Source organism: Triticum urartu, chromosome 1A (genome assembly GCF_056163025.1).
Source record: "Triticum urartu cultivar PI428250 chromosome 1A, HENAU_Tu73, whole genome shotgun sequence".
NCBI classification, from domain to species: Eukaryota; Viridiplantae; Streptophyta; class Magnoliopsida; order Poales; family Poaceae; genus Triticum; species Triticum urartu.
The window spans coordinates 562627474-562699562 of NC_141873.1; positions in this window are offsets into that span (position 1 = coordinate 562627474).

Here is a 72089-nt window from a genome sequence, read left to right on the forward strand (position 1 = left end):
TCCCTTTGCACGCCTAGCCGAACAAAGCGGAACGTAGGAAGCAAATGCAGGAGCCGGGCAACCCAACTATTGACCGAAGACACAATTCGAAACCGATGCATATATAGCAATATCCGAGAATGTTTTTTGCCGAATCTCTAAAGGTGTCCGGTGTTGCACTGCGAGACTTGTGCTGAAAACACACAAATAGTTTAAAAGTGCCATAAGCTTGGAAAACCAAAAAACATCAGTAAAAACTTGATGTCCGAACAAGATCAAGTGTTCGGTGCCAATCCGAAAATTGGTCCTACTTTTGTGCTTCTGTCGTGCATTAATATGACACATCCAATCTCAAGACTTCAAGCGGGTCAGCCTAAGAGAAAATGGGTTATCTGGCTATTGACCACACACTCGCGTCAAAAAAGGAGCGGTAGAAAAAGACTTTGCAACGACCAAGAAGAAAACACATTTACTATAAAATAGCTCATATAAATTTAAGAGCCCCCAAGTGACTTGGTTAAAGAATTTTACGTATAATGATTGTATGTACCAAAGTACTAATATCATATCTTTGTTCACCCGAACTTTAAACGCGTCTTAACCGACCATCGGCTTCTCCCTGTTCGGTCAAGGACCGAAAAGTGTTATGTATTCCACCTGTCGAGAATATCGACAGTGTTTCCGATAACAAGGCAACCGGGCCATAAGGCTGTAACAGACAAAGCGCGCTCAGGGAACTTATGCTATATTACAGACGAAGTGTAAGAAGCATCTTCGAAGAAAATAGTACCCCGACCGATATCTTTCTTCGGTGGTCATTATTACTATGAGACTTGTGCAATAGATTTTTTGTACTCATGAGTTCCGTTGTGTGCCGACCATGATTGAAAACAATAAGAGCGCTAGCTTTCGGCTTCACCTAGTCTGAGGTCAGAGCTCGGAGGACCTGGTCGTGACAATCGCAGAGGTGCTCCCTTTACTCCCTAGCCGAACAATCGGGAACGTAGGGGTAAGCACAGGAGCCAGGCAACCCAGCTTGCAAATCGCTTAAGTCAATATGGTGCATAGTGTGGCGTAATACACGAACAAGGAACGAAGCCGTACAAGTATAATCATATGCAAGAGGAAAGGCTTCATGAAGGAAGCCCCCAAGTGAACTGGGTATTTGAATTTGTGCGTCACAAACAGAGTTTGGACAAGGAAATTTTTTACAAGCAACTTTTTTCCAAAAAATTATAATGCTTGGTCGAACCGAACACAAGTTAAAAAATTTAAAACTTTGAGCATGAAGGCAACTTAGCTGGTTAATGTGTTCGGTATTGATGACGCGGCCCGAGCTTGATGCGGGACAAGGTTCCATCCCCCAAGCCGGTACCGAGGTGGCGGAGCAAAGAGCTCGGCACTCCGAAGTGGTGACATAGCATGGTCAATGCAGGCCGGAAGAGTGATGCCAAAGTCCCCGGCAAGGGGTAATGAAGTGTTGACGAAGCCCCCCGTCCAGCCAAGGTGACGCCAAAGGATATAGTCCGGCTGGATCATTTTCCTGTGCACAAAAAATAGTGCAAACCGGAGATAATAGTAATAATAAAAAAATTCTTGCATAATAAATAATTTATGCAAAGTGAGTAATAGAATAAATATGGCCTAGCTCTGAAGTCAATGTCGATGCAGGGCGTCGGCGTGATGCGGTAAAGGCGTGGCAAAGCCTGAATTCATAGGTTGGTGCGAGTTCCGGATGCGGCATTCGCCGGACTATGTACAGAGACTGACCGAACCACCATGCGACCGTCGTTAATGCGGCCACCATTTGATAGACCTGTGTACATATGATGGACAAGCCAGAGTAATAATTCTTTGGGAAAAATGAACCCAAACAAGTAAAAAATACTGGGATTAATAGCACCTGGTTTATTTGTTGTAGCAATCCGAAGGAAGGTGATTCCCAAAATTGGGACTCGATCCGCACACCCATTGCCCGATGGGCGATAAAACGACGACACGGCAATGCTGGCAAAGGTTGGATCGCCGAGGCAAAGTCCTCGGTCCAGCTAACGTGACGGAGCTGGTCGGCTAGTGATGCCGAAGTGTCCGGAGTAGGTTGATGAAGAGATGGCGAAGCCCCCGGTCCAGCCGAGATGTCGAAGCCTCGATGTCAGCCAATGAGTCAAAGTAGGTCGGCGTGATGGACACCAGCTCGAAGAAGCAATAGTGCGGCCCTGCCGATGCAAGTCGTTACGTGGTCGATGCCGGCTTGATGAAGCGACCGTGCGGCGATGCCGGTATGCCCGCTCTGTGTAATCCATGGGGCGGTGATGTTGCTGATGATTTATCCTTCACGATGCCGGACTCTTGTTTGGCTTGCCGAGATGATGATCTGAAGAAGTTGAGCTTGGCTCAACAAAGTGACGACGTGTCTAGCGTAGGTCGGCAGCCATGGAGCAATTTTGCCGGACTGGTTTAACACCAGCATGATGTTGAAAATCATGTTCAAAAGATCTTGAAGTTAGTGGGATGTGTTCGGGAACAAAACACAATACCCCATACAAAACTTCCTTTGAAAGGATGTCAGAAATCCCGTTCATAAAAAGATGAACTCGGGTCGGATTCGTTTTCGCGCAGAAAACAGATCCGAAAAGTGATGCACTAATCGGAAGGTTCCCGGAGTTTGGACGGTCGGATTGAGCTGAAATTTTGAGAGGTGGTTGATATAGGAATTACGCAGCCGATCAACGGTTGGATCTTCCAAAGGGTGTCCGAGCTAGAAGCTGGACACCACGCCCTAAACTCTTCCAAATTCCCGTCCAGATTTGACAGGGCTCCGGTATATCGTGGATTGACAGAGATTCCTCCATCGGAACTTGACGAAATTTTCCAGGGTTGCTATAGACTCAATTCCGCACAATTTCACTGAAGCAATTGTTAAAAAGACACCTGAGAAGGCGGTGGTGGCGGACACAAGTTTGCTGTCCAGAAAAACAGTACGGTCGCCCGAGGGCAATGTTGACGTTGAGCCCACGGGCTCCCTGGATGATTCCTCCATGATCTTGATAGAGATCGGAGTTGATGTTTATAAAGGCCCTCATCCGAACATGACGATCGGAGGTAGGGCGCAGTCCTTGGTCGAACCAAGGTGACCTGTCAAGCTGGTGACGAAGATGTCGAAGTCACAGTTGATCTGCAGGTGAGCCATCAACCTTTTGCCGAACACACAACAAGAACTCTCAATGAAAGCAACAATGTCAGTGTCAAAACCGGCGGATCTCGGGTAGGGGGTCCCGAACTGTGCGTCTAAGGCGGATGGTAACAGAAGGCAGGGGACACGATGTTTTACCCAGGTTCGGGCCCTCTTGATGGTGGTAAAACCCTACGTCCTGCTTGATTTATTCTTGATGATATGTGTATTACAAGAGTTGATCTACCACGAGATCGGAGAGGCTAAACCCTAAAAGCTAGCCTATGGTATGATTGTATGTATATGTTATCTATCGACTAGCCTAGCCTCGGTTTATATAATGCACCAGAGGCCTAGGATAACAAGAGTCCTAGCCGAATACGCCGGTGGGGTGGAGCCCTTGTCTTGTTCACCAAGTCTTGTGGAATCTTCCATGTATGCGGCAGCTGTCCAAACTGGCCCATGAGTATACGTCCATGGGGGTCCTCGGCCCAATCTAACAGATCGGGAGACGACGTGGTGAGTACCCCCTAGTCCAGGAACACCGTCATACTCTTCACATCCATTTGATAGAGGAGGATGTTGTGATGGTTGGCATAGGCTAGCAGAATGCGAATTGCTTCAAGCCTAGCCACCGGAGTGATTGTTTCATCGAAGTCAATCCCTTCAACTTGAGTGTATCCTTGAGCAATGAGACGAGCCTTGTTTTTGACAACTTGACCATGCTCATCTTGTTTGTTGCGATAGATCCATTTTGTGCCTATGCTATTGTGCTTGCGAGGATCAGGACGCTTGACCAATTCCCATACGTTGTTCAGCTCGAACTGTTGAAGCTCTTCTTTCATAGCTTGAATCCATTCAGGTTCCATGAAGGCTTCAGCAACTTTCTTGGGTTCAGATATGGAGACAGATGCAAAGTGCCCACAGAAATTTGCTAGTTGTGTTTCTCTTGAACGAGTAAGGGGACCTGGTGCATTGATGCTGTCAATTATCTTCTTAATCCGTAATTCATTTGCAACACAAGGATGAACTAGACGAAGATTTTGCCCTTGCTGATCATCGTCTTGCTCTTCAGCATTGGCTTCAGGCTGAGTAGAGTCTTCAAGATGATTTGGTGCAGAAACGATAAGTTCCTCTTTAGCCTGTCCCTCTAAAGGTATGATTTCTCCAGTACCCATAAGCTTGATGGATTCACTCAGTGAGACTTCATCTAGCACATTTGGCAGGTGCTCTCTTTACGAGCCGTTAGTTTCATCGAACCGCACATCCACAGTTTCAACCACTTTATAGTGAAAGAGGTTGAATACTATGTAGGAGTGTGAATCCTTTCCGTAACCAAGCATAAAACCTTCATGTGCTTTTGGTGCAAATTTTGAAGTGTGATGCGGATCTTTGATCTAGCACCTAGCACCAAATACTCTGAAGTAGCTTACGTTTGGCTTCTTACCATTCCGTAGCTCATATGATGTCTTCTTTAGAAGCTTGTGAAGATAAACACGGTTGATGACATGGCATGCAGTATCAATAGCTTCAGGCCATAACTTCCTTGGAGTCCTGTACTCATCAAGCATCGTCCGAGCCATCTCAATGAGTGTTCTGTTCTTGTGTTCCATGATGCCATTCTGCTGAGGTGTGTATGGAGCTAAGAATTCATGAGTGATGCCCAATGTATCAAGATAAGTGTCGAGGCCGGTGTTCTTGAACTCTGTGCCACTGTCACTTCTGATGTGCTTACTCTTGATGCCATAGTTCATCATGGCACGATTGCTGAATCGTCTGAAGACATCCTGCACTTCAGTCTTGTAGAGAATTGTATGCACCCAGGTATATCTAGAGTAATCATCAACAATAACGATGCCATAGAGACAAGCAGTGGTAGTAACAGTGGAGTAATGAGTAGGGTCGAATAGGTCCATGTGAAGCAGCTCGAAAGGACGTGATGTCGTCATGATTGTCTTTGAAGGATGCTTGTCCCTAGTCATCTTCTAGGCTTTGCAGGCACCACACAGATGATCCTTTTTGAACTTGACGCCCTCGATGCCTATGACATGCTTCTTCTTCGCGAGAGTGTACATGTTCCTCATGCCAGCATGCCCTAGCCTCCGATGCGAGAGCCAGCACTCTGAAGCTTTTGCTAGAAGACATATGGCCAACTGTGGTCCTGCTGAGAAAACTACCATGTACAGATCACCTTTTCGGTACCCTTCAAAGACTAGAGACTTGTCAGATTCCATTAGAACAAGGCAATGATATTTTCCAAATATCACAATCATGTTCAAGTCACAAAGCATTGAGACAGACATTAAGTTGAAACCAAGGGACTCAACAAGCATCACTTTATCCATGTGCTGATCCTTTGAGATTGCAATTCTACCTAGACCCAATACCTTGCTTTTACCAGCGTCAGCAGATGTGATGCGACTCTTGTCAGATGGACATAAGGTTGAGTCCATGAGAAGACTTCGATCGCCAGTCATGTGGTTAGTGCATCCACTGTCAATAATCCATTCTGAAGCAGCTGGTGCCATACCCTACAATGTAGTTAGGTGGATAGGCTTCACGAAGGGTATTGTGAAGCATAAACATTTGACGAGCAAGTGGATTATGAAAGCTCAGATCCAGGTTAGGACTGATAGGATGATTGGCAAGCGACTCAGGAACAAAATACATAGTAAGACCATTTGGGCATTTTATCTTGCACCCCACAAGATGTTTTAGGTCCCCAGCAATAGCATCTAACGCCTTTGATTTCCGGCTGGAGACCCTTCCCTGCAAAAGAGAGTTAAGTTTTCTTAACCACCCACATCTTTAGGGGTGGCTTCGAAGCAATGAGTCTAAGTGTAGCATCTGAGAACTTTGGCTTTGGAGCCCTAGCAAATAGTCTTGCATGAGGTGAATAATACTCATAAGAGTAGGCGGAGTAGTTCTTGGTCTTATGAACATGGCGGTTTGATGAAACACGCTCATATTCATAGGCCTGGGTATGGTTTCCCTGCAAAACATTAGTGTTAGGGTGACTCTGGTGAGTCCTCTGTCTGTAAGAAGCCTTTGGACCATGTGAGGCCTTTGGTCTAGGGTTTGTCTTCTTCCCAGGTGGTGTCATGATGACATTCACTTGAAGATTTTCAAGACAACTCTTGGGCACCCAGATCTTCTTCAAAGGTGGTCCATTCCTGCAGTTAGTACCAATATACCTGGCAAACACTTCACCATTCTGATTCTAAAACAGTTTATAGTTTGCATCAAAGGATTCATCAATGATAATTGGGTTAGCACAAGTGAAGCCTGATAAGGTAGATGGATCCACTGAGGGTCCCTTTGCAGGAACCCATGTGGTTTTGGGGTACTGTTCAGGCTTCCAGTAAGAACCATCAACGTTCATTTTCCTTTCAAACCCAACACCCTCTTTCCTAGGGTTTCGGTCCAGAATCTGTTTCTTGAGGACACCACATAGTGTCTGATGCCCTTTGAGACTTTTGTACATTCCTGTCTCAAGCAATGTCTTCAACCTGGCATTCTCATCAGCAATAGTAGTGGTATCCTCAGGAGAGGTGTTAGTTACCACATCAGCAGTTGAACATATTGAAACAGTAGTAGCAGTAGAACATCCAGCAACAGAAGTAGCGTTATCACGCTCAAGGCATTTTAGACATGGTGGTTCAAATCCTTCCTGAGCGGAACTGATCTGTTGAGCGCGAAGTGACTCGTTCTCCTTTTGAAGATCTTCATGAGCTGATCTCAAGTTCTCAAGCTCTTGCTTCCTTTGAAGATAATCATAGGAGAGCTTTTCATGAGTAGTTGAGAGCGTTTCATGACAACTTTCAAGTTCTTCGTACTTAACATGAAGATTTTTAATGTCTTCAATTAAGGACTGGGTTCGAGTCATTTCCACGTCCAATAGGTCATCGCTTTTGTCTAACAGTTTTTTAATATGTTCCATAGCAGTCTGTTGCTGTGTTTAGATTCACATTTAGAGTCATCTTCACTTGATGTTTGATAGTGAGCATCGCATGACTTTACCTTTGCACCACGTACCATGAAGCAGTAGGTGGGTGCAGAGTCATCCTTGATACGTCCATTTTGCATCATGCTTTTATATCGATATTTATTGCATTATGGGCTGTTATTACACATTATGCCACAATACTTATGCCTATTCTCTCTTATTTTAGAAGGTCTACATAAAGAGGGAGAATGCCGGCAGCTGGGATTCTGGGCTGGAAAAGGAGCAAATATTAGAGACCTATTCTGCATAGCTCCAAAAGTCATGAAACTTCACGGAAGACGTTTTTAGAATATATAAAAAATATTGAGCGCAAGAAGTTCACCAGGGGGCCACACCCTGCCCACGAGGGTGGGGGCCATGCCCTACCCCCTGGGCGCGCCCCCTACCTCGTGGCCCCCCTGGTGGCCCTCCGATGGCCATCTTCTGCTATATGAAGTCTTTAGATGAGGAAAAAAAATCATAAGTCATCTTTCCGGACGAGACTCTGCCGCCACGAGGCGGAAACTTGGCGGAACCAATCTAGGGCTCTAGCAGAGCTGTTCTGCCGGGGAAACTTCCCTCCGGGAGGGGGAAATCATCGCCATCGTCATCACCAATGCTCCTCTCATCGGGAGAGGGCAATCTCCATCAACATCTTCAACAGCACCATCTCCTCTCAAAACCCTAGTTCATCTCTTGTATCCAATTCTTGTCTCCAAGTCTGGGATTGGTACCTATGGGTTGCTAGTAGTGTTAATTACTCCTTGTAGTTGATGCTAGTTGGTTTATTTGGTGGAAGATCATATGTTCAGATCCTATATGCATATTAATACCCCTTTGATTATGAACATGAATATGCTTTGTGAGTAGTTACGTTTGTTCCTGAGGACATGGGAGAAGTCTTGCTATTAGTAGTCATGTGAATTTGGTATTCGTTCGATATTTTGATGAGATGTATGTTGTCTCTCCTGTAGTGGTGTTATGTGAACGTCGACTACATGACACTTCACCATTATTTTGGCCTAGAGGAAGGCATTGGGAAGTAATAAGTAGATGATGGGTTGCTAGAGTGACAGAAGCTTAAACCCTAGTTTATGCGTTGCTTCGTAGGGGGCTCATTTGGATCCACATATTTCATGCTATGATTAGGTTTACCTTAATACTTTTGTTGTAGTTGCGGATGCTTGCAATAGAGGTTAATCATAAGTGGTATGCTTGTCCAAGTAAGGGCAGCACCCAAGCACCGGTCCACCCACATACCAAATTATCAAAGTACCGAACGCAAATCATATGAACGTGATGAAGCCTAGCTTGACGATATTCCCATGTTTCCTTGGGAGCGCTTTACATCATATAAGAGTTTTTCCAGGCTTGTCCTTTGCTACAAAAATGATTGGGCCACCTTGCTGCATTTTATTTACTTTTGTTACTTGTTACTCGTTACAAATTATCATATCACAAAACTATCTGTTACCTATTATTTCACTGCTTGCAGAGAATACCTTGCTGAAAACCGCTTATCATTTCCTTCTGCTCCTCGTTGGGTTCGACACTCTTACTTATCGAAAGGACTACGATAGATCCCCTATACTTGTGGGTCATCAAGACTCTTTTCTGGTGCCATTGCCGGGCAGTGAAGCGCCTTTGGTAGGTGGAATTTGGTAAGGAAAAATTTATATAGTGTGCTGAAATTTACTGTCACTTGTTACTATGGAAAGTAATCCTCTGAGGGGCTTGTTCGGGGTATCTTCACCCTGACTAGTAGAGCAAAGAGTTGTTCCTCAACCTACTAAACCTACTGAAAATGAAAATGTCTGCTTCAAAATTCCTTCGGGTATGTTAGAAAAACTGCTAGCTAATCCTTTTGCAGGAGATGGAACAAAGCATCCTGATGAGCACCTAATATATGTGGATGAAGTTTGTGTATTATTTAAGCTTGCATGTGTGCCCGGAGATGTTATTAAAAAGAAGATATTCCCTTTATCTTTGAAGGGAGATGCATTGACATGGTATAGGCTATGTGATGATACGGGGTCATGGAACTACAAATGATTGAAATTGGAATTTCATTAGAAGTTTTATCCTATGCATCTTGTTCATCATTATCACAATTATATATACAATTTCGGGCCTCGCAAAGGAGAAATCATCGCTCAAGCTTGGGGGAGGCTTAAATCAATGTTATATTCATGCCCCAATCATGAGCTCTCAATAGAAATGATTATTCAAAATTTATATGCTCAGCTTTCTGATAACAATCGCACCATGCTAGATACTTCTTGTGCTGGCTCTTTTATGAAGAAGACTATTGAATTCAAATGGGATTTATTGGAAAGAATTAAACGCAACTCTGAAGATTGGGACCTCGACAAAGGTAAGGAGTCAAGTATGACACCTAAGTTTGATTGTGTTAAATCTTTTATGGATACCGATGTTTTCCGTAAATTTAGCACTAAATATGGACTTGACTCTGAGATAGTAGCTTCTTTCTGTGAATCTTTTGCTACACATGTTGATCTCCCCAGGGAGAAGTGGTTTAAATATCATCCTCCCATAGAAGTAAAAGTAGCTGCACCTATTAAAGTTGAAGAAAAGACTATCACTTATAATGATCCTATTGTTCCTACTGCTTATGTTGAGAAACCACCTTTTCCTGTTAGGATAAAAGATCATGCTAAAGCTTCAACTGTGGTTCATAAAAGCAATATTAAAACTTATACACCTCTCGAGAAAATTAAAGTTGAACCTGATATTGCTATTGTTAAAGATCTTTTGTCTGATAATATTGATGGGCATGTTATTCATTTTCTTGATGAGACTGCTAGAATTGCTAAACCTTGTGCTAAAGATAAAAACAGACCTGTAGTAGGCATGCCTGTTATTTCTGTTAAAATAGGAGATCATTGTTATCATGGCTTACGTGATATGGGTGCTAGTGCTAGTGCAATACCTTACGACTTATACAAAGAAATTATGCATGATATTGCACCTGCTGAGATAGAAGATATTGATGTCACAATTAAACTTGCCAATAGAGATACTATTTCACTAATGGGAATTGTTAGAGATGTTGAAGTCTTATGTGGGAAAACTCCTGTTGTTTTTCTTGTTCTTGGTTCCCCACAAGATAGCTTTTGTCCCATTATATTTGGTAGACCCTTCTTGAACACAGTTAATGCTAAGATAGATTGCAAAAAGGATGTTGTTACTATTGGTTTAGGTGATAAGTCTCATGAATTTAATTTCTCTAAATTTTGTAGACAACACCGTGAAGAGGAATTGCCTAGTAAAGATGAAATTATTGGTCTTGCTTCTATTGTCGTGCCTCCCAGTGATCCTTTAGAACAGTATTTGCTAGACCATGAAAATGATATGTTTATGAATGAAAGAAGGGAAATAGATGAAGTATTCTTTAAATAGGAACCCATCCTGAAACACAATTTGCCTGTTGAAATCCTCGGGGATCCTCCTCCACCCAAGGGTGATCCCGTGTTTGAGCTTAAACATTTACCAGATACTCTTAAATATGCTTATCTTGATGAGAAAAAGATATATCCTGTTATTATTAGTGCTAACCTTTCAGAGCATGAAGAAGAAAGATTATTGAAAACTCTGAAGAAGCACCGTGCTGCTATTGAATATACTCTCGATGATCTTAAGGGCATTAGTCCCACTCTGTGTCAACACAAAATAAATTTGGAGGAAGACGCCAAACCAGTTCGCGATCATCAACGACGGCTGAATCCTAAGATGAAGGAAGTGGTAAGATAGGAAATACTAAAAATTCTTGAGACAGGTATAATTTATCCCGTTGCTGATAGTCAGTGGGTAAGTCTTGTCCATTGTGTCTCGAAGAAGGGAGGTATTACTGTCGTTCCTAATGATAAAGATGAGTTGATCCCGCAAAGAATTATTATAGGTTATAGGATGGTAATTGATTTCCGCAAATTAAATAAAGCTACTAAAAAGATCATTACCCCTTACCTTTTATCGATCAAATGCTAGAAAGATTATCCAAACATACACATTTTTGCTTTCTAGATGGTTATTCTGGTTTCTCTCAATTACCTGTGTCAGCCAATGATCAATCAAAGACTACTTTTACTTGCCCTTTCGGTACTTTTGCTTATAGACGTATGCCTTTTGGTTTATGTAATGCACGTGCTACCTTTCAAAGATGCATGATGGCTATATTCTCTGACTTTTGTGAAAAGATTTGTGAGGTTTTCATGGATGATTTTTCTGTCTATGGATCCTCTTTTGATGATTGCTTAAGCGACCTAGATCGAGTTTTTCACAGATGTGAAGAAACTAATCTTGTCTGGAATTGGGAAAAGTTCCACTTTATGGTTAATGAAGGTATTGTCTTGGGGCATAAAGCTTCTAAAAGAGGTATTGAAGTTGATAAAGCTAAGATTGATGCTATTGAAAAGATGCCATGTCCTAAGGACATCAAAGGTATAAGAAGTTTCCTTGGTCATGCCGGTTTTTATAGGAGGTTCATTAAGGACTTCTCAAAAATTTCTCGGCCTCTAACTAATTTATTACAAAAAGATATACCATTTGTTTTTGATGATGTTTGTGTAGAAGCATTTGAAATACTTAAGAAAGCATTGATCTCTGCACCTATTGTTCAGCCACCTGATTGGAATTTGCCTTCTGAAATTATGCGTGATGCTAGTGATTATGCTGTAGGTGCTATTCTAGGTCAAAGAGTTGAGAAGAAATTAAATATTATTCAATATGCTAGTAAAACTCTAGACAATGCTCAAAGAAATTATGCTACTACTTAAAAAGAATTCTTAGCAGTTGTATTTGCTTGTGATAAGTTCAGACCTTATATTGTTGATTCTAAAGTAACTATTCACACGGATCATGCTGCTATTAAATATCTCATGGAAAATAAAGATGCTAAACCTAGACTTATTAGATGGGTTCTCTTGCTACAAGAATTTGATTTGCATATTATTGATAGGAAGGAAGCTGAGAACCCCGTTGCAGACAACTTGTCTAGGTAGAAAATGTGATTGATGACCCACTACCTATTGATGATAGCTTTCCTGATGAACAATTAAATGTCATAAATGCTTCTCATACTGATCCATGGTATGCTGATTATGCTAATTACATTGTTGCTAAATTTATACCACCTAGTTTCACATACCAGCAAAAGAAAAAGGTCTTCTATGATTTGAGACATTACTTTTGGGATGACCCACATCTTTATAAAGAAGGAGTAGATGGTGTTATTAGACGTTGTGTACCTGAGCATGAACAGGAACAGATCCTACGCAAGTGTCACTCCGAGGCTTATGGACGACACCATGCTGGAGATAGAACTGCACACAAGGTATTGCAATCCGGATTTTATTGCCCTACTCTCTTCAAGGATGCCCATAAGTTTGTCTTTTCTTGTGATGAATGTCAAAGAATTGGTAATATTAGTAGACGTCAAGAAATGCCTATGAATTATTCACTTGTTACTGAACCATTTGATGTTTGGGGCTTTGATTATATGGGACCTTTTCCTTCCTCTAATGGATATACACATATTTTACTTGTTGTTGATTACGTTACTAAGTGGGTAGAAGCTATTCCAACTAGTAGTGATGATCATAACACCTCTATTAAGATGCTTAAAGAAGTTATTTTTCCAAGGTTTGGAGTCCCTGGATATTTAATGACTGATGGTGGTTCAGATTTTATTCATGGTGCTTTCCGTAAAATACTTGCTAAATATGATGTTAATCATAGAATTGCATCTCCTTATCACCCATAGTCTAGTGGTCAAGTAGAATTGAGTAATAGAGAACTCAAATTAATTTTGCAAAAGACTGTTAATAGATCTAGAAAAAATTGGTCCAAGAAACTCGATGATGCATTATGGGCCTATAGAACTGCATATAAAAATCCTATGGGTATGTCTCCGTATAAAATGGTTTATGGAAAAGGATGTCACTTACCTCTCGAACTAGAACATAAGGCTTATTGGGCTATCAAAGAGCTCAACTATGATTTCAAACTCGCCGGTGAGAAGAGGTTATTTGATATTAGCTCACTTGATGAATTGAGAACCCAAGCCCACGAAAATGCCAAGTTGTTTAAAGAAAAAGTTAAAAGATGGCATGACAAAAGAATACAAAATCTTGAGTTTAATGTAGGTGATTATGTATTTCTATACAACTCTCGTTTAAGATTTTTTGCAGGAAAACTTCTCTCTAAATGGGAAGGCCCTTACGTTATCGAGGAGGTCTATCGTTCCGGTGCCATAAAAATCAACAATTTTGAAGGCACAATTCGAAGGTGGTGAACGGTCAAAGAATTAAACATTATATCTCAGGTAATCCTATAAATGTTGAAGCCAATGTTATTGAAACCGTAACCCTGGAGGAATACATAAGGGACACTTTCCGGAACGTTTCAGACTCCGAAAAGGAATAGGTATGTGGTACGGTAAGTAAACCGACTCCAAAATAGTTCTAATGGCAATTTTCTTCCGTCTTGGAATATTTAGAAAAATAGAAAAATAAGAAGCAGTCCGGGAAGGACACAAGGGCTCCACGAGGTTGGAGGGCACGCCCTACCCCCTAGGCGCGCCCCCTACCTCGTGGGCACCTCGTGTGCTCTCCAGACTCTGTTTTCTTACACGATACCTATTTTGGTAGGTAAAAATTCATTATATAATCTCCCAAAGGTTTTGACCACTGTATCACGCAAAAATCTTCTGTCTTTGTTTCGAGCTGTCTCGCTGCAGATTAGAGCAACATGTTGTCCCAGGATTCAGAAGGAGAAAGCTATGCGGCTAATTACCTTGCAGATCCTAAGGTCTATGGCGATGTAGAGCATTGTGGCTGGACTACGGAAGAATAAGAGGACTATGAACCCAAGGGAAGGGAGGAGACGAGATCAGAAGAAGATGAAGTCCCATTACCTCAACCTGGGGACATGAATGTGGAGTTCAAAAAGTCAAGCCCACCGGATAGAGGAAAGAAACCTAAGATCGAGTTTATCCCTTTTCGTCTCTTACAGGAAAACAAACAAAAACTATGCAAAAAGATACTGAGCCTAGAGCAGGAGATCGATGACCTAAGGGACCAAAATTTTGTCCTCAAGCGCAAATTAAGGAAGAAGCCTGCGCCATCAATAAAACCATCACCTTCTTCACCAACAAAGAAGAATTGAGTATCTGGTATGGGCACTCCCCCAAGCTCCCCTTGGCAACTGCCAAGCTTGGGGGAGTGCCCCGGTATCGTATCACCATCACCTTTATCTTTATCGTTTTCTTAGTTCGATCCTTTTGGTAATATCTTGATATAGTAGAATAAAAGCTTTTAGTATGATCTAGTTGTGTGTTTTGCTTTATGAACCTTCTATGTAATCGAGTCCATGAGCTATATAAAAAAAAGATTAGTGTTGAGTCAAGGGCTTGATTATTTTGCCATGAGCTTGAGGGAATAAAATAAAAGAGAAAGAATAAAAAGAAACAAAGAGATCATATGGATATTATGGGGAGTAATGACTTCACATAGAAAGAGTATGATGAATAAAAGTTATTGAGAGTTGACAAACATAGTTTTGGTCATCGTTGCAATTAATAGGAAGTAATAAAGAAAGAGAGTCTTCACATATAAATATACTATCTTGGACATCTTTTATGATTGTGAGCACTCATTAAAATATGACATGCTAAAGAGTTAATGTTGGACAAGGAATACAACGTAATGGGTTATGTTTTCTTGCATCTGAGATAAATTATATTGTCTTGGATCATCCAACATGATTGACCTTGCCTTTCCCCCTCATGCTAGCCAAATTATTTGCACCAAGTAGAGATACTACTTGTGCTTCCAAACACCCTTAAACCAGTTTTGCCATGAGAGTCCACCATACCTACCTATGGATTGAATAAGATTCTTCAAGTAAGTTGTCATCAGTGCAAGCAATAAAAATTGCTCTCTAAATATGTATGACTTATTAGTGTGGGAGAAAATAAACTTTATACGATCGTGTGATATGGAAGAAATAAAAGCGACGGACTGCATAATAAAGGTCCATATCACAAGTGGCAATATAAACTGACGTTCTTTCGCAATAAGATTTTGTGCATCCAACCATAAAAGCGCATGACAACCTCTGCTTAGCTCTGTGAAGGGCCTATCTTTTACTTTTATCTCCTACCTTACATAAGAGTCATGGTGATCTTCACCCTTCCTTTCTACATTTTATCTTTTGGCAAGAACAACATGATGGAAAGATCCTGGTATATATGGCTAATTGGATGTGAGTTTTCAAGAACTATTATTGTTGACATTACCCATGAGGTAAAACATTGGGTGGCAAAACTATAAGACCCTATATTTCTCTGTGTCCGATTAAAACTCCATACCCATAAGTATTGCGTGAGTGTTAGCAATTGTGAAAGACTATATGATAGTTGAGTATGTGGACTTGCTGAAAAGCTCTTATGTTCACTCTTTCTTATGTTATGATAAATTGCAATTGCTCCAATGAATGAGATTGTAGTTTGTTAGTTGTCAATGAAGTTTATGATTCATACTTGAAATTGTGATTGAATTATTACTCTAGCATAAGAGATCATATGACAAGAATTATATAAGTTGCTGTTCTAAGAATGATCATGATGCCCTCATGTCCGTATTTTATTTTTATCGACACCTCTATCTCTAAACATGTGGACATATTTTTCGATTTCGACTTTTGCTTGAGGACATGCGAGGTCTAAGATTGGGGGAGTTGATACATCCATTTTTCATCATGCTTTTATATCGATATTTATTGCATTCTGGGCTGTTATTACACATTATGCCACAATACGTATGCCTATTCTATCTTATTTTACAAGGTCTACATAAAGAGGGAGAATGCCGGCAGCTGGGATTCTGGGCTGGAAAAGGAGAAAATATTAGAGACCTATTCTGCACAGCTCCAAAAGTCCTGAAACTTCACGGAAGATGTTTTCAGAATATATAAAAAATACAGAGCGCAAGAAGTTCACCAGGGGGGCCACACCCTACCCACGAGGGTGGGGAGCACACCCTACCCCTTGGGCGTACCCCCTACCTCATGGGCCCCCTAGTGGCCCTCCGATGGCCATCTTCTGGTATATGGAGTCTTTCGATGAGGAAAAAACCATAAGCCATCTTTCCGGATGAGACTCCGCCGCCACGAGGCGGAACCTTGGCGGAACCAAGCTAGGGCTCTGGCGGAGCTTTTCTACCGGGGAAACTTCCCTCCGGGAGGGGGAAATCATCGCCATCTTCCTCACCAACGCCCTCTCATCGGGAGAGGGCAATCTCCATCAACATCTTCACCAGCACCATCTCCTCTCAAAACCCTAGTTCATCTCTTGTATCCAATTCTTGTCTCCAATTCTGGGATTGGTACCTGTGGATTGCTAGTAGTGTTAATTACTCCTTGTAGTTGATGCTAGTTGGTTTATTTGGTGGAAGATCATATGTTCAGATCCTATATGCATATTAATACCCCTCTGATTATGAACATGAATATGCTTTGTGAGTAGTTACGTTTGTTCCTCAGGACATGGGAGAAGTCTTGCTATTAGTAGTTGAGGGAGTCCTGGATTAGGGGGTCTCCGGACAGCTGGACTATATCCTTTGGTCGGACTATTGGACTATGAAGATACAAGATTGAAGACTTCGTCCCGTGTCTGGATGGGACTCTACTTGGCGTGGAAGGCAAGCTAGGCAATACGGATATGTATATCTCCTCCCTTGTAACCGACTCTGCGTAACCCTAGCCCCCTCCGGTGTCTATATAAACCAGTGGGTTTAGTCCATAGGACAACACATACAATCATACCATAGGCTAGCTTCTTGGGTTAGCCTCTACGATCTCGTGGTAGATCAACTCTTGCAATACTCATATCATCAAGAACATTCAAGCAGGAAGTAGGGTATTACCTCCATCAAGAGGGCCCGAACCTGGGTAAACATCTTCTCCCCTGCCTCCTGTTATCATCCGCCTTAGACGCACAGTTCAGGACCCCCTACACAAGATCCGCTGGTTTTGACACCGACATTGGTGCTTTCATTGAGAGTTCCACTATGTCGTCACCATAAGGCTTGATGGCTCCTTCGATCATCGGTAGCGATGCGGTCCAAGGTGAGGTTTTCCTCCTCGGACATATCCTTGTATTCGGCGACTCCGCACTGCAGGCCAATTCGCTTGGCCATCTGGAGCAGATCAAGAGCTACGCCCCTGGCCATCAGGTCAGATTCGGAAACTTGAACTACACTACCGACATCCGCGGAGACTTGATCTTCGACGGATTCAAGCCTGTGTCAGGTGCGCCGCACAGTCACGACGAGTATGACATAACTCTATCATCGGACAGTATTCGGGAGATGGCATCCCCAACAACTGCGGCCATCAATCCGGCGAAAATCGCGCCATCCGAGAGCGGAGGGATAGGCCCCGCCACGGAGGCCGCGCTCTCAGCGGCAATAGAGCCGGGTGCTGACTTTACCCCTTACGAGAGCCGTGTCGCCGAACCACTGGATTCATCTCCGGCCGCGGACTCCGAGCCGCTTACATCCGTGCCCGTTGAACCCAACTGGGCGCCGATAATGGAGTTCACCTCCGCGGATATCTTTCAGCACTCGCCTTTCGGCGATCTGCTAAATACATTAAGGTCTCTCTCCCTGTCAGGAGAACCTTGGCCGAACTATGTTCGGCTAGAATGGGATGCGGACGACAAAGAAATTCGCTGCCCACCCACCACACACTTGGTAGCCACTGTCGACGACTTAACCAACATGCTTAACTTCGATTCCGAAGACATCGACGGCATGAACGAAGATGTAGGAGACGAACAAGAACCAGCGCCCACAGGGTGCCGGACAACCACTTCATCACATGACATATACATGGTGGATACACCCAAAGAGGGCAATGGCGAAGAGACAGCGGAGGATGCCCCCTCCAAGCAACCCATGGTCGATGTCAGCGGCGCCGCTCTAAGTCCCGCCATAGCAAAAACAGCGATAACAACGCAAGAGGAAATAACAGTCCAGTCGACTCTAGAAGAAACGACGAATGCACCGCCCCGGTGGCAGAGCACGATCAAGATGCAAACAGAGAACATAGTACGGATCCAACGTCCGAACACAGCGACGCCAAGGATAAACGTCACCAAACCCCGTCTGGGGAGGAAAACAGTCCGGACGAAGATGCACACATCATCCCGGAAACGCACTTAGAGCAAGAGAACCTCCGCAGAAGGCTTATTGCCACATCGAGGAGCCTGAAGAAGTAGAAGCAAAGGCTTAAGGCCGCACAAGATACGCTCAACAGCAGGTGGAACAAAGTGCTCGACAACGAAACAAAGTATGGTGGAAGGTACCACACAAATAGCTATCCAAAGCGCAAGCTATTATGTGAATTCGACGATGAGGCCTTAGAGCCCACACAGCCAAAAAATGATACGGCCAACCGGCCGGATCCACCACCTTGTGACCGCGATAGAGCGGCTAACAAAGTCGCACATAAGTCAACACACGATCTACGTGAGAGCTTGCACCAAAAATCCGGCGCGACCAGATCCATCTATGGATCTAGGAAGCGCGCTCCGGCACAAAATCAAAACCGAATACTACAACCGTCCGAACACCATGGCATATCCCAATACAGGGGTGCCGCACACCCCCTATGTTGAACCGATGAGGTGCTGGATCACGAATTTCCAGAAGGATTCAAACCAGTGAACATAGAGGCGTACGACGGGACCACAGAACCTGGAGTCTGGATCGAGGACTTTATCCTCCATAGTCATATGGCTCACGGAGATGATCTCCATTCCATTAAATACTTGCCCCTCAAGCTTAAAGGGCCAGCTCGACACTGGCTGAAAAGCCTCCCCGAAAACTCAATTGGAAGTTGGGAGGAGCTCGAGGATGCTTTTCGGGCTAATTTCCAAGGGACTTATGTCCGACCTCCGGATGCAGACGATTTAAGTCATATAATCCAACAGCACGGACAGTCCGCCCGAAAGCTTTGGAATAGGTTCCTCACCAAGAAGAACCAAATCGTCGACTGTCCGGACGCCGAAGCCTTAGCAGCTTTTAAACACAGTGTCCGAGACGAATGGCTCGCCAGACACCTCGGCCAAGAAAAACCGAGAACAATGGCAGCCCTAACAAGCCTCATGACCCGCTTTTGCGCGGGCGAAGACAACTGGTTGGCCCGTAGCAGCACCAGCGACCCAAGCACATCCGAAGTCAGGGATGGCAATGGAAAACCACGACGCAACAAAAACAAGCATCGAAATAAAGAAGGTGGCCCAGATAATACGGCGCTAAACGCCAGATTCAGGGGCTCTCGACCTGGTCAGCGGAAAAAGCCTTTCAAAGGCAGCATAGAAGGACCATCCGACCTAAACAAGATTCTTGACAAGCTCTGTCAGATTCACGACACCCCCGACAAACCTGCAAATCACACCCACAGAGAATGTTGGGTCTTCAAGCAGGCTGGTAAGCTAAACGCCGAACACAAAGGGGAAGAAACACCAAGCGAAGACGAGGATGAACCTCGCTAGCAAAGCACCGGAGGATAGAAAAAGTTCCCACCAGAGGTTAAAACGGTAAACGTGATCCATGTGACGAAGAGGAGAAGCAAGCATGCACTCCGAGACACACACGCCATAGAGCCCGTCACCCCTAGGTTCAACCCCTGGTTGGCCTGCCCGATCAATTTTGATCGTAGGGATCACGCGACAAGTATCCGACATGAAGGACTGGCACCCTTTGTGTTACACCCAATAATAAACGGGTACCATTTCACACGAGTCCTCATGGGCGGCGGCAATGATCTAAATATGATATATCAGGACATAGTCCGCAAAATGGGGATAGACCCGACACAAATAAGCCACAGTAATACTACCTTCAAGGGAGTAATACCAGGCCAAGAGGCCCACTGTACGGGCTCTCTACTGCTAGAGGTTGTATTCGGTTCTCCCGATAACTTCTGAAGCGAAAGGTTAACTTTCCACGTCGCTCCATTTCGAAGTGGTTATCATGCACTACTCAGAAGAACGACTTTTGCTCATTTTAATGCAATACCGCATTATGCTTTTCTCAAGCTTAAGATGCCCGGTCCATGTGGCATCATCACAGTTAGCAGAAATACAGAACATTTTTTACGTGCGGAAGAGGATGCGGCGGCTTTAACAGCCGCGAACTAGACGGCCTCACCAACCAGAAAAAAAGGACAGGTCGTCAAGAACACGGACACGGTTAGACGAGTCCGGCGCTCCACCACATATACATGAGATTGGTTTGATGATCAAACCCTCATAGATGACACCAGGGGCTTCCCGCGTGTAATCAGGGCCAGCCCGGCTCAACTTGACTTCTCTTGAATTTTGATAGTTCATTGATAATAACCAATTCTTTTCTTGGCACGGCAACTTTCACCTAAGTTCTTTCCTTTTACAGATGACAATCATGCTACACCCGTCCAGGACACAGCATAATGGAGACACAGGCGCAAACGTGCAGCAGGGACCCGCCCAAAGGTTTCTTTTTAGATTACGACCTTGCGTAAACCTTTTTTACTGTCTCTTGTTGCTCACATCCTCCGGATACTCCACACAACCGAGAAGGATGCTGACGTTATTGGCATGTGGCCACGTCAGGATATTGCACGTACCTGGACACACGGGGTTTATTATTAAGGGCATTGTTTAGCCTGGTATATGTTATAAAGACTGAATACCTTAGGGAGTGTTCGGCACCGCGAGTTTGGCCCTATATGCATCAGCTCCGAATCATGTCTTTGGTCAAATGTTGGGTTTGCCCGACTCCCACGTTTTGGTACCGTACGTGCCGTTGTATCGGCTAAGGAAGCACTCGGAGAACTACTGTGATTGTGCCCTAGTTCATCCGGATGAGCACCTCAGTAGAGAAAGCCGAAAACTGACTGTCATGATATAGCGAGAGACTGATCAACCACTCGATGACTCAGCGGAATCTTCGGGATTCCTCCGCATTAACGAAGGGCCATTTCCCGGTCATGTACGTACGCGCCACGTATTCGGACGAGCGCAGAAGTACCAGGGGCTATATAGTAGCCCAACCGTCAAACTCCTATGGCTAAGTGAAAGTGTTAAAGCAATATAGTCTGATTGCCTCGTTCGCTGTGCTACCACCTCCTTAATGGACCAAGACGTTGGAACAAGTGTGGATATGCGTTTTCTGTGAACACCCCCGCATTATACGTGTGGGGGCGGAAGCCGACGACTTCAAACTTTCAGTTTATATACATGTATACATAAACGGCCACACAAGAGGCATCATAGTACTTTCGGGCAAAAGTATAAATACAGCCTTGATAACTCAATAAAACATTGTTTTTACAATGGAAGTACATGTCACTAGTACATAATATTCTTCGAGCACTGAGCCTCTATCGAACGAGCGCCTTCAAGAACTTCTTCAAAGTAGTGCTCGGCAGCCACTCGGCCTACGGCCGAACCCTGTGTCGCAACAGTGGTGGCCTCCATCTCCGCCCAGTATGCCTTGACACGGGCAAAGGCCATCCGCGCACCCTCTATGCACGCCGATCTCTTCATAGCATCGATGCGCGGCACAACACCAAGGAATTGTTGCACTAAACTAAAGTAGTTATTCGTCCTTGGCCCTCCCGGCCACAGATGATCCACAATGGACCTCATGGCAAGTCCGGACAACCTATGGAGCTCGGCCCACTCGGCCATTCGCTCATTTAACAGCAGCGGATGGCCTGGAGCTTGAAACTGTGACCAGAACAATTGTTCCACTACATGATCTTTCCGATCCTTGAAGTACTCGGCCGCATCAGCAACACTTGCAGCCAAATCCACGTAGGCGTTCGCAGAACTCCATAGTTGGTCAAGAGGAGCATACTTCGGATCTCCGAATTTAGTCCGCAACAAGAAGGGCTTCCCAGACAAGATATCTGCAGCTTGATGCAGCTCCTCCTTCGTCGCTCTAATTTTGGAGCGGGCTTCCTTGGCAGCTACCAGGGCCTTCTCCAGGTCCATCTCCCTTGCTCGGCTTTCTTCTTCAAGAAGCTGGTAAAGGTCAGCAGCATCTTTTAACTCTACATCCATTTTGGCCATTCTTTCCTTGCTCTCACAGTGCGCGTCCTGTTCGGCCCTCAACTCTTTGGCCGCCTTTAGAGTGGCCGCATTGCTACTCCTTGCTTGTTCATTGGCTCGGGAAAGCTCCGCCCGAAGGATCTCCACGGTGGCAGCTCCATCTGCAGTCACAACATATTAAAGATACTAGCATCATGCTCCTCTTATTATGACGATCACCAGAGAAATCACATACCCTGTGCCTCGTCAAGCCGCTGGTTCACAAGCATGATATCGGCATCGGCCGCATCAAGTTGCCGCTTTAGCTCGGTAAACTCATCAGTCTGGCTAGCCACCGGAGCCTCAGCCACCTGAACATAAAGGTAGTTCGGTTATTACCTAGGAATATGATCCTCGGTTTGCCGCCGTTCTCGATGACAACGAGAGTCTCAGGGGATACTATCTGCATAGGGCACACCTGACATGTGGCGGTACTATCAAAAACATACACTATTTCACGTACCTCAAAGCCTTTCAGCAGACTCATAAAGGCTTCGTGCAATCCGCTTTCAGCGGATGAAATCCTTTCAATTACCGTACCCATCAGCGTATGATGCGCTTCCGAGACGGCTGCTTGCCCCAGAAAATCCTTCAATGCATCCGACCGCACACTGTATGGTTCCGGACTCTTGCTGCCGCTCTCCTTAGGAGCCGGATACTGGGGATTCCGGGTAGCCAAAGGGTTATCCTCTGGCCTTGGCGGATCCGGAGATACCCTCCGCGACGACACTTCAGGGTCGCCCACCTCATGAGGCGGGGTGTCAGGGGGAGGCGTTTCGCTCTCCATCATCTCCGGAAGAAGGTCCCCCAAAGACGAACACTGTCGAGAAGGGCTACGAGCCGGACTACAATTTATAAGCATCAGTTATTGTCTTCGGAAGTAAGGTAGGGTATTTTCATTATTAAGTACTTTTTGATTACTTACAGCTCGGTAGAGAGCTGATCCCCGCGCGGACATTGTGCGGCAAGAATACCCTCCGAGGCAGGACCCTCTGGCGAAGATTTCTTCTCCCGTTTGGAAACCTTAGTTTCCGGATCTTCAGAGGTAGTCCTCTTCCTTCCCCGGGGAGAGGAAATGTCAGATTCTTTCCCCTGTTTATCCTCCCACGCAGAGGCGCTCATCCCCTCGGTTGGGACGAGTAGCGAGTGAGGCCCGCTGTCAGCCTCTTTATTCCCCCCTTCATCTTACTTTGAGGGCACTAGATAAGGCGCCGGCTCGAGCATCTTGTCCAGTACTGGATTGTCCAAGCCCTTAGGAAGGGGGGCCGAACACCTTATCATCTTCACCTTTCTTATCCAGTCCTGGTCAAAGAGCGACTCTTTAGAATGATGCCATGATAAACAAAAGGACATCGGGTTCGGTCATGGGATTACTTACTTGGGTAGCAGGGTGGTTGCATCTCAAACCCACATCCTCGATGGTGTCTGAACACTCTATTTGGGGTCTGAAGAACGATTTGTACATCTCTTCGAGCGTCATGCCGAGGAAGTGCTGGCTCGCAGTCATTCCAGGTTGAATTCCCACATACGGAGGGGCTGACGTTTGCAAGGCTGGACTCGACGAACTAGCATAACTTGCATTACCATAACCAGACTGAAATCTCTCTCAAAGATATCTCGGATACGACTCTGCAATATTGGCACGTCCTTTGCTGGACCCTAGCTCAGCCCCCTGCTGATCCATGACATCAGTTGCGATGGGGGGCCCGAGCGAAAGGTGGATGTCGGTGTCAAAACCGGCGGATCTCGGGTAGGGGGTCCCGAACTGTGCGTCTAGGCCGGATGGTAACAGGAGGCAAGGGACACGAAGTTTTACCCAGGTTCGGGCCCTCTCGATGGAGGTAAAACCCTACGTCCTGCTTGATTAATATTGATGATATGGGTAGTACAAGAGTATATCTACCACGAGATCGGAGAGGCTAAACCCTAGAAGCTAGCCTATGGTATGATTGTTGTTGTGTATTGTATATTCTATCGACTAGCCTGGCCCTGGTTTATATAATGCACCAGAGGCCTAGGTTAACAAGAGTCCTAGCCGAATACACCGGTGGGGAGAAGTCCTTGTCTTGATCACCAAGTCTTTGTGGAATCTTCCTTGTATGCTGCAGCTGTCCGAACTGGCCCATGAGTATACGGCCATGGGGGGCCTCGGCCCAATCTAATAGACCGGGAGACGGCGTGGTGAGTACCCCCTAGTCCAGGACACCGTCAGTAGCCCCCTGAACCGGCCTTGAAGTTAGGGACGCTCCTCGATTCTTCGGTCGTCGGTCTTGAAAACTGGTTCAACAAATCTTCTTTATCTTCGATCTTGAGGATCGCCGAAATGCATTCGACGAGTTTACACATCGGGTATCCGAGGAGCCCCTTTAAGTTTCCGGCCTTTACCAATGCCTTGTTATTTTTATGCCACACCTCGGGTTTGAAGTTGTTCCCGGGCGGCAGCATCCTCTTGCGTCCGAGCTCCAACGCCGGACCGCTTCCCAGCTCTAACGCCGGAATGTATCCGAGCTCCAACGCCGGACTATGTATCCGAGCTCCAACGCCGGACTATATATCCGAGCTCCAACGGCGGACTATATCCGAGGTGTTGTAAATCACCTTGGTTCAAAGAAGTTTGAAGGAGTTTAGCCGAGCTTAATGCCGGAAATGCCCTCTATGGAGCCAGCCACTAGCGCGTGAGCTTTATGCCGGGCTTCTTCCGAGGTGGTGCACCACACCGAATGTGGGCCAATTTTTGTGAATATTTTTTATTGGTGCAATTTATTCTCTGCCGAGATATATAGCCAGTAGCCCTCAAGGTGTGTATCGGTCTAAAACCCGAGATGCACGTGAAGGATGACGTAAGACCGCTGATCCCAGTAGCTGCTGAGACTCAGGTTGATTTGCAAAATCGGCCTGAGGATCAAGTCCAAGCTCGGTAGAATACTTCGGGACACTAAAAGTGGCGTGCTCAGTCCTCGAGACTCAGGTTGGGTGCGGCCGACCAACCTGAGGATCAAAATCTCCTCGGAAACTATATTGCACATAAAATTTTCTGCATTAGACAAGCAATGCAGTAGCCCCCGAGACACTGGTCGGGTGGTAACACCAGATCAGGGGATCAATGTGCCCCTTTAATATTTGTAAATAATAAGCCCGAAGCCCAGTAGCCCCCGAGCCTTAATGCGGGCACGGGTGGCTAAATTAAGGATCAATATCCATACTAAAATCACAAATAATGTGTAATGACTCTATGTATCCAAGTACTTTACATCATTAACGCTCGGATCCGCATTGTACAAAACTTTGTTGACCGACCATCGGCTTCCACCTCCTCGGCCAGTAGCCGAGGAGTGTTTGTCCTACTTTATAAAGCCTTTATGAGGGCAAAGATTTACAACAAACAAGGCAATCTGGCCATACGGTTTTATAAACAAAGGTACGCAGAGAGTTATATTACTGTTTAACAGAAGAAATGTCTTTCAAAGAAAATAGTCCCGCTATTGGTTCCTTTCTTTGGGTTGTCATCCTAAGCATGATCATTAAACCTCAGCTCTAATGTAAGAGAAAAATATTGAGGATTTAGTTTGGGAGGCCAGTTAATAGCCCTCGGTAGTGTTTGGCGACAGTCGGGGTCAAGCCGTAAACACTTCGGCCAATGTTATGAACGGCCCATCATTTAACATAGTCATCAGATCGCTGACCAGTTTACGCTTATTGTGAAAGTCAGTTTTCGGCTTTCTCCACTGAGGTGCTTAACCATGTGAGCTGGAAGCACAACCGCAGTGGTTCGCCCTTTGCACGCCTAACCGAACAAAGCGGAACGTAGGAAGCAAGTGCAGGAGCCGGGCAACCCAACTATTGACCGAAGACACAATTCGAAACCGATGCATATATAGCAATATCTGAGAATGTTTTTGCCGAATCCCTAAAGGTGTCCGGCATTGCACTGCGAGACTAATGCTGGAAAAGCACAAATAGTTTAAAAGTGCCAAAAATCTTGGAAAACCAAGAAACGTATAAAACGGCTCAAATAAACTTAAGAGGCCCGAAGTGACTTGGGTAGAAGAATGATTGCATGTACCGAAGTACTTATATCATATCTATGTTCAACCGAACTTTAAACGCGTCTTAACCGACCGTCAGCTTCTCCCTCTTCGGTGAAGGACCGAAACGTGTTATGTACTCCATCGGTCGAGAATATCGACAGTGTTTCCAATAACCAGGCAATCAGGCCATAAGGCTGTAACAGACAAAGCGCGCTCAGGGAACTTATGCTATATTACCGTGAAGTGTAAGAAGCATCTTCGAAGAAAATAGTACCCCCACCGATACCTTTCTTCGGTGCTCATTGTTATTATGAGACTTGTGCAATAGATTTTTTGTACTCATGAGTTCCGTTGTGTGCCGACCATCATTGAAAACTATAAGAGCGCTAGCTTTCGGCTTCACCCAGTCTGAGGTCCGGCTCGGGCGACCCAATCGTGACAATCGCAGAGGTGCTCCCTTTACTCCCTAGCCGAACAATCGGGAACGTAGGGGTAAACACAGAAGCGAGGCAACCCAGCTTGCAAATCGCTTAAGTCAATATGGTGCATATTGTGGCATAATACACGAACAAGGAACGAAGCCGTACAAGTATAATCATATGCAAGTGGAAAAGCTTCATGAAGGAATCCCCCAAATGAATTGGGTATTTGAATTTATGTGTCACAAACAAAGTTTGCACAAGGAAATTTTTTACAAGCAACTTTTTCCAAAAAAGTATAATGCCTGGTCGAACCGAACACAAGTTAGAAATTAAAGCTTTGAGCATGAAAGCGACTTAGCTGGTTAATGTGTTCGGTATTGATGACGCGGTCCGAGCATGATGCGGGGCAAGGTTCCATCCCCCAAGCTAGTCCCAAGGTGGCGGAGCGGAGAGCTCGACACGCCGAACTGGTGCATAATACGGTCAATGCAGACCGGCAAAGTGACGCCGAAGTCCCCGGATCATTTTCCTGTGCACAAAAAATAGTGCAAACTGGAGATAATAGTAATAATGATAATTAAAAAAATGTTGCATAATAAATAATTTATGCAAAGTGAGGAATATAAGAAATATGGCCTGGCGCCGAAGTCAATGTCGATGCAGGGCGTCGCGTGATGTAGTAAGGGTGTGGCAAAGCCTGAATTCACAGGTCGGTCCGAACTCCGGATGCGGCGTTCGCCGGACTATGTACGGAAACTGATCGAACCACCACGCGACCGTCGTTAATGCGGTCACCATTTGATAGACCTGTCTACATATCATGAACAAACCAGAGTAATAATTCCTTGGGAAAAATGAACCCAAACAAGCAAAAAATACTGGGATTAATAGCACCTGGTTTATTTGTTGTAGCAATCCGAAGGAAGGTGATTCCCAAAATTGGGACTCGCTCCGCACACCCATTGGCTGATGGGCGATAAAACAATGGCATGGCAATGCTGGTAAAGGTTGACTCACCGAGGCAAAGCCCTCGGCCCAGCTAACGTGACGGAGCTGGTCGGCTAGTGACGCCGAAGTGTCCGGAGTAGGTTGATGAAGAGATGGCGAAGCCCCCGGTCCAGCCGAGATGTCGAAGCCTCGACGTCAGCCGATGAGTCGAAGTAGGTCGGTGTGATGGACACCGGCTTGAAGAAGCAATAGTGTGGCCCTGTCGATGCAGGTCGTGACATGGTCGATGCCGGCTTGATGAAGCGACAAAAATAGTGTTTTGTGCGGCGATGCCGGTATGCCCGCTCCGTGTAATCCATGGAGCGGCAATGTTGATAATGATTTATCCTTCGCGATGCCGGACTCTTGTTCGGCTTGCCGAGATGATGATTGGCAGCCGTGGAGTAATATTGTCGGACTGGTTTGACACCAGCATGATGTTGAAGATCATGTTCAAAAGATCTTAAAGTTAGTGGGATGTGTTCGAGAACAAAACACAATACCCCATACAAAACTTCCTTCAAAAGGGATGTCTGAAATCCCGTTCATTAAAAAGATGAACTCGGGTCGGATTCGTTTTCGCGCAGAAAACAGATCCGAAAAGTGATGCACTAATCGGAAGGTTCCCGGAGTTTGGATGGTCGGATCGAGCTGAAATTTTGAGAGGTGGTATACATAGGAATTCCGCAGCCGATCAACGGTTGGATATTCCAAAGGACGTCCGAGCTAGACGCTGGACACCATGCCCTAAACTCATCCAAATTCCCATCCAGATTTGACAGGGCTCCGGTATATCGTGGATTGCCAGAGATTCCTCCATCGGAACTCGACGAAATTTTCCAGGGTTGTTATAGACTCAAATGCGCACAATTCCACCAAAGCGATCGTCAAAGCGATACTCGAGGAGGTGGTGGCAGTAGATACGAGTTCGCTGTCCAAAAAAACAGCACGGTCGCTTGAGGGCAATGTTGACGTTGAGCCCCCGAGCCCCATAGATGATTCCTCCATGATCGTGATAGAGATCGGAGTTGATGTTTGATGAAGGCCCTCGTATGAACATGGTGATCCGAACACGGGGCGCAATTCTTGGTCGAACCAAGGTGACCAGTCGAACTGGTGACGAAGACGCCAAAGTCGCAGTTGATCTGCAGGCGAGCCATCGATCCTTTTGTCGATCACACAACGGAACTCTCGATGAAAGCACCAATGTCGGTGTCAAAACAGGCGGATCTCGGGTAGGGGGTCCCGAACTGTGCGTCTAGGCCGGATGGTAACAGGAGGCAAGGGACACAAAGTTTTACCCAGGTTCGGACCCTCTCGATGGAGGTAAAACCCTACGTCCTGCATGATTAATATTGATGATATGGGTAGTACAAGAGTATATCTACCACGAGATCAGAGAGGCTAAACCCTAGAAGCTAGCCTATGGTATGATTGTTGTTGTGTATGTTGTATATTCTATCGACTAGCCTGGCCCTGGTTTATATAATGCACCAGAGGCCTAGGTTAACAAGAGTCCTAGCCGAATACGCCGGTGGGGAGAAGTCCTTGTCTTGATCGCCAAGTCTTTGTTGAATCTTCCTTGTATGCAGCAGCTGTCCGAACTGGCCCATGAGTATACGGCCATGGGGGGCCACGGCCCAATCTAATAGATCGGGAGACGACATGGTGAGTACCCCCTAGTCCAGGGCACCATCAGTGGGGGCAGCTACCCACTTGGCACTTCGGGGAGCTGTGATGTAAAACCACTCCCGCTGCCACAATCTGGACACCTCTGGGAAGGAACCCTCTGGCCATGGAGCATCAACGATTATGCTTATTAAGGCACCTCCGCACTCTGCATGCCGCCCCTCGATCATCTTCGGCTTCACATCGAATGTCTTGAGCCACAGGCCGAAGTGAGGGGTAAGGTAATACGGAGGAAGGCCTCACATACGATAATAAATGATGAGATGTGAAGAAAGGAATCCGGGGCCAAATCATGGAAATCTAGCCCGTAATAGAACATAAGACCCCTAACAAAGGGATCCAGAGCGAGGCCTAGTCCTCGGAGGAAGTGGGAGATGAACACGACACTCTCGGTGGGTTCAGGAGTAGGGATGACCTGCCCTCGGGTAGGCCGCCTATGCGAAATTTTGGCAGTCAGATATCTGGCCTCTCTCAGCTTCTTGATGTCCTCCTCTGTGACAAAGGAAGGCATCCACCGACCTTGAAGGTTGGATCCGAACATAGTTTAAGGTCCGAAGCGCCTGACCCGAGCTTTGGGTGTTAGAACTCGAGGCGGGGGAAGGATTCGATTGAGCACGAGAGGGAAAAAAGAAAAGGCCTCGTTGTCGGTGTCAAAACCGGTGGATCTCAGGTAGGGGGTCCCGAACTGTGCGTCTATGGCGGATGGTAACAGGAGGCAGGGGACACGATGTTTTACCCAGGTTTGGGCCCTCTTGATGGAGGTAAAACCCTACGTCCTGCTTGATTTATTCTTGATGATATGAGTATTACAATAGTAGATCTACCACGAGATCGGAGAGGCTAAACCCTAGAAGCTAGCCTAAGGTATGACTGTATGTTGTCCTACGGACTAAAACCCTCCGGTTTATATAGACACCGGAGGGGGCTAGGGTTACACAAGGTCAGTTACAAAGGAGGAGACATCCATATCTGTACTTCCTAGCTTGCCTTCCACGCCAAGTAGAGTCCCATCCGGACACGAGACGAAGTCTTCAATCTTGTATCCTCATAGTCCAACAGTCCGGCCAAAGGATAGAGTCCGGCTGTCCGGAGACCCCCTAATCCCGGACTCCTGCAGTAGCCCCTGAACCAGGCTTCAATGACGATGAGTCCGGCGCGCAGTGTTGTCTTCGGCATTGCAAGGCGGGTTCCTCCTCCGGATATACCACAGAAGAGTTCGAATAAAAGGATAGTGTCCAACCCTGCAAAATAAGTTCCACATACCACCGTAGAGAGAATTCTGCTGACACGTTTTGGCAACATGACATGGCTCGGCGATTACTTGAACCGTTTTTCTTTAACCAGCCCCGCACAAAACGCGAGGCGGTTTCTTAACACATCTTGTCAAAGCAGAGATCGTGTCCCCCTTATTACGAGATTCTCATTAATATGGGCGTGGGTAACCCAACCGCGCCTAGGACTCCTAGATTTTAGGCAAGTCCCAAATGGCTATGGGGAGGACGCTTGATATTCACCCTCTTTATAAAGGACAAGGCTTTTACTTTTTTCCTCCCGTGCTCAATCGAATCCTTGCCCCGCCTCGAGTTCTAACACCCAAAGCCCAGGTCAGGTGCTTTGGATCTCCAATCATGTCCGGATCCAGCCTCCAGGGCCGGTGGATGCCTTCCTCCGCCACGGAGGAGGACATCAAAAAGTTGAGGGAGGCCAGATATCTGGCCGCCGAGATTTCACACAGGCTGCCCGCCCAAGGGCAGGTCATCCCTACTCCCGAACCAAATGAGAGCGTCATGTTCATACTCCACTTCCTCCGAGGACTAGGCCTTCCTCTGGATCCCTTTGTCAGGGGTCTTATGTTCTATTACGGGCTGGATTTTCACGATCTATCCCCGGATTCCCTCCTACACATATCATCATTCATTGTCGTTTGTGAGGCCTTTCTCCGCATTTCCCCTCACTTCAGCCTGTGGCTCAAGACCTTTGACGTGAAGCCAAAGATAGTTGAAGGGCAGCACGCAGCGCGCGGAGGCACTCTAATAAGCAAAATTGCTGGCGCTTCATGGCCGAAGGGTTCCTTTCCATAGGTATCCGGATTATGGCAACATGAGTGGTTTTACGTCATAGCTCCCAGAAGTGCCAAGTGGGTAGCTGCCCCTGCTTTCCGCTCAGGCCCTCCACCACAACTGATGTCATGGATTAGCAGAGGGCTGAGCTGGGGTCCAGCCAAGGACGTGCCTATACTGCAGAGCCGCATTCAAGATCTCTTCGAAGGAGATTTCAGTCTGGTTATGGTGTTGCAAGTCATGCTGGTTCGTCGAGTCCAGCCATGCAAACGCCGGCCCCTCAGCATGTGGGAGTTTAACCCAGAAGGACCGCACACTATTCAGAATTTCCTTGGCCTGACGCACGAGGAGATGTATAAATCATTCTTCTGACCCCAAATAGAGTGTCCGGATACTACCGAGGACGTGGGCCTGAGCAGCAACCACACCGCCGACCGAGTAAGTAATCCTCTAGCCGAACAAACCATCTTTCATTTAGCATGACGTCATTCTGAGAAATCGCTCTTCGACCATGACTGGCTAACAAAGGCGAAGATGATTCGGTGTTTGGCCCCCCTTCCTGAGGGTTTGGACAATCCGGTACTGGAAAAGATGCTCGAGCTAGCACCTTGCCCGAAGCCCTCAAAGGAAGATAAAGGGGGGAATAATGAGGGCAAAAGCGGGCCCCCATAGCTACTAATTCCAACCGAGGGAATGAGCGCCTCCGTGAGGGAGGATAACCAAGGGGAAGATTCTGACCTTCTCTCGCTCCGGGGAAGGAAGAGGACTGCCTCTGAAGATCCGGAAACCAAGGCTTCCAAACAGGAGAAGAAGTCTCCAACAGAGGGTCCTGCCTTGGGGGGGGGGGGTGCTCTTGTCGCACAAAGTCCGCGCGGGGATCAGCCCTCTAACGAGCCGTAAGTGATCAAAAAATACTTGATAGTAAAGATATTCTACCTTACTTCCGAGGAAAATAACCGAAGCATTTATCTTGAAGTTCGGATCTTAGCCCTTGTGAATAGAGCTCGTCTTCAGGGGACCTTCTTCCGGAGATGATGGAGAGCGAAACGCCTCCCCCGGACTCGCCCGCTCAAGAAGCGGGCGACCTTGAAGTGTCGTCACGAAGGGCCTCTCCGGATCCGGTGAGGCCAGAAGATAATCCTATAGTCACCCGAAGTCCCCAACATCCGGCTCTTGAAGAGGGCAAACAAAGGAGTCCGGCGCCGTCTGGTATGTGGTCGGACGCACTGAGGGATCTGCTAAAGTGAGCGACCATCTCGGAAGAACATCGTATGTTGATGGGTACGGTGATGGAAAGGATTTCGTCCGCCGAAAGCGGGTTGCATGACACCTTTATGAGTCTACTAACGGGCTTTGAGGTACATAAAATTATATACATTTGTGATAGTACCGCACATTTTTAGGTGTGCCCTGTGTAGATAGTAGCCCCTGAGACTCTGGTTGTTGCCGAGAATGGCGGCAAACAGAGGATCATAGTCCCAGGTAATAACCATACTGCTTTTATGTTCACGTGGTGGGAGCTCCGGTGGCTAGCCGGACTAACGAGTTTTCCGAACTAAAGCGGCAACTGGATGCGGCGAATGCCGACATCGAGCTTGTTAACAAGCGGCTTGACGAGGCACAGGGTAAGTGATGTTTTCTGGTGAATGTCACATAGTAAGAGCAGCATGATGCCAGTATCTTTAATATGTTTTGACTGCAGATGGAGCTGCCACCATGGAGACCCTTTGGGCTGAACTTGCCCGAGCCAAAGAACAAGGAAGGAGTAGTAAAGCGGCTGCTTTGAAGGCGGCCGAAGAGTTAAGAGCCGAGAAGGCCGCGCATTGCGAGAGCAAAGAGAAGATGGCCGAGATGGATGTAAAGTTAAAAGACAGTGCCGACCGTTGCCAGTTCCTTGAAGAAGAAAACCGAGTGAAGGCGACGGACCTCGAAAAGGCCACGATGGCGACCAAAGACATCCGCCCTGCCATGAGAGCGAAGTAGGAGGAGCTGCGTGAAGCCGGTGATATTGTGGCTGGGAAGCACTTTTTGCTGCGGAGGAAGTTTGGAGATCTGCGGTATGCCCCTCTGGATCGGCTGTGGAGTTCGGCAGACACATATCTGGATTTGACGACGAGTGCTGTCAATGCGGCCGAATACTTGCGAGATCAAACAGATCGTGAAGTGGACAAGCTATTCTGGTCGCAGTTTAACGTTCCAGAGCGTCCACTTCCACTAACTGATCAGCTTGCCGAATGGGCCGAACTCAATAGATTGTCCGAACTCGCCGTGAGGTCCGTCGTAGATCATCTATGGCCGGAAAGGCCGAAGCCGAATACCTATTTCAGCTTAGTGCAGCAGTTCCTTGGTGCGGTGCCGTGCATCAGTGCGATGAAGAAGTCGGCGTGCATAGAAGGCTCGTGGATGGCCCTTGCCTGTGCCAAAGCATACTAGGCGGAGATGGATGCTACCACTGTTGCGGCGCAGGGTTCGGCCATAGGCCGAGTGGCTGCCGAGCACTATTTTGAAGAAGTTCTTGAGGGTGCTTGTTTGATAGAGGCCCAGTGCTCGAAGAAGATTATGTTTGAGTGACATGTATTCCCATTGTAGAAAGAATGTTTTATTAAATTTATCGAGGCTGTATTTATACTTTTGCCCGAAGGTAATATGATGCCTCCTGTGCGGCCATTTGCGTATATATATGTATATCCTGAAAGATTACAGTCGTCGGCTTCAGCCCCCTCACATACAATGCGGGGGTGTTCGCAGAAGACGCGTGTTCACACTTAATCCAACGTCTTGGTCCTATTAAGGAGGTGATAGCGCAGCGAACTAGGCAACCGGACTATAATGCTTTAACACTTTCACTTAGCTAGAGGAGTTTGATAGTGGGGCTACTATATAGCCCCTGGTGGCTCCGCACTCACCCGAATTCGGGGTGCGTACATGCCTGGCCGGGAAATGGCCCTTCATTAAGGCGGAGGAATTCTGAGATTCCGATAGGTCATCGAGTCGTTGACCAGTCTCACGCTATATCATGACAGTCAGTTTTCGGCTTTCTCTATTGAGGTGCTCGTCCGGATGAACCAGGGCACAATCGCAGTAGTTCTCCTTGTGCCGCCTTAACCGATAGAGCGGAACGTAAGGCAGCAAAACACAGCAGCCGGGCAAACCCAGCATTTGACCAAAGACATGATTCGGAGCTGATGCATATAAGGCCAAACTCGCGACGCCGAACACTCCCTAAGGTATTCGGTCTTTATGGTGTAAACTGGGCCTAAACAGTGCCCTTTGTAATAAGCCCCTGGTGTCCAGGTACGTGCATTATTCTGACGTGGCCACATGCCAAGACGTCAGCATCCTTCTCAATTGTACTGAGAATTCGAGGGATGTGTATCAACAAGAGACAGTAAAAAAGGTTGACGCAGGGTCTTAATCTAAAAAGAATCCTTGGAACGGGTCCCTGCTGCACGTCTGCGCCTGTGTCTCCATTGTGCCATATCCTGGACGGGTGTAGCACGATGGTCATCTTTAAAAGAGAGGAACTTAGGTGAAAATTTGTCGTGCAAAAAGGTAGGTTTAAAGAAACCATGTACAGTTCAAGATGAGTAAAAATTACTACTTGTCTGCGTTCGTTGAGCCGCTTGTATTTGTAATAGGGGTGTGGCCATCAAAGCTGTATGAATTACATATAGCTGCGCCGGACTCGTCTAAGCGTGTCCGTGGTCTTGACGACCTATCGAATGCTTTAGTTGGTGAGGCCGCTTTAGTGTGCGGCTTCCAAGGCAGCCGCACTCTCTTCGGCGCGCAGGGATCGCTCAATATTTCCATTTACTGTAATGATACCACGTGGACCGGGCATCTTAAGCATGAGGGAAGCGTAATGCGGTATTGCATTAAAGCGAGCGAAAGCTTCGCATCCAAGTAGTGCTTGATAGCCACTTTGGAACGGAGCAATGTGGAAGGTTAAATTTTCGCTACGGAAGTTATCGGGGAAGCCGAATATAACCTCTAGTAGTAGGGAGCCCATGCAATGAGCCCCTGGGCCTGGCGTTACTCCTCTAAAGGTAGTATTGCTGTGGCAAATTTTCATTGGGTCTATCCCTGTTTTGCGGATTGTGTCCTGATATATCAGGTTTAAGCTACTATCGTCGTCCATCAGGACTCGTGTGAAGTGGTATCCGTCAATTATTGGAGCTAATACCAAGGCAGCCCATCTTGCGCTCCGGATACTTACTGAGTAATCCTGATGGTCGAAGGTGATCGGTTGAGATGGCCAATGGCAGAACTCCGCGGTGATAGGCACTTGGGCATGTTTATCTAGGAGTGCCACTTTGTTTCTCCCCTTTATCACGTGTAACACGTTTACTGTTTTGACTTCTGGTGGAAATTTCTTTTGTTCCCCCGTGTTTTGCTTGCGAGGCTCATCCTCATCTTCGCTTGGTGTATCCTGCCCCTTATGTTCGGCGTTGAGTTTGCCGGACTGCTTGAAGACCCAACATTCTCTGTGGGTATGATTTGCAGGTTTATCGGGGGTGCTATGGATCTGACATATTTGGTCCAGAATTTTGTTTAAGCTGGACAGTTCATCTCTGGCGCCTTTAGAGGGCGGCTTTTGCTGACCTGGCTTCTGATGACCCACAAGTATAGGGGATCTATCGTAGTCCTTTCGATAAGTAAGAGTGTCGAACCCAACGAGGAGCAGAAGGAAATGATAAGCGGTTTTCAGCAAGGTATTCTCTGCAAGCACTAGAATTATAGGTAATAGGTAGTTTTGTGATAAGATAATTTGTAACGAGCAACAAGTAACAAAAGTAAATAAAGTGCAGCAAGGTGGCCCAATCCTTTTTTAGCAAAGGATGAGCCTGGACAAACTCTTATATAGAAGAAAGCGCTCCCGAGGACACATGGGAATTATCGTCAAGCTAGTTTTCATCATGTTCATATGATTCGCGTTCGGTACTTTGATAATTTGATATGTGGGTGGACCTGTGCTTTGGTGTTGTCCTTACTTGGACAAGCATCCCACTTATGATTAACTCCTATTGCAAGCATCCGCAACTACAAAAGAAGTATTAAGGTAAACCTAACCATAGCATGAAACATATGGATCCAAATCAGCCCCTAACGAAGCAACGCATAAACTAGGGTTTAAGCTTCTGTCATTCTAGCAACCTAGCATCTACTTATTACTTCCCAATGCCTTCCTCTAGGCCCAAATAATGGTGAAGTTTCATGTAGTCGGCATTCACATAACACCACTAGAGGAGAGACAACATACATCTCATCAAAATATCGAACGAATACCAAATTCACATGACTACTAATAGCAAGACTTCTCCCATGTCCTCAGGAACAAACATAACTACTCACAAAGCATATTCATGTTCATAATCAGAGGGGTATTAATATGCATAATGGATCTGCACATATAATCTTCCACCAAGTAAACCAACTAGCATCAACTACAAGGAGTAATCTACACTACTAGCAACCTACAGGTACCAATCCCAGAGTTAGAGACAAGAATTGGATACAAGAGATGAACCAGGGTTTGAGAGGAGATGGTGCTGGTGAAGATGTTGATGGAGATTGGACCCCTCCCGATAAGAGGAGCGTTGGTGATGACGATGGCAATGATTTCCCCCTCCCGGAGGGAAGTGTCCCCAGCAGAACAGCTCCGCCAGAGCCCGAGATTGGTTCCGCCAAGGTTCTGCCTCGTGGCGGCGGAGTCTCGTCCCGAAAGCTTGCTTATGATTTTTCTTTGGACGAAAGAATTTATATAGCAGAAGATGGGCACCGGAAGGCCAACAGGGGGCCCATGAGGCAGGGAGCACGCCTAGGGGGTAGGCTGTGCCCCCACCCTCGTGGCCAGGGTGTGGGCCCCCTCTGGTATTTTCTTCGCTCAATATTTTTTATTATTTCCAAAAATAACTTTCGTGGAGTTTCAGGACTTTTGGAGTTGTGTAGAATAGGTCTCTAATATTTGCTCCTTTTCCAGCTCAGAATTCTAGCTGCCGGCATTCTCCCTCCTTATGTAAACCTTGTAAAATAAGAGAGAATATGCATAAGTATTGTGACATAATGTGTAATAACAGCCGGCAATAAATATCGATATAAAAGCATGATGCAAAATGGACGTATCAACTCCCCCAAGGTTAGACCTCGCTTGTCGTCAAGCAGAACCCGATAACGATAAATATGTCCACATGTTTAGAGGTAGAGGTGTCGATAAAATAAAATACGGACATGAGGGCATCATGATCTTTTTTTAAAATAGCAACATATATGGATAATGTCATATGATCTCTTATGCTCAAGTAATAATCTATTCACTATGCAAAGTATGAATCAGAAACTTTATTGAGATCTAAAAAACTATAATCTCAGTCATTGAAGCAATTGCAATTTATCATAACATCAGAAAGAGTCTATGTCAGAGCTTTTCAGCAAGCCCACATACTCAACTATCATGTAGTCTTTCACAATTTCTAACACTCACGCAATACTTGTGGTTACGGAGTTTTAATCGGACACAAAGAAAGATATGGGCTTATAGTTTCGCCTCCCAACCTTTTACCTCTAGGGTAATGCCAAAAATAATAGCTCATGCTAACTTACATCCAATTAAATATATTCCAACACACTGAGCTTGCCAAAGGATAAAATGTAAAAAGGAAAGGTGAAGATCACCATGACTTTTGCATAAGGTAGGAGATAAAAGTAAAAGATAGGCCCTTCGCAGAGGGAAGCAGAGGTTGTCATGCACTTTCAGGGTTGGATGAACAAAATCTTAATGCGAAAGAACATCACTTTATATTGCCACTTGTGATATAGATCTTTATTATGCAGTCCATCGCTTTTATTTCTACCACATCACAAGATCGTATAAACCTTATTTCCTCCACACCAATCAATCATACATATTTAGAGAGCAATTTTTATTGCTTACACCGATGACAACTTACTTGAAGGATCTTACTCAATCCATAGATAGATATGGTGGACTCTCATGGCAAAACTGGGTTTAAGGGTATTTGGAAGCACAAGTAGTATCTCTACTTGGTGCAAAGAATTTGGCTAGCATGAGGGGAAAAGCAAGCTCAACATGTTGGATGATCCATGACATTATAAGTTATTTCAGATATAAGAAAACATAACCCATTACGTTGTCTTCCTTGTCCAACATCAACTCTTTAGTATGTCATATTTTAATGAGTGCTCACAATCATAAAAGATGTCCAAGATAGTATATTTATATGTGAAACCTCTCTTTCTTTATTACTTCCTCCTAATTTCAACGATGACCAAAACTATGTTTGTCAACTCTCAACAACTTTTAATCATCATACTCTTTCTATGTGAAGTCATTACTATTCATAAGATCAATATGATATATTTTTATTTCTTTTTGTTCTTTCTTTTTCTTTTATTCACTCAAGATCATAGCAAGATAACCAAGCCCTTGACTCAACACTAATCTTTATTATATAGCTCACGGACTCGATTACATAGAGGGATCATAAAGCAAAACTCAAAACTAGATCATACCAAAAACTTTATTCTACTAGATCAAGATATTACTACAAGGATCGAATTAAGTAAAACGATAAAGATAAAAGTGACGGTGATACGATATCGGGGCACTCCCCCAAGATTGGAAGTTGCCAAGGGGGGTGCCCATACCCATATGACTATGTATCCTTTGTTGGTGAAGAAGATGGTGGTGATGATGAAGTAGGCTTGTCGTCCATCTTCCAAGGCATAGGCTGCTACCTCTTGAGAACTGCATTGGATTTCCTTGAAGAGGAAAGGATGATGCAGTAAAGTAGCGTAAGTATTTCCCTCAGTTTTTGAGAACCAAGGTATCAATCCAGTAGGAGGCTGCGCGCGCATCCCTAGTACCCTCACAAAACAAATGACTCCTCGCAACCAACGCGATAAGGGGTTGTCAATCCCTTCACGGTCACATACGAGAGTGAGATCTGATAGATAAGATAAGATAATATTTTTGGTATTTTTATGATAAAGATGCAAAGTAAAATAAAAGCAAAGTAAAAAAGCAAAGGAAATAACTAAGTATTGGGAGATTAATATGATGAAGATAGACCCGGGGGCCATAGGTTTCACTAGTGGCTTCTCTCAAGAGCATAAGTATTTTACGGCGGGTGAACAAATTACTGTTGAGCAATTGACAGAATTGAGCATAGTTATGAGAATATCTAGGTATGATCATGTATATAGGCATCACGTTCGAGACAAGTAGACCGACTCCTGCCTGCATCTACTACTATTACTCCACTCATCGACCGCTATCCAGCATGCATCAAGAGTATTAAGTTCATGAAAACAGAGTAACGCCTTAAGTAAGATGACATGATGTAGAGGGATAAATTCATGCAATATGATAAAAACCCCATCTTGTTATCCTCGATGGCAACAATACAATACGTGCCTTGCTGCCCCTACTGTCACTTGGAAAGGACACCGCAAGATTGAACCCAAAGCTAAGCACTTCTCCCATTGCAAGAAAGATCAATCTAGCAGGCCAAACCAAACTGATAATTCGAAGAGACTTGCAAAGATAACCAATCATACATAAAAGAATTCATAGAAGATTGAAATATTGTTCATAGATAATATTGATCATAAACCCACAATTCATCGGTCTCAACAAACACACCACAAAAAGAAGATTATATCGAATAGATCTCCACAAGAGAGGGGGAGAACATTGTATTGAGATCCAAAAAGAGAGAAGAAGCCATCTAGCTAATAACTATGGACCTGAAGGTCTGAGGTAAACTACTCACACTTCATCGGAGAGGCTATAGTGTTGATGTAGAAGCCCTCTGTGATGGATGCTCCCTCCGGCGGATCTCTGGAACAGGCCCCAAGATGGTATCTCGTGGATACAGGAAGTTACGGCGGTGGAATTAGGGGTTTGGCTCAGTATCTGATCGTTTGGGGGTACGTAGGTATATATAGGAGGAAGGAGTACGTCGGTGGAGCAACAGGGGGCCCACGAGGGTGGAGGGCATGCCTGGGGGGAGGGGGTAGGCGCGCCCCCTACCTCATGGCCTCCTCCTTTGTTTCTTGACGTAGGGTCCAAGTCTCCTGGATCTTGTTCGGTGAGAAAATCACGTCCCCGAAGGTTTCATTCCGTTTGGACTCCGTTTGATATTCCTTTTCTTCGAAACCCTAAAATAGGCAAAAAAGCAACAATTCTGGGCTGGGCCTCCGGTTAATAGGTTAGTCCCAAAAATAATATAGAAGTGGATAATAAAGCCCAATAATGTCCGAAACAGTAGATAATATAGCATGGAGCAATCAAAAATTATAGATACATTGGAGACGTATCAAGCATCCCCAAGCATAATTCCTGCTTGTCCTCGAGTAGGTAAATGATAAAAACAGAATTTTTGATGTGGAATGCTACTTGGCATAATTTCAATGTAATTCTTTTTAATTGTGGCATGAATATTCAAAACCAAAAGATTCAAGATAAAAGTTCAGATTGACATAAAAATAATAATACTTCAAGCATACTAACTAAGCAATTATGTCTTCTCAAAATAACATGGCCAAAGAAAGTTCACCCCTACAAAATCATATAGTTTAGTCATGCTCCATTTTCGTCACACAAGAATGCTCTCATCATGCACAACCCCGATGACAATTCAAGCAATTGTTTCATACTTTGGTAATCTCAGACTATAAACTTTCACGCAATATATGAGCGCGGGCCATGGACATAACACTATGGGTGGAATAGAATATGATGATGGGGGTTATGTGGAGAAGACAAGAAAGGAGAAAGTCTCCCATCAACGAGGCTAATCAATGGGCTATGGACATGCCCATCGATTGATGTTAATGCAAGGAGTAGGGATTGCCATGCAACGGATGCACGAGAGCTATAAATGTATGAAAGCTCAACAAAAGAAACGGATGCTTGGCAAAAACATTCTCAGATATTGCTATATATGCATCGGTTTCGAATTGTGTCTTCGGTCAATAGTTGGGTTGCCCTGCTCCTGCACTTGCTTCCTACGTTCCATTTTGTTCGGCTAGGCGTCCAAAGGGAGAACCACCGCGATTGTGCTTCCAGCTCACATGGTTAAGCACCTCAGTGGAGAAAGCCGAAAACTGACTTTCACAATAAGCGTAAACTGGTCAGCGATCCGATGACTATGTTAAATGATGGGGCGTTCGTAACATTGGCCGAAGTGTTTATGGCTTGACCCCGACTGTCGCCGAACACTACCGGGGGCTATTAACTGGCCTCCCAAACTAAATCCTCAATATTTTTCTCTTACATTAGAGCTGAGGTTTAATGATCATGCTTAGCATGACAACCCAAAGAAACGAACCGATAGCGGGACTATTTTCTTTGGAAGACATTTCTTCTGTTAAACAGTAATATAACCCTCTGCGTATCTTTGTTTATAAAACCGTATGGCCAGATTGCCTTGTTTGTTGTAAATCTTTGCCCTCATAAAGGATTTATAAAGTAGGACAAACACTCCTCGGCTACTGGCCGAGGAGGTGGAAGCCGATGGTCGGTCAACAAAGTTTTGTACAATGCGGATCCGAGCATTAATGACGTAAAGTACTTGGATACATAGAGTCATTACACATAATTTGTGATTTTACTATGGATATTGATCCTTAATTCGGCCACCCGTGCCCGCATTAAGGCTCGGGGGCTACTGGGCTTCGGGCTTATTATTTACAAATATTAAAGGGGCACATTGATACCCTGATCTGGTGTTACCACCCGACCAGTGTCTCGGGGGCTACTGCATTGCTTGTCCAATGCAGAAAATTTTATGTGCAATATAGTTTCCGAGGAGATTTTGATCCTCAGGTTGGTCGGCCGCACCCAACCTGAGTCTCGAGGACTGAGCACGCCGCTTTTAGTGTCTCGAAGTATTCTGCCGAGATTGGACTTGATCCTCAGGCCGATTTTGCAAATCAACCTGAGTCTCAGCGGCTACCGGGATCAACGGTCTTACGTCATCCTTCAGGTGCATCTTGGGTTTTAGACCGATACACACCTTGAGGGCTACTGGCTAGATATCTCGGCAGAGAATAAATCGCACCAAAAAAATATTCACAAAAATCGGCCCACATTCGGGGTGGTGCACCACCTCAGAAGCAGCCCGGCATAAAGCTCGGTCGCTAGTGGCTAGCTCCATAGAGGGCATTTCCGGCATTAAGCTCAGCTAAACTCCTTCAAACTTCTTTGAACCAAGGTGATTTACGACACATCGGATATAGTCCGGCGTTGGAGCTCGGATATACAGTCCGGCGTTGGAGCTCGGATACATAGTCCGGCGTTGGAGCTCGAATACATTCCGGCATTAGAGCTGGGAAGCGGTCCGGCGTTGGAGCTCGGACGCAAGAGGACGCTGCAGCCCGGGAACAACTTCAAACCCGAGGTGTGGCGTAAAAATAACGAGGCATTGGTAATGGCCGGAAACTTAAAGGGGCTCCTCGGATACCCGACGTGTAAACTCGTTGAATGCATTTCGGCGATCCTCAAGATCGAAGATAAAGAAGATTTGTTGAACCAGTTTTCAAGACCGACGATCGAAGATGAAGAACAGTTCGAAAGAATCGAGGAGCGTCCCTAACTTGAAGACCGGTTCAGGGGGATACTGACAGTGTCCTGGACAAGGTGGTACTCACCACGTCGTCTCCCGATCTTGACAAGGAAGATTCCACAAAGACTTGGCGATCAAGACAAGGACTTCTCCCCACCGGCGTATTCGGCTAGGACTCTTGTTAACCTAGGCCTCTGGTGCATTGTATAAACCAGGGCCAGGCTAGTCGATAGAATATACAACATACACAACAACAATCATACCATAGGCTAGCTTCTCGGGTTTAGCCTCTCCGATCTCGTGGTAGATCTACTCTTGTACTACCCATATCATCAATATTAATCAAGCAGGACGTAGGGTTTTACCTCCATCGAGAGGGCCCGAACCTGGGCAAAACTTCGTGTCCCTTGCGTCCTGTTACCATCCGGCCTAGACGCACGGTTCCGGACCCCCTACCCGAGATCCGCCAGTTTTGACACGGACAGCGGCACTTACGCCGCCGCTTTGACTGCTTCTCGAGGGACAACCCTTCGTTGCGTCCTTCTGTTCCTCGTCGTCGTTTTCTTTTGGCGTGTCCGCCATGTATACGTCATGTGATGAAGTGGGCGTCTGGTGCCTGTGGGCAGTGGTTCCTATTCGTCTCCTGCATCGTCGTCCATACCGTCGATGTCTTCAGAGTTGAAGTCGAGCATGTCGGTTAAATCGTCGACAGTGGCTACTAAGTGGGTGGTGGGTGGGCTGCGAATTTCTTCGTCATCCACATCCCAATCCTGCCGGATATAGTTCGGCCAGGATCCTCCTGACAAGGAGAGAGACCTTAATGAGTTCAGTATGTCATCGAAGGGCGAGTGCTGAAAAATATCCACGAAGGTAAACTCCATGATTGGCGCCAATCGGATTCGATAGGAACGGGTGCAGGCAGTTCGGAGTCCGTGGCCGGAGAAGGATCTGACAGTTTGACAACACGGCTCTCATGAAGGATAAGGTCGATATTCGCCACTGAGGATACGGCCTCCGTGACGGGGTCTATCCACCCGTCCATGGATGGCGCAACTGGCTTCGAATTGACGCTCGGAGCGGCTGCCAGTGCGATCTCCTGAATACGGTCCGATGGCAGAGCTAAATCGTACCCATCGTGACCGCGTGGTGCACAAGGCCGGGGCTTGAATCCGTTGAAGATCAAGTCTCCGCAGACGTTGGCCGTGTAATTTAAGCTTCCAAACCTGACCTGGTGGCCAGGGGCGTAACTTTCGATCTGCTCCAGATGGCCAAGCGAGTTGGCCCGCAGTGGGAAGCCGCCGAACACAAAGATCTGTCCGGGGAGAAAAGTCTCACCCTGGACTGCATCGCTATCGATGATAGTAGGAGCCATCAAGACTAACGGCAATGACACAGAGGAACTCTCAAAGAAAGCACGAATGTTGGTGTCAAAACCGGCGGATCTCGGGTAGCGGGTCCCGAACTGTGCGTCTAAGGCGGATGGTAACAGGAGGCAGGGGACACGATGTTTTACCCAGGTTCGGGCCCTCTTGATGGACGTAAAACCCTACGTCCTGCTTGATTTATTCTTGATGATATGAATATTACAAGAGTTGATCTACCATGAGATCGGAGAGGCTAAACCCTAGAAGCTAGCCTATGGTATGATTGTATGTTGTCCTACGGACTAAAACCCTCCGGTTTATATAGACACCGGAGGGGGCTAGGGTTACACAAGGTCGGTTACAAAGGAGGAGACATCCATATCCGTACTGCCTAGCTTGCCTTCCACGCCAAGTAGAGTCCCATTCGGACACGAGATGAAGTCTTCAATATTGTATCTTCATAGTCCAACAGTCGGGCCAAATGATAGAGTCCGGCTGTCCGAAGACCCCCTAATCCCGGACTCCCTCACTCGTCCTCTTTATAAAGAGGGTGAATATCAAGCGTCCTCCTCATGGCCGTTTTAGACTTGCCTAAGATCTCGGAGTCATACCAACAGGCATGGTTGGGTTACCCACGTCCGTATTGATGAGAATCCCGTAATAAGGGGGACACGATCTCTGCTTTGACAAGACGTGACAGAAAAACCGCCTCGCAATATGCGCGGCACTGGTTGAGAAAAACGGTTCGAAGAATGACCGAGCCATGAAATAACATTGTGCTACAGAACGCGTCTGCAGATTAGATTTGTGCAAATATTATTCCCTCTGCGGTAGTATGTGGAACTTGTTTTGCAGAGCCGGACACTATTCTGGTGTTCAAGATCTTCTATGGAGTATTCGGAGGAGGAACCAGCCTTGCAATGCCGAAGACAATACTGCGCGCCAGACTCATCATCATTGAAGCCTGGTTCAGGGGCCACTGGTAGAAAAAGGGCCTATAGTCCCGGTTCGTAAGGGCCTTTAGTCCCGGTTCCGGAACCGGGACTAAAGTGTCGGTACTAATACCTCCCCCCTTTAGTCTCGGTTCAATCCAGAACCGGGACTAAAGGCCCTCCACGTGGGCAGTGCGCAGAGCCCAGTCAGGAGACCCTTTGGTCCCGGTTGGTGGCACCAATCGGGACCATTAGGCATCCACGCGTCAGCACTTCTGTGGCTGGGGTTTTTTTTTGAAAGGGGGGGGGGGTTGGGGGTTTTGGGGGGTTAATTTAGGTGTTTCATATATTGTGTTAGCTAGTTATAATTAATAGAGAGAAGTGTCCTCTGTTATGTCCGTGCTTGGTCGACGCTACGTACTATACATATGTATAGAGAGGACTAGACACGCTAGCTAGCTAGTAAGCAAATGAAGGAAACAGAAGTTCATCATGAACATATATGCATATATACAGAGAGAAGTGATATCGACCACCTCTCCTTCTCCGAGAGATTGGTCGAACAAGAAGTTCTCGTATATCTATCTGACACTACCGGCTACATATATACAATAATTATCTCTTACAAATATAATCATACGGACTCAGGGTCCACATAGAATTCTCCGTCTTCAGGGATCACGTGGTCAAGAAAGAATGCCGCCAATTCCTCTTGAATTGCTCGCATGCGAGCTGGTGCTAGGAGTTCATCCCGCTTCCGAAACATCTAATTTGAAAAAGGGGGTCAATACATATATATATAAATGAATGAAACTCAACACAAATGATGGTAATAAAATAAAATTGTGAATGTTGTTATTTACGTACTTCATATTGTTCGTTAGAGTACCTGCCCGGCTCACAGGTCGTGTGGCGGATCGACTCGCAGATGTAGTATCCACAGAAATCATTCCCTTGTTCCTGCCACAACCACTTTACAAGAAATAGAGGTCAATCAAACTGATAAGCAAGAATGCTAAATGGTATTGATGAAACTAGCGCTTGAATCACTAGGAGATGCGCGGAACATGCTACTATAGTACTTACTTTCGGGTGTCTAAATTCCAGCTCCTTCGGCAGTCCCGGAACTGTTTTGGTGAATTTTCTCCAAACCCTGCCGGACAAAGAAAACAATTACTTGATATCAGGAAATGAACAAAGTTGCTGATATGGGGGATAATGATCGATTTAACTTACTTCTTGAGGATTTCAGTCATGCCCGCATACTCCTTGGGATCTTTTCGTTTAGAGTCCAAGACGGTTACTACTCCCTGCTCAAGCTTAATCTCTAGGAGAATATAGTGGAAACTGCACACACATGCATAACTCATGCATTACATTACTATAACCTTGACTAATATATAAGGGAAACCGAATACGCACAAGACAGTAACACTCACCTGAAGTTGTAAGGAAAGAGTATTATATCTTTGTTTTGATTTATTACGAACAATCGTAGCAAGCTGGCCTCGGTAGCTGCGGCATGAAGTTTAACCTGAGTTGCATCTATGAGATATGTGTTAATGAACCCAATATCACCGACTTGTCTTTTCTTCAATTCGGCGATCTTCAATCTGCATAATATAGTGAGGATGATTATAAATACATGCAATGAAAGAGCTAAGCTATATAGAGAAACTTAATGACAGAAGTAGTACTACTTACAGACAGTAGCAGGCGACCGTTGTTTTATCGAGGGCCAATTGATTGAAAAACTGATAGAACTCCTCAAATGGAACAGGCAACAGATCAATTCCAACGAGGTCATGCTCCTTTTTAACTTTCACATACAAAGTACTCCTCCCCCCAGAGTCTCTGAGATTTTCAAGTACCAATCATGCAATCTTCGCATCATCGTTGATAGAGATCTTTCATCTTTGACGAGAGGCTTCCCGTACTCGTATCTTTGTATCTGCACCTCCATGGGTTCATAATGTACTTCGTCGGGCAGGTAATCTGCAAGATTGCTATAACCGGGCACCATCCTCGGATCATTATCGACGTTGTGGCTAGGCACCTTGAGCGGGGGGCATGATTGCTTCGCTTGTTCGCCGAGCTGGGCAATTTGTTTCCCAGCTCGTCGTTCTTTCAGCCTTTGATCACTGACAGTACTTCCCGACCGCTCCGCTTTGGCAAATTCCTTTCCAATAATGCGGTCATAGTTTCCTTTTGGCGGATCAGACTTCGGTGGTTTTGTCAGGGCAGCCAGAGTGCGCTTCACTTTCACCCGATCTACCTTCTCCTCCGGAGGTGGATGTTTCTTTGCTTTCACCCCTTCAAAGAAGTTCCTCACTTCTTCTCGCGCGATCTCGGCGTTCTCCTCTAGGGTCCTCTCATATGGTAACTTCTCTGGAGTCTTCAGAGAAGGACCGAATCTGTATGTCCTCCCGACTCTGGTTGTACTGCTAGACGCCGACCGAGCAGACGGAGCGGTTGTCTTCTTTACTTGCTTAAGCGGCGGAGGAGAAGGACTACGACGCGCCGGAGCAGCTGGAGCGGCGGCAGGTCTCTTCCGCCCTTGCTGACGAGGTGGAGAAGGAGGAGGCTGGCTGCTCGGGCGCCTCGGCGCAGGCGGAGAAGGAGGCGGAGTGCCGCCACGTGCCGGAGAAGGAGCCGGCCGAGGGCCCTGATCGTCACTCGCCGGAGGAGGAGGCGGTGGAGGTGGAGTGCCCTGACTCGCCGGAGGAGGAGGAGGAGGCGGTGGCGTCCAGTTCGGAAGGTTGATGAGCTCCTTCCGCCATAGGCATGGAGTCTTCAGAGCAGACCCCAGCCGAGTCTCCCCTTCACCGGTAGGGTGGTCAAGCTGGAGGTCCTCAAATCCGTCCGTTATCTCATCCACCATCACCCTAGCATATCCTTCTGGAATCGGCCGGCAGTGAAAAGTTGCGCCGGGTTCAGTAGGATAAACAGAGCCAACAGCCGCCTTGACCTTCAAATTCATCCATTGCGTCATAAGGTGGCAATTTTGAGACTCCGTTATAGCATCCACGGGATAGGTGGCAGGAGCCGTCAAGGCATGCTCCAGCTGAAGCAGCTCGGTGGAAGCCACGCTGCTTCTGCGCTGAGATGGCGGGGTAGCTTCGGGGGAGGCTTCGGCAGTACGTTTGCTGCGATTTGCTTCTCGTTCCTCTATCGCGTCTACCCTTGCTTGCAGCGCCTGTATTTGGGTCTGCTGCACTTTTTTCCTCTTCTCATGGGATTTGTAACCGCCTGCGTCCGGAAACCCAACCTTCCATGGAATGGAGCCTGGCGTGCCTTGTGTCCGTCCAGGGTGCTCAGGATTCCCGAGGGCCATTGTGAGCTCATCGTTCTCTCTGTCTGGAAAGAACGTCCCTTCCTGCGCTGCTTCGATATACTGCTTAAGCTTACTGACTGGTATGTCCATTTGATCGTTCGTCCAAATGCACTTCCCTGTTACAGGGTCCAGTGTTCAGCCAGCCCCGAAGAACCAAGTCCGGCAACGGTCTGGCCAGTTAATTGTCTCTGGTTCGATCCCTTTATGAACCAGATCATTCTCAGTCTTGGACCACTTAGGCCGGGCTATGAGGTAGCCACCTGACCCCGTGCGATGGTGAAGCTTCTTCTTCGCAGCATTTTGCTTGCTTGTCGCCGACATCTTCTTACTCTTTTCTGATGTCTTGTGGGCCACAAATGCGGGCCAGTGATCTCTGATCTTCTCATATGCCCTTGAATTCTGGTGTCTCATTATTTTCGACAAACTTATTCAGCTCTTTCTTCCACCTCCTGAATAGTTCTGCCATCCTCTTCAGAGCAAAAGACTTGATTAATTTCTCTTTAACTGGGTTCTATGGATTATCCTCAGGCGGTAGGGTGAAATTTGACTTCAGCTCAGTCCAAAGATCATTTTTCTGCATATCATTGACATAAGACACCTCAGGGTCTTCTGTAGCCGGCTTAAACCATTGCTGGATGCTTATCGGGATCTTGTCCCTAACCAGAACCCCGCACTGATCAACAAATGCGCTCTTTGTCTGGAGGGGTTCAATAGGTTGGCCGTCGGGCGCGATTGCTATGATCTCAAACTTTTCATCCGAGCTCGACTTTTTCTTCGGGCCTCGTCTCTTTACCGAAGTTGTGCTCGATTCGGAGGGCTAGAAAAAAGAACAAAGACTTAATTAATATGTGTACATACCAAAACAATGAATGCATCAATCAGCTAGTCAGCATAGGCTTAACTAATATATATACCTGGCCGGACTCGGTTCGGTCACCGGAGCCGTCATCACGGTCTCCTTCTTGCACCGGCATTGGGTCACCGGAGCCGTCCTCATGTTCTTCTTCTTGCACCGGCATTAGGTCACCGTAGCCAGCTTGTTCACCCTCTCCTTCCAGACCATCGGTTTCGTTGGGAAACAACGAGATGGCATCACTTCCTTCTGCGATTATGTCCCTCAACAATGCTTCTTTTGTTGCTTCGTCTAGGGCGGTGTCCATAGTTTCTACAAATATTTACAACATGGCAATTATTATTCAAACATGACAGATGGATATATTAGTGCCAAACGTAGAACTAGCTACCTAATCATAGTAAGCTATCGGGAGGGGGTATATATCGACAACGACGACACTACATCTATGTCCCTCGACGACCCTCGTTCCCGATAAAAAAAAGAGGAAGAAGAAGAAAAATAAGAGGAGAAGAAAGAATAGAGGAGAAGATCTCCTATATTCTTTCTTCTCCTCTTTTTTTTCTTCTTCCTCTTCTTTTTTTATCCTCTTCTTCCTCTCATGTTCGATAGGATCGCCAAGGGGTCGGGAGGTTGCCTAGTGTCAAGGGATTCAACAAAACCATGTCTTCATCATTAGGCGAAAGTAACATGTGCATGATGGTACGAAGCTCTTCAAAGTTGTTCTGGAACGGAGTCCCAGATAGGATAATTCGCTTTTTGATACAAAGTTCAGCAAGAGCCTTCCGAATATCGCTATTTGGAAGGCCTTTGCTGAATTCGTACCAAAAGGCGGATTATTCTATCCGAGACTACATTCCAGAACAACTTTGCAGAACTTCGTACCAACATGCCCTGGTTACTTCCGGCTAATGATGAAGGCATGGATTTCTTCAATACTTTGACACTAGGAAACCTCTCTCTACTTCCGGCTAATAAGAATAAGAAGAAGAAGAAGAGGAAGAAGAAGAAGAAAAGAAGAAAAAAAAGAGGAGAAGAAGAAAGGAATAGTGGAGAAAAGAGAAAATAGAATATATTCTATTTTCTCTTCTTCTCCACTATTCCTTTCTTCTTCTCCTCTTCTTTTTCTTCTTTTTTCTTCTTCTTATTTATTTCTCCTCTTCTTTTCGGTAGAGGAAACACTAAATAGCTAGAAAGTATCGTGGGTGTGAGATACATGTGGCCTTCGGTGTCGGACACTACATCCACGTCCCGCAAGTGACGTGGGCGTCGAAGCCCGCGCCACTTGTGGGATGTGGGTGTAGGGTCCGACACCGACGGTACATGTATCTCACACCGACGATACTTTCTATTTAGGGTTTCTCCTCTACCGCTCCTTGACCTCTCGACGACCCTCGTTCCCGATAAAATAAAGAGGAAGAAGAAGAAGAAAAAAGAAGAAAAGAAAGAATAGAGGAGAAGACTTCCTCTTCTTCCTCTCCTCTTCTTCTCCCTCTTCTTCCCCTTCTTCCTCGCCTCTCTCATGAATGTCCGACGTTCTCGACCCCCCCATGTGTCGAAGAAAAAAAAGAAGAAAAAAAAGAAGAGAAGAAGAAAGGAATAGAGGAGAAAAGAGAAAATAAAATATATATTCTAATTTTCTCTTCTTCTCCTCTATTCCTTTCTTCTTCTCCTCTTCCTTTTCTTCCTCTCCTCGTCTTCTCCTTCTTCTTCTCCTTCTTTCTCTACTTATTTTCCTTTTCCTTATTTTACTTTTTCCTCTCCACTAACATCATCATATATATGAAAAAATGCATATATGAAAAAAAACATCATCATATATATCATCAACAGAAAAAAAACATCATCATATCATCAACAGAAAAAAACATCATCAACATCATCATATCATCAACAGGAAAAAAACATCATAAACATCATCATCTTATTTAGTTCTCTTGACCCCTCGTCCCTCTCTCATGTTGTCGGGGAGGGGCTATATCAACCTCTCCGCTCATGTTGAAATTATCGGGGAGGGGGTATATCGACCCCCACCCCCCTCATCATGCATATATAGCTACCACATACATATATACATTGAAAAAAATTACATATATGCAACAAAAACATTAATACACAAATGAACAAAAAGAATACATATATGAACAAAAACATTAATGTAATAAATCTAATAAGAAATTAATCTAATAAAAAACATGCTTTGAGCCGGATGGGCGCGGCGGCTCACAGCGGGGGCTCTGGCGATGGTGACGGCGGGGAAGGCAGGGGCGATGATGGCGACGGCGTCGGCGGGCGGGGGCGGGCCGCGGGAAGGGGCTAGGGCGCGGGGCAGGGGCCGGCGCGGCGACGACACCAAAGGCAGGGGCGGCGCGGCGACGGCGTCGGAGGTAGGGGCGGCACGGCGACGGCGTCGGGGGCAGGGGCGGCGCCACGACGGCGTTGGAGGCAGGGGCGATGATGGCGACGGCGACGAGGAGCAGCGCTGGGGCGTCGGGCACGAACTGATGGGGAAGTTGTAAAATTTTCACAAGTCCAGCTTATATACCAAAAGCATTGGTCTCGGTTGGTGCTACGACCCGGGACTAATGCCCCCCTTTGGTCCCGGTTGGTGCCACCAACCGGGACCAAAGGCCAATTTTCGGCAGCCCAAAGGGCGGGAAGCGGCGGCCTTTGGTCCCGGTTGGTGGCACTAACCGGGACTAAAGGGGTGCAATGGTCACGGTTGGTGCCACGAACCGTGACCAATGCCCCCTTTAGTCCCGGTTGGTGCCACCAACCAGGACCAATGCCCTTGTGCTGCTAGTGCCCAAAAGTTTAGTCCCGCATCGCAAGCTGAAGGGCGCCGGCACTGGTTTATAAGCGCTGGTGTTCCTACCCATTCGAGCTCCTCTCTAATGCAGGCTTTCGGGCCTAAACTTGCTACTGCCTGTGGGCCTATTGGGCCTTCTGCGGGCCTAAATCCTGGCCCATGTAGGGTTTCTAGTCGTATTCAGGCCGTGGAGGCCCAGTAGGAGGCATTTTTTTGGTTTTTTCTCTTTTATTTCTATATTTTTTTGGTTTTTTAATGTTTTATTTCTACTTAAAACTAAATACTTACAGTTTTTTAGTGATTTCTTTTTGCTTTTAGGTCACAAAAATTATAAACTTTCTGTTAGTGCCATTAGTTTTAAATTTTAAATAGTTTAAATTTGAATTTTTAAAAATTTGTGTGAATCACTAGTTTATGAATAACTTTACTACAAAAATAGAATTTTTTTTCTATTTATTTTTTATTTCTACTTACAACTAAATACTTACAGTTTTTTAATGATTTCTTTTTGCTTTTAGGTCACAAAAATTATAAACTTTCTGTTAGTGCCATTAGTTTTAAATTTTAAATAGTTTAAATTTGAATTTTTAAAAATTTGTGTGAATCACTAGTTTATGAATAACTTTACTATAAAATTAGAAATTTTTTCTTCTTTGCTATTTATTTTTTATTTATACTTACAATTAAATACTTATAGTTTGATTTTAGGTCACAAAAATTATATTCTTTTTGCTATTGAAGAATATTATAGTTTTATTTTAGTTGATCATAACATAATATTTTAATTGATTGTTTTTATTTTCATAAAAGTTTTGTAGTTTATTCTATTTGCTATTAATTCATTCTTTGAGCTAAATGACTCTGAAATTGGAAAGCATTTCAAAATGAACTCTGAAAAGGTTGAAAGTTGGCATGGTATCATCATTTCACCCACATAGCATGTTCCAAAAAGTAGAGAGGGTTACGACAAAAACTTGATGCACTTCGTGTACAAAATGGACAATCACTTTCGAAGTATCAAAGTTTCAAACCATAAGACATGAAAGCATTTCAAATGAACTCTGAAAAAATTGAAAGTTGGGATGGTATCATAATTTCACCCACATAGCATGTGCATGTACAAAACGGACAATGGTAGCATGTTCGTCTGTTACAAATTTCGCATGGTATCATCATAATAGTTGCGGGAGAATGTCTTCACTTTTTCTTCGCTTGTGTCATTTGCTTATTGCGCCGTAACCATGGATAATCTTCATTGTTTATCAGGATGCTTGGGTCAGCCTTGACATTGAAGGGAGGAATTTCATGAAACTTTTCATAATCTTCAGACATGTCTGTCTTGCCGTCCACTCCCAGGATGTCCCTTTTTCCTGAAAGAACTATGTGGCGCTTTGGCTCATCGTATGATGTATTCGCTTCCTTATCTTTTCTTTTTCTCGGTTTGGTAGACATGTCCTTCACATAGATAACCTGTGCCACATCATTGGCTAGGACGAACGGTTCGTCAGTGTACCCAAGATTTTTCAGATCCACTGTTGTCATTCCGTACTGTGGGTCTACCTGTACCCCGCCGCCTAACAGATTGACCCATTTTCACTTAAACAAAGGGACCTTAAAATCAGGTCCGTAGTCAAGTTCCCATATGTCCACTATGTAACCATAATATGTGTCCTTTCCGCTCTCGGTTGCTGCATCAAAGCCGACACCGCTATTTTGCTTGGTGCTCTTTTGATCTTGGGCGATCGTGTAAAATGTATTCCCATTTATCTCGTATCCTTTGTAAGTCAATACAGTCAAAGATGGTCCCCTGGACAACAACTACAACTCATCACAAAAAGTGTTGTCACCTCTGAGACGTGTTTCCAACCAACTGCTGAAAGTCGTGATGTGTTCACATGTAATCCAGTCGTCGCACTGCTCCGGGTGTTTGGAGCGCAGACTGTTCTTGTGTTCATCGACATACGGGGTCACCAAGGTAGAGTTCTGTAGAACCCTGTAGTGTGCTTGAGACCAAGAATATCCGTCCCTGCATATTATTGAGTCTCTTCCAAGAGTGCCTTTTCCAGTCAGTGTCCCCTCATACCGCGATTTAGGGAGACCTATCTTGTTAAGGCCAGGAATGAAGTCAACACAAAACCCAATAACATCCTCTGTTTGATGGCCCATGGAGATGCTTCCTTCTGGCCTAGCGCGGTTACAGACATATTTCTTTAGGACTCCCATGAACCTCTCAAAGGGGAACATATTGTGTAGAAATACGGGCCCCAGGATGACAATCTCGTCGACTAGATGAACTCGGACGTCCGTCATGATATTGAAGAAGGATGGTGGGAACACCAGCTCGAAACTGACAAGACATTGTGCCACATCACTCCTTAGCCTTGGTACGATTTCTGGATCGATCACCTTCTGAGAGATTGCATTGAGGAATGCACATAGCTTCACAATGGCTAATCGGACGTTTTCTGGTAGAAGCCCCCTCAATGCAACCGGAAGCAGTTGCGTCATAATCACGTGGCAGTCATGAGACTTTAGGTTCTGAAACTTTTTCTCTGGCATATTTATTATTCCCTTTATATTCGACGAGAAGCCAGTCGTGACCTTCATACTGAGCAGGCATTCAAAGAAGATTTCTTTCTCTTCTTTCGTAAGAGCGTAGTTGGCAGGACCTTTATACTGCTTCGGAGGCATGCCGTCTTTTTCGTGCAAACATTGCAGGTCCTCTCGTGCCTCAGGTGTATCTTTTGTCTTCCCATACACGCCCAAGAAGCCTAGCAGGTTCACGCAAAGGTTCTTCGTCACGTGCATCACGTCGATTGAGGAGCGGACCTCTAGGTATTTCTAGTAGGGTAGGTCCCAAAATATAGATTTCTTCTTCCACATGGGTGCGTGTCCCTCAACGTCATTCGGAACAGCTAGTCCACCAGGACCCTTTCCAAAGATTACGTAGTGTAAATCATTGACCATAGCAAGCACGTGATCACCGGTACGCATGGCGGGCTTCTTCCGGTGATCTGCCTCGCCTTTGAAATGCTTGCCTTTCTTTCGACATTGATGGTTGGTCGGAAGAAATCGACGATGGCCCAGGTACACATTCTTCCTGTATTTGTCCAGGTATATACTTTCAGTGTCATCTAAACAGTGCATGCATGCATGGTATCCTTTGTTTGTCTGTCCTGAAAGGTTACTGAGAGCGGGCCAATCGTTGATGGTCACGAATAGCAACGCCTTAAGGTTAAATTCCTCCTATCTGTGCTCATCCCACGTACATACACCGTTTCCATTCCATAGCTGTAAAAGTTCTTCAACTAATGGCCTTAGGTACACATCAATTTCGTTGCCGGGTTGCTTAGGGCCTTGGATGAGAACTGGCATCATAATGAACTTCCGCTTCATGCACATCCAAGGAGGAAGGTTATACATACATAGAGTCACGGGCCAGGTGCTGTGATTGCTGCTCTGCTCCCCGAAAGGATTAATGCCATCCGCGCTTAAAGCAAACCATACATTCCTTGGGTCCTTTGCAAACTCATCCCAGTACTTTCTCTCGATTTTTCTCCACTGCGACCCGTCAGCGGGTGCTCTCAACTTCCCATCTTTCTTTCGGTTCTCACTGTGCCATCGCATCAACTTGGCATGCTCTTCGTTTCTGAACAGACGTTTCAACCGTGGTATTATAGGAGCATACCACATCACCTTCGCAGGAACCCTCTTCTTGAGGGGCTCGCCGTCAACATCACCAGGGTCATCTCGTCTGATCTTATACCGCAACGCACCGCATACCGGGCATGCGTTCAGATCCTTGTATGCACCACGGTAGAGGATGCAGTCATTAGGGCATGCATGTATCTTCTCCACCTCCAATCCTAGAGGGCATACGACCTTCTTTGCTGCGTATGTACTGTCGGGTAATTCGTTATCCTTTGGAAGCTTCTTCTTCAATATTTTCAGTAGCTTCTCAAATCCTTTGTCAGCCACAGCATTCTCTGCCTTCCACTGCAGCAATTCCAGTACGGTACCGAGCTTTGTGTTTCCATCTTCGCAGTTGGGGTATAACCCTTTTTTGTGATCCTCTAACATGCGATCGAACTTCAGCTTCTCCTTTTGACTAATGCATTGCGTCCTTGCATCGACAATGTCTCGGCGGAGATCATCATCATCGGGCACATTTTCTGGTTCCTCTTGATCTTCAGCAGCTTCACCCGTGGCAGCATCATTGGGCACATCGTCTGGTTCCTCTTGATCTTCACCAGCTCCCCCCGTTGCAGCATCACCGTATTCAGGGGGCACATAGTTGTCATCGTACTCTTCTTCTTCGCCGTCTTCCATCATAACCCCTATTTCTCTGTGCCTCGTCCAAACATTATAGTGTGGCATGAAACCCTTGTAAAGCAGGTGGGAGTGAAGGATTTTCCGGTTAGAGTAAGACCTCGTATTCCCACATTCAGTGCATGGACAACACATAAAACCATTCTGCTTGTTTGCCTCAGCCGCATCGAGAAACTCATGCACGCCCTTAATGTACTCGCGGGTGTGTCTGTCACCGTACATCCATTGCCGGTTCATCTGCGTGCATTATATATAATTAAGTGTCCAAATTAATAGAAGTTCATCATCACATTAAAACCAAAGTGCATACATAGTTCTCATCTAACAACATATAGCTCTCCAGAGCATCTAATTAATTAAACCATACATTGAAACTATGTAAAACATTTCAATGCGAAAACAAATGCGATCATAATCGCAACCAAGGTAACAATTGATCCAACGGCATAATGATACCAAGCCTCGGTATGAATGGCATATTTTCTAATCTTTCTAATCTTCAAGTGCATTGCATCCATCTTGATCTTGTGATCATCGACGACATCCGCAACATGCAACTCCAATATCATCTTCTCCTCCTCAATTTTTTTTATTTTTTCCTTCAACAAATTGTTTTCTTCTTCAACTAAATTTAGCCTCTCGACAATAGGGTCGGTTGGCATTTCCGATTCACATACATCCTAGATAAATAAACTCTATGTCACGTTGGTCGGCATAATTTTCATAAACAATAAATGAACCAATAGTTATAAAGATAATATACATACCAAATCCGAATCATAGACAGGACGAGGGCCGACGGGGGCGGATACCAAAACCATCGCACTATATAAGATGCAATAATAAATGTAAGAAAATGATACAAGTATCTATCTAAACATAGAAGTAAGAATATTTTTCCTTTCAGAAAGAAGATAAGAACAAGAGGCTCACCACGGTCGTGTCGGTGATGAGATCGGCGCGGGTGATCGACGGCGGTGAAGACGGGGACGGGGCGTGACGGACCGCTAAATCTAGACAAATCTCGAGGAAAATGGAGCTTGGAGGTCGAGCTTCGAGAGGAGAAAGCTTAAGTAGTGTGGCTCGGGCATTCCATCGAACACCTCATGTGCATAGGAGGTGAGCTAGAGCACCACAAAGCCCTCTCCCCCTCGGCCAGAAAAAACAGAGCACTGTGCTCTGCTCTTGCGCGAGGGGGTATATATAGGCACCTCATTGGTCCCGGTTGGTGGCATGAACCGGGACTAAAGGGGAGCCTTTGGTCCCGGTTCAAGCCACCAACCAGGACCAATGGTGGTGGGCCAGGAGCGAGGCCCATTGGTCTCGGTTCGTCCCACCAACCAGGACCAAAAGGTCCAGACGAACCGGAACCAATGGCCCACGTGGCCCGGCCGGCCCCCTAGGCTCATGAACCGGGACTAATGGGCTGAGACGGCCTGGACCATCGCCCTGTTTTCTACTAGTGGGCTACCGAGGGAGTCCTGGATTAGGGGGTATCTGGACAGCCGGACTACATCCTTTAGCCGGACTATTGGACTATGAAGATACAAGATTGAAGACTTCATCACGTGTCTGTATGGGACTCTACTTGGTGTGGAAGGCAAGCTAGGCAATACGGATATGTATATCTCCTCCCTTGTAACCGACTCTGGGTAACCCTAGCCCCTCGGGTGTCTATATAAACCAGTGGGTTTAGTCTGTAGGACAACACATACAATCATACCATAGGCTATCTTCTAGGGTTAGCCTCTACGATCTCGTGGTGGATCAACTCTTGTAATACTCATATCATCAAGAACAACCAAGCAGGAAGTAGGGTATTACCTCCATCAAGAAGGCCCGAACCTAGGTAAAAATCTTGTCCCTTGCCTCCTGTTACCATCTGCCTTAGACGCACAACTCGGGACCCCCTACCTGAGATCCACCGGTTTTGACACCGACAGTAGTCATGTGAATTTGGTATTCGTTCGATATTTTGATGAGATGTATGTTGTCTCTCCTCTAGTGGTGTTATGTGAACGTCGACTACATGACACTTCACCATTATTTGGGCCTAGAGGAAGTCATTGGGAAGTAATAAGTAGATGATGGGTTGCTAGAGTGACAGAAGCTTAAACCCTAGTTTATGTGTTGCTTCGTAAGGGGCTGATTTGGATGCACATGTTTCATGCTATGGTTAGGTTTACCTTAATACTTTTGTTGTAGTTGCGGATGCTTGCAATAGAGGTTAATCATAAGTGGGATGCTTTTCCGAGTAAGGGCAGCACCCAAGCACTGGTCCACCCACATACCAAATTATCAAAGTACCGAACGCGAATCATATGAACATGATGAAACCTAGCTTGACAATATTCCCATGTGTCCTCGGGAGCGCTTTACATCATATAAGAGTTTGTCCAGGCTTGACCTTTGCTACAAAGAGGATTGGGCCACCTTGCTGCATTTTATTTACTTTTGTTAGTTGTTACTCGTTACAAATTATCCTATCACAAAACTATCTGTTACCTATTATTTCAATGCTTGCAGAGAATACCTTGCTGAAAACCGCTTATCATTTCCTTCTGCTCCTCGTTGGGTTTGACACTCTTACTTATCGAAAGGACTACGATAGATCCCCTATACTTGTGGGTCATCAATCCTCATCATTAGCATCAGCATTGGTGAAGAGGCCATCATCTTCAGTGTTGAAGATGGACTTGGCGACGTATGCTGAAGCTAAAGCCAGGCTTGCCATGCCTGAATCAGATTCCTCTTCAGACTCCATCTCCACCGCCTCAGATGGATACTCCTCCTATGAATCCATCTCCTTGCCAACAAACGCACGAGCCTTGCTAGATGAGATCTTCTTGTGTGATGAAGACTTCGACGAAGACTTGGAAGAAGACTTTGAGGATTTCTTCTTCTTCTTCTTGTCATCAGAATCATATTCCTTGCTCTTCTTCTTCTTATTCTTCTTCTTCTTGTTCTCATTGTCCCATTGAGGACATTCAGAGATGTAGTGACCAGGTTTCTTGCACTTGTGGCACGTTCTCTTCTTGTAGTCACGGGAGGAAGCTTCATCCTTTCTTGAGATGGATTTCGAAGACTGTCTGGAGCTTTTCTTCCTGGTGAACCTTTGGAACTTCTTCACGAGCATGGCAAGTTCCTTTCCAATGTCTTCAGGATCCTCAGAACTGTAGTTAGATTCTTCTTCAGATGAGGAAACAACCTTTGCCTTCAAAGCACGAGCTCGGCCATAGTTGGGACCATATATATCTCTTTTCTCAGATAGCTGGAACTCATGTGTGTTGAGCCTCTCAAGTATGTCAGACGGATCGAGAGTCTTGAAGTCAGGGCGTTCTTGAATCATCAGGGCCAGGGTGTCAAATGAGCTGTCGTGTGATCTCAAGAGTGTCTTGACGATTTCATGCTTGGTGATCTCAATGGCACCGAGTGCATGAAGCTGATTTGTGATGTCAGTGAGGCGATCAAACATCAGCTGAACATTTTAATTGTCATTTCTCTTGAAGCGGTTGAAGTGATTGCGAAGAACACTGATCCTCGAGTCTCTCTGGGTTGAGACGCCTTCATTGACCTTGGAGAGCCAGTCCCAAACTAGATTCGCGGTTTCCAGAGCACTCACATGGCCATACCGTCCTTTGGTTAGATGACCACAGATGATGTTCTTGGCAGTAGAATCCAATTGAATGAACTTCTTGACATCAACTGGGGTAACGCCTTCACCGGCCTTGGGAACACCGTTCTTGACGACATACCAGAGGTCGACATCAATGGCTTCAAGATGCATGCGCATCTTATTCTTCCAGTAGGGGTAATCAGTGCCATCGAAGACAGGGCACGCAGCGGAGACTTTGATTATCCCTACAGTCGACATAGCTAAAACTCCAGGTGGTTAAACCGAATCACACAGAACAAGGGAGCACCTTGCTCTGATACCAATTGAAAGTGCTAGTTATCGACTAGAGGGGGGTGAATAGGTGATTTTTATGAAAGTCTTCAAAAAATGGGGCCTTTGAAGACAAACAGTAGAAATGAACCTATTGATATGCAGAAGAAGGTAGACTACACTAGACAAGCCATAGTCAAGTAAGCAATGAAGTGAAAGCACGAAGACTATCAGTAGCTAGGTAGTACGGATCAAGATGGAAGATAGTATGAGTCAATCAACAACAGTCTTCACACAGTGAAGTCAATCAGATCATGCAAGCAGGCAATGACTTCACGAAGACAAATAGTAAGTACAGAGAGGTAAGAGATAGAACCAGTTGCTTGGAGAGGACAGGTATTTGTTGGACTAGTTCCAGTTGATGTGACAACTGTACGTCTGGTTAGGGAGGCTGAGATTCAACTCAAAAGACCGCGTCTTCACCTTATTCCCCTTGAGCTAAGGACACACAGTCCTTGCCCAATCACTCTGGTAAGTCTTCAAGGTAGACTTCCAAACCTCACAGACTTCGTTCGCCAGTGATCCACAATGACTCTTGGATGCTTAGAATGCAACGACAAAAGCCGTGCACTAACTCTGAGCAGCCACCAATTTATGGTGTTGGGGGGGGGGGTGGGCTATTTATAGCCAGGAGGCAACCCGACCTAATTTGTCCGAAATGACCCTGGGTCACTAAGGAACTGACACGTGTCCAATGGTCAGATTTTAAACACACACGGCAGCTTGACTTGGGTTACAAGTAAAGCCGACTTATCCAGCTCTGGATAAGATTTGCTCTCATTGTCTTCGCTCGAAGACATAGGATTTGGTTGAGCATCACTTCAGTCACTCTGAATTTGTTCACTTGGACCCCATTTAAAAGTACGGTGGTTCCTACAACTCAACAAAGAAGAAAAGGAAACTATGAAACAACCATGTCTTCGCACTCCATAGTCTTCATACAATGTCTTCTTATGTCATAGTCTTCAATGTGAATCTGTTCACATCCCACCATTGTCTTCAATACCTTCACACATTTTTAGGGGTCATCTCTCGTAGGTAAACCGAATCAACGAGGGACTACTACCTATGTTATCCTACATTTCTCACAAACACATTAGTCCCTCAACCAAGTTTGTCGTCAATACTCTAAAACCAACTAGGGGTGGCACTAGATGCACTTACAGAAAGAGACGGTTTTGCTTTCACGAGAGGCAAGATCGTGCCTCTCGAAAATGGAAAAAAATGTGTTTTCTATTTTTTCCTTCCGTGAGAGGCACGGTTTTGCTTCCGCGAGACGCATGGTTGTGCTTTTGCGAGAGGCACGGCCGTGCCTCTAAACAGAAATATGTGTTTTCTGTTTCTTTTTTCCTTCTACGAGAGGCACGGTTTTACTCCCGCGGGTCTATTTTTTTCCTTACACAAGAGGCACGGTTTTGCTTCCACGAGAGGCATGGTTGTGATTTCGCGAGAGGCACAACTATGCCTCTTTCGAAAAGGGAAAAAACCATGCTCCCGGTTCGATTTTTTCATGAAAAAAGTTCGTTAAAACCTATCAACATGGGATCTAGTTTTAGGAATCTCGATGCGAGGAATCCAATGGTGAAAACTGAAGGAAATATGCCCTAGAGGCAATAATGAAGTTGTTATTTATATTTCCTTATATCATGATAAATGTTTATTATTCATGCTAGAATTGTAGCAACCGAAAACATAGTACATGTGTGAATACATAGACAAAATGAGTGTCACACTACTAGGATAAGGACTATAGATAATATGGACACTAATGGCGCACCAGACATGTGGTGCGCCACTACTATATAGCAGTGGCACACCATGTGTTGGTGCGCCATTAGTGTGATAGACACTAATGGCGCACCACGCCCATGGTGCGCCACTACTAACATTTTTTTATTTTTCCAAAAATACTAATGGCGCACCAGGGCACAGTGCGCCATTACAATATCTACAATGAAACTCCTCAACATTATGGTCATTACATGCCACTAGTGCATGTGTTGAACTACGGTAACTACCATGGAGATACCCTGGTAAGATTTTTTTACTATTACGACATCCGTGCATCTTTTGCATACTTTTAAAACTAAAACATCATTGCTAACTATGAAGTTATTACTATGTTTTTCAACAGATAATCCCAGAGAATTGTGTGCCTCATTTGATGTATTAGAAAGGTAGCCCTAATGTTTTGAACATACAGCCAGGTCATCCTACGAATCTCAACTGTCCATACCAGATTTCTAAAAGAAGTGGAGACATGCAAATCAAAGGATGGAAAAAATGTATGGACACTCGTAAGGAGGTTCTTGGAAGCAAAAGGAAGCGAAGCGCAAGAATTGGAGACAGGATGATCTCCATTCTCCATAATGGAGAGTCAGGGTCTATTTTGTTTTATGCTATTTTACCTTAAATAGGATATTTAGGTCATGTTTAGGCATAGCAGTAGCAGTAGCACGAAGATAAGAGAGGACACATCTCTCAAATATCTCCGAATGCAGCATTACTTTCGACAAACTCGCTACTCGCGGTCTTGAGACTTGTAATGTTCTAAATTTGTTCGGTATTTTAAATTCGGATACTAATATGATGAATTGTATTCGGAGACTAATCTTCTATTGTATTCGATAAATCTGTTGTTTATATGTTGTGCTCTCTATATTCTGTGCAGTAATATGTTTTGTAACCTGTGCAAATATCAGAAAAGAAAAAAATCCCTAATATTCATACTAGTGGCGCACCACTCAGCACTTTAGTGGCGCACTGCAAAAAGCACACTAGTGGCGCATCATCAACTAGTGCGCTATTAGTAAGCCAGAGCACATGGGTAAATATGGCCCCCCGGAAGGCATACTAATGGCGCACCGTGGGATATACTAATGGCGCACTGCATGGTGTGCCATTAGTATACCAGATACTAATGGCACACCTGTGGTGCGCCATTAGTAAAAAATTCTAATGGCATGATGCTAGTGGCGCACCTATAGTGCGCCATTAGTAGCCAAAACAGGTGCGCCACTAGCAGGCCTTTTCCTAGTAGTGTCACTAGTATGCCTCTACTCAATGTTGATGATATCGCTTATCGTTTTGGGGAACGTAGTAATTTCAAAATTTTCCTACGCACACGCAAGATCATGGTGATGCATAGCAACAAGAGGGGAGAGTGTTGTCCACGTACCCTCGTAGACCGAAAGCGGAAGCGTTAGCACAACGTGGTTGATGTAGTCATACGTCTTCACGATCCGACCGATCCATGTACCGAAAGTACGGCACCTCCGAGTTGAGCACACATTCAGCTCGATGACGTCCCGCGAACTCCGATCCAGCAGAGCTTCACGGGAGAGTTCCGTCAGCACAACAGCGTGATGACGGTGATAATGTTGCTACCGACGCAGGGCTTCGCCTAAGCACCGCTACGATATGACCGAGGTGGAATATGGTGGAGGGGGCACCGCACACGGCTGGGAGAGATCAACAGATCAACTTGTGTGTCTAGAGGTGCCCCCTGCCCCCGTATATAAAGGAGCAAGGGGGGAGGCCGGCCGGCCCTCTATGGGCGCGCCACGAGGAGGAGTCCTCCTCGTAGTAGGAGTAGGACTCCCCTTTCCTACTCCTACTAGGAGGAGGAAAGGAAGGAGGAGAAGAAGAAGGAAGGAGAGGGAGGAAAAGGAGGAAAGGGGGGCCGGCCCCTAGTCCAATTCGGTTTGGGCTAGGGGGCCCACGCGCCCTGCCTCCTCTCTTCCACCACTTGGCCCATGAGGCCCATTACTTCTTCCTCGTATTCCCGTAACTCCCCGGTACCCCTGAAAATACCCGAATCACTCGGAACCTTTCCTATGTCTGAATAGAGTCGTCCAATATACCGATCTTTACGTCTCGACCATTTCGAGACTTCTCGTCATGTCCCCGATCTCATCCGGAACTCCGAACTACCTTCGGTACATCAAAACACGTAAACTCATAATACCGATCGTCATCGAACGTTAAGCGTGCGGACCTTACGGCTTCGAGAACTATGTAGACATAACCGAGACACGTCTCCGGCCAATAACCAATAGCGGAACCTGGATGCTCATATTGGTTCCTACATATTCTACGAAGATCTTTATCGGTCAAACCGCATAACAACATACGTTGTTCCCTTTGGCATCGGTATGTTACTTGCCCGAGATTCTATCGTCGGTATCTCAATACCTAGTTCAATATCGTTACTGGCAAGTCTCTTTACTCGTTCTGTAATGCAACATCCCGTAACTAACTTATTATTCACATTGCTTGCAAGGCTTATAGTGATGTGCATTACGGAGAGGGCCTAGAGATACCTCTCCGATACACGGAGTGACAAATCCTAATCTCGATCTATGCCAACTCAACAAACACCATTGGAGACACCTGTAGAGCATCTTTAGAGTCACCTAGTTACGTTGTGACGTTTGATTACATCACCGAGCTGAACGTGTGCAGATCGCGGAGGTGTCGTACCTTCGGTGCTAGGATCGGTCGGATCGTGAAGACATACGACTACATCAACAGTGGCATCTGAGCCAGGTCTATGTGTAGATCAAGGTTGGAAAAAGTGCTAGGCGGTAGGTGGGCGATGACTCTCTGCCTAGCGCCTAGCTTGCTTAGGCGTAGCCTAGGCGGGCCAAGGCGTTTTGTATGGTAGCAGGCTAGGAGGACAATTTTTTGGCTAGGCATAGCATGAGGCATTTTCTACTACATTAGGTTAGGACAATTGAATGATAATAAGATACTTCCTCCATCCCATGATATAAGATCTAAATATTTCACTCCATCCCATGACATAAGATCTTATATTCAGATCTTATATCATGGGATGGAGGGAGTACATTACAACTAAAAATGATCTACTCAAGGGAAGTAGCAGTAACATAGGAACATCAAATATTCAAATATAGTTGAGGCAAACATCATGCAAGACCCAATATGACATATAGCATTATAAATTATGAGCTAAAGTTCACAAGTACTTTATTCCTAGAATCTTATTTGAAAGATTTCTCTCAAGTCACAACAGGGATAGTTCCACACAGACGCACAACTTGAGTTAATTTAGGATCAATAGGACGTGTCCACTGTCAATGGGACCTATCTTGTGTGGCTCAGCCCTTCCAAAACAAGTTACTTAAGCATCTCCAACACGAGAAATATTCACGCCTTCTCTGAGCTCTAGCTCATGGGAAGTCTTCTCCCTCCTCTTCTTAGATGCCTCCTCAAGAGATTTCTTGCACCTATCTTTAGCTTCCTGCGAGCTTTTCTAGCATTTAGCCACAAAATTACCAACGTGAGCCACATGCTGCTTGTGACGATAAGCACCTCCAATGATCACATGGTTACAAAACAAACACTTCACTTTGTCCTTGTTGTAGACATTGGCTAGACTCCCATACTCCCATCCCACATCATCCGACTTTCTCTTACGGGCATTCTCTTCCAGCAACACTGTTGTTGTATTTGTCTCCAACATCCTACAAATGCTCAAATACACAGCAGCAATAGTTCAGTAATTCACATTGATAATGATAAAACGATATGGACCAGGTCTATCAAAGTGGAGACCACAAGTAGGCATAAATCTAGATAATAATCAAAGCAAAAAATGCAATATAGTATGTCTGTACGGGTGTGCGTGTGTCCACATCCGAAAAACATACAGTATAAGATAAATCATTACCCACTTAATTAGGTATATGATTTTTACAGAGGAAGACAGAAGCAAAGCAATATAAGTTATAATATCATAAATTCATAGTATATGCATATCAAAGATGAAATAAGTAGGAAGCTGCCTATCAAGAGATTCCAAGCAAAACAAACTAAATAGAAAATACAAAAACTACAATGAGGGAAACCAAAAAACATAATTTTTTGCATTACAAGCTTATAAATTTGTTGCATAATTGCATTGGAAACTTACTTAGTCATGCAAGGCTGCAATGCTCGATACAAATCCAGAAGAAAATCAGTTTTTATACCGACTAAACAACCCTCTGATTAATGAACCTCTAGTCTCCACAGTAAAGATTACCAGCAACCACATACATATGATCCTACTTTTACACTAGGACTAGTTCTGGCTGGTGTTGCATCTTGGCATCAGGCAACAGAAGAGAAAATCATAGCACAAACTTCCAAGAAACTTTCTGTTGTGAAGTAAATAAATAATACAAAAACTACCATGGAGGAAACCAAAAGAACATATTTTTTTGGATAAGCTCATAAATGTGTTGCATTCGAAACTTATTTTGTATTCCAGTGCTCAATACCGATCCGGAAGCAATTTCCTTTTTATACAAACTGAACAACTCCTTTGATATACTAATTTGAAGTATCATGTGTCGCGGCCGGTTTTCCGGGTATTAATTTCCAGAAAATGGCCGTTGTGCTCACCAGCCCCAGGATTACTGTTAGCTGATGAGGCACCAACTTGATACAGAAATTCCAAGCAAAAGTACAAAATATGTAGTACAAGACCATTTGGGTCTATGAGTATAACAATTGGTTTCTAGAGGTCGATGGCCGAAGCGGTTTGTGAGACATCAGTGTCTATGGGACTCCATTTCCCACAGGAACAGCTGACCAGGTCAACTCCTATCTTCGCGAGGCTGCTATCACCGTTGCTTAGTTTCCGGGGCTGTCATCGCAACACTCCTCTCCAAGCAAGCAATCTGGCCAAGACAATAGCCAGGGACAAGCCAGTGAGTACTTTGAATGTACTCGCAAACATTAAGAACACAGGTATAATATAGCCACTGATAATCATGCTTTGAAATATTCTATGATCACTTCATCAGTCATGAAAATAAAAATCTTGATGCATGCAAGCAGGTTATTTATATGTAACAGGAATATGTAATGACAGAATAGTAATAAAAAGCACCGATCAGATGTCTGAAGCGACGTCTCGAAAGGATAGTAAAAGTGAGCATGCCTCAGTCGGGCGTCTTAGCGACACCACATAAAGGGCGTATAAGGTAATTAAATAATAAGCATGCCACAGTCGGGTGTCTGAGCGACACCACATAAAGGGCTTGTAAGGTCATTAAAATAAGAAGCATGCCACAGTCGGGCGTCTAAGCGACACCACATAAAGGGCTTATAAAGTAAATAAAATAGCAAGCATGCCATAGTCGGGCGTCTAAGCGACACCACATAAAGGGCTTGTAAGTAAATGAAATAACGAGCCTGCCACAGCCGGGCGTCTGAGCGACACCACATAAAGGGCTTATATGAAAGTGAAATAACAAACATGCCACAGTCGGGCGTCTGAGCGACGCCACATAAGGGGCTTATATGAAAACATAATCATAGTGAATATCCAGGAGGTGGTACCGTCCCAGGGATATTCCTTATTTCAAAAAATGCAAACGATTAGTACACAATGAAAATAACCATAACCATCATATATCACAAGTCATAATCAATATTCGGGTTTAGTAGTTTCTCCTCTGAAGACCGACACTAAGACCGACACTTGACCCATCCCAGACTGTAGTCCTTAACCATGGACACGGCTATTCGAATAGGTTTAATCTCTGCAGAGTGTGTACTCTTTACCCACGAGTAACGGATTCCTTTAGTCCATCGGGACTAATTCCGTCTACGGTCTTTTAATTGAAAATACACCTGACTTGCACACACCAGCTTAACTCACCGGTGTCTGGAATCACCCACGACACCTGTCAAGCAAAACTCTAAGTGGGGAGGCTACAACCTCGCGTAGCATGGGATCAAATTTATATCGCGCGCTCTAAGGGGTGCCCCCCTCTCGGTCCCAACCGGATACACCCATGCCCCCAGACCAGGTGGCATGCCTACCGGCTACAACCGGTATCTTCCACCATGGCCTCTCTGTACGGTGTGTGCCAAGACAAGGGTTAACAACTTACTGAACCATACCCTACCTACGGCAGGGATTAGTGGCAATACGAAACAAGTATGGGGGTTACCGGAACAAGACTCGATCTATGGCCGACTCAGGAGGCTTATAAATTCCCTGCATGACATGTATATCAAATATATTTCAACCAACAAAATCACCACCCATTATACCTTACTATGCCATACCGGACATAACTGTCCCGACGGAGACCGGCGACAAGCTCACGCCTACCCAAGGCAGAGGCTTTCCCGGATTCCTTTCCGGCATGCATGCAAGGCACATGAGGATGATTACCATCACAAGTATATTCATTTCCAACAGCAAGGAAATCACTAATATGCATTCATGCAAATGATCGTATCACCACATAAAATAACGAGTTCTCCGAAATGAGGTGGTGTTATAAACGTGTCAACTAACACATCAAAAATATTATGCCAGGGTTCAAGATGCTTGCCTTCATGGTGTGTAAAGGCATGGTGCATTCCAAATCTTTTGAAAGCTTTCTTCCTCTCTCCAAAATCCTATTTTCAATAAATTTGAATTAACACACAATTTCAAAACAGCACAAAAAAGTTGTTTGAAATTTTTTCAAATAAATCTTAAAATAAACTAGACAGAATTTGAGAGATGTAGGAAAAAGAATCAACTCATTTGGAGTTATATTTAAAAAGATATAACCAGTCAAAGTTTAGTCAAATCTCTGGTTATTAAATAAAACAGAAAAAGAAAAGAAAACGTTTCGAAAAATACACATCGAACATGTACTTTTGAAATACGCTTCCACTTACGCCTGCGTGGACCGGCGCTGGGTCACTGACAGTGGGCCCGCCTGGTCCACTGGTCAGGTTTGACCAGTCCACGCGCGCGTTGTCTCCCCAGACCGAACAGAGGCGGAGCTCCGGCGAGGCTTGCCGGCGAATGGAGGCGTCCCTCGGTGATCTGAGCGCATGGGTGTGCTCAGGAGGTCGAGACGAACTCGGGGGTACCCGCCATGGTCGCCGACGTGGTCGGAGTCGCCGGCGACGAGCTTCGCGGCGGAGATGGCTTCGGGAGAAAAGTGGGTTTGGGGCTACGGTGGTTCCCGATCAAAATCGAGCAGGGGGATGGGTTCACGGGAGGAGGAGAGAGCTTCTGGTGAAGGGAGTGGAGAGGGAGAGGCCCTGGTTGCGGTGAACGGAGCTGGGACGTGGCGGCGGCCGAACCGGCCGGAGTTGGGGAAGACGGTTTCCCCCCGACGATTGCTGGCTGTGGGGGTGCAATGGGGGTGGCCTGAGGTCGCCTGAGTGCTCGAATGAGCTCCGGGCCCTCCTTTTATAGCGCGACGAGGTCGGTTCCGCGGCGGTGGATAAGGCTGCCGGCGACCGACGTTCTGTAGCTTGCAGGGCAACGTGGCGGGGCTGGGGATGGCGGCAGGAGCTAGCGGACGAGCGGGCACTGCTCCAGGGGCGAGCTGGCGAGCGGGAGAGGCTTGGGCGGCGCCGACCTGAGCAGGGCTGTCGGGCGACCGTGGCGGCTAGCTATTGGGTTGCCGGAGCCGTGGCGAGGGGCTCTTGGCGCGTTGCGGTGAGAAAGGGAGCGCGTGGCGCGGCTCTGCAGAGCGGGCCAAACCCAGGGGCGTGACGCGGCGGCTCGGGCGCGGCACATGCAAAACGCGTGCTCTGCTCGCGCCAAGAGCACGCACGGAACGTGCTCGACGAAATGCTAATGCATGCTAGGGACCTTGGTTGGAGCTGGGGATTAGCAGGTCTAGTCTAGGGGTAGCTGGGATGCTAGTGGACATGCTTGTTGGGTCAGAGGATCAAGTTCATAACACAAACTTACAATCGTGCCAAATCTGTTCATGCCCACAGGGTGTTTGACAAAATGCCAGAAGCATCTAGGCAGTTCTTGGGGTGGTCAAAAACTGCAGATGGTGGTCTCATTAGGTGAAAGAGAGGTTGGTGAGGTTAGTTGGCCAAAAACAAAAACTTGTTAGTGCAAGTTTTGCAAAACTCCAATTCTGGACATGAGACAAATGACATCACTTCATGAACCAAAAATGATCCAATGGGTGCATGCTCCTGGACTTAGGGGTTTGGTAGGGTGGTCTACAAGCAGGAGAAAGCACAAGGTCACTGGAGCAAAAATAAATAGGGTTGCAGTAGAAATCACAAGGCTGGACCAGAATGAAAATGAGGTTGATTCACTCAAAATTTCAAATAACATCACTGGGTTTTTGCATAAAGTTGAATCATAAGCTACTACCAACGTCCCATAATTTTGGTGGAGGCTATAAAGAAGTATTTAAATGAGTTGTAGTGCAAAATTACCCACTGGACTAGAGAAGAAAATTGGGTGTAGTGCTCAAAATATTTCATGTATAAAAGATGTTTTTGCATAAAAGAGATTTAAAAACATGACATGACATCTGCCAATTTTGGTTGGAATTTTCAGTGAATTTATCAAATGGTTGTAGTTCAAATATGGCCATATAACCTTGGAAAAACCATTTTTCAAGAAAATAAAGATCAAGCAAATTAATTATGTAATTAGTTCTACTAATAAAAGAAAAGTTTTTTTTGAGAGGTTAAACAAGTCCAATAACATATTTGAAAAGTTTTCTTTTGGGGGGAAAAACTTCATTATAACAAGGGAGGAAATGGCTTAAACTCGAAAGGGGGTCCAGAAGATAAAAGTTTTAATTCCCTGGCAAAATTTTAATTTATTAAAATAAGGTCAAAATTTTGGGGTGTCACATCATGTGAAATAAATAACCTCGTATCTCTACATTCAAGATTACTAGCAGCCACACTCACACGCATATGATCCTACTTTTAGACTAGTGTACTAGTACTAGTACAGTAGTACTAGTAACGTCCAGTATCACATCTTGGCATCATGCCATGTACATATGTACATAACTTATGAACTGAGACAATCATGGAACTTCATTAACATGAATAGTGCATAGAATGATTACCTTCAGACTAGTGGATACTTGACTTGCTTCTTCAGGCGCTAGATATGACCAGCCCACTTTAACCTCCTCGTCAGATGAGCTGTCGAGTACAGCTGCATCACAAAGTTAATATTATTTTCAGGCATGTCTTATTCCATTAGAAGTGATCAGTAAAGAAAATTACATAGGTTCAATGTCTAGGGTGGTCATGTCATTTGGTGCAACAGCCAGCGGCAGTAGGCGTAGGTCAGGCAGAGGGAGCACTACATGCTGCCGAGCTGGCTGTCGGCGAGCACGGGCATGCCGGATTGCGGTGACAGACTAGGCGAGACCAAAGGCATCGAGCCAGGCCAGGAGCAGCTTTTACATTGAGCCTGAGTGTAGTTCCTGTCTCCCACTATATTGTTTATGCCCAAATACTAATTGCTTCTTACTGTATTTGTTACATCTTGTAAATGCATGAGGAAATTCAGACACAACAGCATCAAGGCATGTACAAATCAGTTGCAGATTGAACAAACTAACTATCGTTTCTTTTGTTGACTCGATTATGGTACTACTACGTGATGCTTACATGACATTTAAATTGTGAGATCTCTGCACAATTTTTT